Source organism: Eleutherodactylus coqui, chromosome 10 (assembly GCF_035609145.1).
Source record: "Eleutherodactylus coqui strain aEleCoq1 chromosome 10, aEleCoq1.hap1, whole genome shotgun sequence".
NCBI lineage: Eukaryota > Metazoa > Chordata > Amphibia > Anura > Eleutherodactylidae > Eleutherodactylus > Eleutherodactylus coqui.
Window position 1 is genome coordinate 73944940 of NC_089846.1, and position 67291 is coordinate 74012230.

At 46.9% G+C, this 67291-nt stretch overlaps 1 protein-coding gene across 3 annotated transcripts; it reads right to left on the reverse strand.

The window, feature by feature from the left end:
* Positions 1-17975: 17975 nt before the first annotated feature.
* Positions 17976-54498, reverse strand: LOC136580599 (class I histocompatibility antigen, F10 alpha chain-like). Of its 3 annotated transcripts, none has more exons than XM_066581272.1 (9): positions 54401-54498; positions 49818-49892; positions 45636-45896; positions 39848-40126; positions 36177-36449; positions 35572-35673; positions 34907-34936; positions 22103-22151; positions 17976-21975 (listed from the first exon to the last, which is right to left on the reverse strand). In XM_066581272.1, exons 2-8 carry the CDS (start codon positions 49867-49869, stop codon positions 22105-22107), a joined length of 1044 nt encoding a protein of 347 aa, XP_066437369.1. In that variant the 5' UTR covers positions 49870-49892; positions 54401-54498; the 3' UTR covers positions 17976-21975; positions 22103-22104. The 3 variants fall into 3 exon arrangements, with proteins under 3 accessions (XP_066437369.1, XP_066437366.1, XP_066437367.1); XM_066581269.1 differs by lacking the exon at positions 54401-54498 and adding an exon at positions 52621-52759; XM_066581270.1 differs by lacking the exon at positions 54401-54498 and adding an exon at positions 52646-52755.
* Between the last annotated feature and the right edge of the window lie 12793 nt (positions 54499-67291).

A 67291-nucleotide genomic window follows, 5' to 3' on the forward strand; every position in this document is an offset into this window, starting at 1 on the left:
ATTACTAAATGGGGTCACAGAGGGGGTCACTGTAAATGAGTAGGGCTACACAGAGGGTCACTTGTACTAAGTTGGGCTACAGTGGGCACATTAATATTATAGGGGTACTGAAGAGCTGTTTAGAATTTGCAGCAGCAGGATAGGAAGAATGTGCAGAGGCGAGTCATGGCTAGAAGAAATCTCAATGGTGCTCTGGATGCAGACAGAAAAAAAATGAATACAGATGACTCCAAGCAGAAACAATGTCACCTGTGATCACTGGAGGTAACTGCACTGTAATCACTATAACTTAAAAATAAAGTTAAAAAAAAGTTAGTTTCAGCTGCTCTCATGGATCGGGACCTGCGCATGCACCGATGTGGCGCACCTGCGCAGAACACTGGAGAGCCTGGAAAATTTAGAATCTGCCTGCACCTGGCTGTCAAAGATAGCCAAGTGCAGGGAGATGTGACCAGGGACCGCTGTATGCGGTTCCCGGTCACATGATCACTGTTATTCATCGGATAATAGTGATCATTTAAAGTTAAAAAAAGTTAGAATAAAAAGTTAAAGTTTCATCTCCCATTGCAGATCGTATCCATAAGGGGAGATGAAATTACATAACGAAGTTCCCCAGATTTGTCCTCCGATCGGATCTTTATCCACGGACCTTACCCCAGCCTTGGTACATGCACCTGTCAGCAAAATGGCGGACGCATGTGCAAAAGTCAAGGATTGCCAATGAAATTTTAAATCTCCCTGCCTCTGGCTACCAAAGATAGCCGAGACCCTGGAGATGTCAGGGGGCTCGCGGTGAGCAGTTCCTGGTTACGCGATCACATAACAGTAAAAAAAAGTTGAAGTTTCATCTCCCCTTACCAAAGCGATCGGTGAGAGTAGATGAAACTTTTTACCGAAGGCCTCCGTATTAAAACCCTGACATGATCCTCCTCCACAGACCTTACTCAGATCCTGCGCATGCGACTGCAGGTAAACTGCCAGACACATTCGCAGGAGTCGGGGAGAGCCTTGGAAATGTAAAATATCCTTGCTCCTGGCTACTAACGGTCGCCGAGAGCCTGGAGCAGTGATCGGTGGCCTCGTTGAGTGGTCCCCAGTCACTTGATAAAAAGGTAGCGATCTACCTTAGGCCAGTCTTATACAACCAGAGAGGAATTACGGATTCCACATGCGTCTGATCCACGGTAATACGCGGATCTGTTAAATACATTGAAATACATAATTCCACTCACATTAGCGGGTCGGAATTACGTAATCCACTCGCAGAAAACAGAATGCAGCATGTTCTATTTTACAACAGATATCTGCAACCCACAGTCCATATGTAACTACATTGTGTACGGGGTGCCCCATATACCCACAGTCCATATGTAACTACATTGTGTACGGGCTGCTGGTACCCGCGTCATCGCTAAGAGACAGCAAGGGAAATATAAACAAAAAAAGGTGTACTGCACATGACCGCCTGTGTGAGTGCACAGTTATGCGCAGTACATTACGCGGCCGTACGAAGGACAAAGGCCGGGCTTACAGCTGGGATCCGCTGCGGGCCTCCGCAAATGGATTCCACATCCGGCCACGTGAACCCGGCATTATTCAGATCGCTACTTGTAATATGTAGTTTACAGAAAGACTTGGGAACGCTCGCCTTCCTACAGTTCCACGAGCAGCTTGTTGAGCGCCCTCTGTGTGAGACCGCCGCACCTCAGCAAGCTTACAAAGCCTCACAGAGCGCCACTTTTTTACACCCCATCTCTGCTGCTGAGGTCAAGAAATACCCCCCAAAAAAGCATGGGAGGAGGAAGGATACCCAATTTTATTGCCCTATGTGCCCATCCCAACCAGCCCCCTGGTAAATACCCCTGTCTTCCGACATACCACACAGTTTACATTATTACTTTTATCTAAGATTTTGGGAACGCCGAAAAAGGCGCAGGGGGAGATTATTTTTTAAAATACGCAGTACACCCCTAGATGAATTCAATCAGGGGTCTAGTTTTCAAAATGGGGTCATTTGTGGGGGTTCTCTATCGTTTTAGCAACTCAAGGGCTCCAGAGGTGGGCAATGATGCCTAAAACGCCTTCAAACAAAATGACTGTTCTGAAAGCCACCAGTTGCTCCTTTCAGTTTGGGCCCCCTTGTGCATGCAGACATAATATTAGGGCCATAATGAGTATGTTTCTGTAAATAGGACAAACAGAGGGGTTCCATTTTGTGGTGCAAGTCTTCATTCATATGTGTGCTGTACATAAAAAAAATGTTTTTAATATGACACAATTTGCAAAAAAAATGAAAATCGTAATTTTTTCCTTCAGCTTTGCTTAGATTTATTCAAAAACTTTGAGGTAAAAATACACAGTACACACCTAGATGAATTTGTTAAGGGGTCCAGTTTTGAAAATGGGGTAATTTGTGGGGATTCTCTGGGGTTTTGGCCGCTCAAGGGCTCTACAAGTGGGCAATGGGACCTAAAATGCCTGCAAGCTAAATTTCTGTTCTGAAAGCCACCGGCTTTTGGGGTGTAAATCCTCATTTTCATGGGCATTATAGAAAAAAAAGCCTGGCTATAAAGTGATGTGTTTGCAAAAATATGAAATTTTATTTTTTCTCCTCTAAATTGCATTAATTCGTGAATAGTATTTAAAATAGGGCCATTTGTGGGGGTATCTATCATTCTGACACCTATGAGCCTTTGCAATCTTGGCTTGGTGCAGGAAAACAAAATGTTCCTCAAAATGTCAATAAGTAATGTTAAATTTGTACGTCTCCTAAATGGTTAAAAACGAAGGAAAGTTTTGCAAATGTGCGTCTGGAATAAAGTAAACAGATGGAAATATATATCTTATCAAAAATTTGTACAGTATGTTTGCACATATTTGAGATATTGCAATTAAAAGTGTGAAAAAATGATAATTTTTTCAAAATGGTCCCACTTTTGGCACTTTTAAAAAATATACACAAATTCTATTGGTCTATTTTTACCACCTAAGTGAAGTACAATATGTAGCAAAAAACAATGTCAGAATTATAGATGAGCGAGCACCAAAATGCTCGGGTGCTCGTTACTCGAGACGAACTTTTCGCGATGCTCGAGGCTTCGTTTCAAGTAACGAACCCCATTGAAGTCAATGGGCGACCCGAGCATTTTTGTATATCGCCGATGCTCGCTAAGGTTTTCATTTGTGAAAATCTAGGCAATTCAAGAAAGTGATGGGAACGACACAGCAACGGATAGGGCAGGCGAGGGGCTACATGTTGGGCTGCATCTCAAGTTCCCAGGTCCCACTATTAAGCCACAATAGCGGCAAGAGTGGGCCCCCCCCTCCCAACAACTTTTACTTCTGAAAAGCCCTCATTAGCAAGGCATACCTTAGCTAAGCACCACACTACCTCCAACAAAGCACAATCACTGCCTGCATGACACTCCGCTGCCACTTCTCCTGGGTTACATGCTGACCAACCCCCCCCCCCCCCCCACGACCACAGTGTCCACAGCGTCCACTCTCCCTGCCCAGCCTTCAGCTGCCCTCATGCCACGCCACCCTCATGTCTATTTATAAGTGCGTCTGCCAGAGGAAAAGCAGGCACACACTGCAGAGGGTTGGCACGGCTAGGCAGCGACCCTCTTTAAAAGGGGCGGGGCGATAGTCCACAATGCTGTACAGAAGCAATGAGAAATCCAATCCTGTGCCACCTCCATCTGGAGCTGCACACATGGCCATAGCAATGGGGAACCTATGTGCCACACACTATTCATTCTGTCAAGGTGTCTGCATGCCCCAGTCAGACCGCGTTTTTTTATAAATAGTCACAGGCAGGTACAACTCCGCAATGGGAATTCCGTGTGCACCCACAGCATGGGTGGCTCCCTGGAACCTACCGGCTGTACATAAATGTATCCCATTGCAGTGCCCTGGACAGCAGAGCTAACGACAGATTAAATGCAGGTGGGCTTCGGCCCACACTGCATGCCCCAACCTGACCGGGGTTTGTAATTCATAGACACAGGCAGGTACTACTCCCTATTGTGAAGTCCCTGTGGACCGCCAGCATGGGTGGGTGCCAGGAAGCCACCGGCGGTACATAAATATATCCCATTGCAGTGCCCAACACAGCTGAGGTAATGTCGTGCTTAATGCAGGTGGGCTTCGGCCCACACTGCATGCCCCAGTCAGACTGGGGTTCTTTAGAAGTGGACACATGCAGTTACAACTCCCTGTGGACCGACAGCATGGGTGGGTGCCAGGAAGCCACCGGCGGTACATAAATATATCCCATTGCATTGCCCATCACAGCTGAGGTAATGTCATGTTAAATGCAGGTGGGCTTCGGCCCACACTGCATGCCCCAGTCAGACTGGAGGTCTTTAGAAGTGGACACATGCAGTTACAACTCCCTGTGGACCCACAGCATGGGTGGGTGCCAGGAAGCCACCGGCGGTACATAAATATATCCCATTGCATTGCCCATCACAGCTGAGGTAATGTCATGTTTAATGCAGGTGGGCTTCGGCCCACACTGCATGCCCCAGTCAGACTGGGGTTCTTTAGAAGTGGACACAGATGCATTTACAACTCCCTGTGGACCCACAGCATGGGTGCCTCCCTGGAACCCACCGGCGGTACATAAATATATCCCATTGCAGTGCCCAACACAGCTGATGTAACGTCAGCTGTAATGCAGGTGGGCTAAAAATTAATTTGATTACACTGTAGGCGAGGGCCCCCAAAAATTGGTGTACCAACAGTACTAATGTACCTGAGAAAAATTGCCCATGCCCAACCAAGAGGGCAGGTGAAACCCATTAATCGCTTTGGTTAATGTGGCTTAATTGGTAACTAGGCCTGGAGGCAGCCCAGTTAAAATAAAAATTGGTTGAGGTGAAAGTTTCAATGCTTTAATGAGCATTGAAACGTATAAAAATTGTTTAGAAAAATTATATGACTGAGCCTTGTGGGCCTAAGAAAAATTGCCCGTTCGGCGTGATTATGTGAGGTTTCAGGAGGAGGAGCAGGAGGAGGAGGAGGAATATTAGACACAGATTGATGAAGCAAAAAGGTCCCCGTTTTGGATGGTGATAGAGAACGATGCTTCCATCCGCGGGTGCAGCCTACGTATTGTTTAGGTATCGCTGCTGTCCGCTGGTGGAGAAGAGAAGTCTGGTGAAATCCAGGCTTTGTTCATCTTGATGAGTGTAAGCCTGTCAGCACTGTCGGTTGACAGGTGGGTACGCTTATCCGTGATGATTCCCCCAGCCACACTAAACACACTCTCTGACAAGACGCTAGCCGCAGGACAAGCAAGCACCTCCAGGGCATACAGCGCGAGTTCAGGCCACATGTCCAGCTTCGACACCCAGTAGTTGTAGGGGGCAGAGGCGTCACCGAGGACGGTCGTGCGATCGGCTACGTACTCCCTCACCATCCTTTTACAGTGCTCCCGCCAACTCAGCCTTGACTGGGGACCGGTGACACAGTCTTGCTGGGGAGCCAGAAAGCTGGCAAAGGCCTTGGAGAATGGTCCCCTGCCTGCGCTGTACATGCTGCCTGATCTCTGCGCCTCCCCTGCTACGTGGGCCGCGGAAATGCGCCTTCGGCCACTAGCGCTGTCGGATGGGAAGTTTACCATCAGTTTGTCCACCAGCGCCCTGTGGTATAGCATCATTCTCGAACCCCTTTCCTCTTCGGGAATGAGAGTGGAAAGGTTCTCCTTATACCGTGGGTCGAGCAGTGTGTACACCCAGTAATCCGTAGTTGCCAGAATGCGTGTAACGCGAGGGTCACGAGAAAGGCATCCTAACATGAAGTCAGCCATGTGTGCCAGGGTACCTGTACGCAACACATGGCTGTCCTCACTCGGAAGATCACTTTCAGGATCCTCCTCCTCCTCTGGCCATACACGCTGAAAGGATGACAGGCAAGCAGCATGTGTACCCTCAGCAGTGGGCCAAGCTGTCTCTTCCCCCTCCTCCTCATGCTCCTCCCCCTCCTCCTCAACGCGCTGAGATATAGACAGGAGGGTGCTCTGACTATCCAGCGACATACTGTCTTCCCCCGGCTCTGTTTCCGAGCGCAAAGCGTCTGCCTTTATGCATTGCAGGGAACTTCTCAAGAGGCATAGCAGAGGAATGGTGACGCTAATGATTGCAGCATCCCCATTCAGCATCTGGGTAGACTCCTCAAAGTTTCCAAGGACCTGGCAGATGTCTGCCAACCAGGCCCACTCTTCTGTAAATAATTGAGGAGGCTGACTCCCACTACGCCGCCCATGTTGGAGTTGGTATTCCGCAATAGCTCTACGCTGCTCATAGAGCCTGGCCAACATGTGGAGCGTAGAGTTCCACTGTGTGGGCACGTCGCACAGCAATCAGTGCACTGGCAGATGAAACCGATGTTGCAGGGTCCGCAGGGTGGCAGCGCCCGTCTTGGAGTTGCGGAAATGTGCGCTGACCCGGCGCACCTTTCCGAGCAGGTATGACAAGTGTGGGTAGCTTTTCAGAAAGCGCTGAACCACCAAATTAAAGACATGGGCCAGGCATGGCACGTGCGTGAGGCTGCCGAGCTGCAGAGCCGCCACCAGGTTACGGCCGTTGTCACACACGACCATGCCCGGTTGGAGGCTCAGCGGCGCAAGCCAGCGGTCAGTCTGCTCTGTCAGACCCTGCAGCAGTTCGTGGGCCGTCTGCCTCTTCTCTCCTAAGCTGAGTAGTTTCAGCACGGCCTGCTGACGCTTGCCCACCGCTGTGCTGCCATGCCGCGCGACACCGACTGCTGGCGACGTGCTGCTGCTGACACATGTTGATTGCGAGACAGAGGTTGCGTAGGAGGAGGAGGAGGGTGGTTTAGTGGAGGAAGCATACACTGCCGCAGATACCACCACCGAGCTGGGGCACGCAATTCGGGGGGTGGGTAGGACGTGAGCGGTCCCAGGCTCTGACTCTGTCCCAGCCTCCACTAAATTCACCCAATGTGTCGTCAGGGAGATATAGTGGCCCTGCCCGCCTGTGCTTGTCCACGTGTCCGTTGTTAAGTGGACCTTGGCAGTAACCGCGTTGGTGAGGGCGCGTACTCTGTTGCGGGAGACGTGGTTGTGCAGGGCTGGGACGGCACATCGGGAAAAGTAGTGGCGACTGGGAACCGAGTAGCGCGGGGCCGCCGCCGCCATCATGCTTTTGAAAGCCTCCGTTTCCACAAGCCTATACGGCAGCATCTCCAGGCTGATCAATTTGGCAATGTGCATGTTTAACGCTTGAGCGTGCGGGTGCGTGGCGGCGTACTTGCGCTTGCGCTCAAACATTGGCGCTAGCGACGTCTGGACGCTGCGCTGAGAGACATTGGTGGATGGGGCCGAGGACAGCGGAGGTGAGGGTGTGGGTGCAGGCCAGGAGACGGTAGTGCCTGTGTACTCAGAGGGGGGTTGGATCTCAGTGGCAGGTTGGGGCACAGGGGGAGAGGCAGTGGTGCAAACCGGAGGCGGTGAACGGCCTTCGTCCCACCTTGTGGGGTGCTTGGCCATCATATGCCTGCGCATGCTGGTGGTGGTGCCTCCCCAGCTGATCTTGGCGCGACAAAGGTTGCACACCACTGTTCGTCGGGCGTCTCTGTGAAAAACTGCCACACCGTAGAGCACCTTGACCTCTGCAGGGTGGCATGGCACGAGGGGGCGCTTTGGGAAACAGTTGGTGGATTATTCGGTCTGGCCCTGCCTATACCCCTGGCCACCGCACTGGCTCGGCCTGTGCCCACACCCTGATTTGGGCCTCCGCGTCCTCGCCCACGTCCACGTCCTCTAGGCCTACCCCTACCCCTCAGCATGGTGTATTACCAGTAGTGCAGAAACAGAACGCTGTAATTAAATGTGCCGCTTATTGGCCTGTGGTTGGAGGCTGACTTCGCTTACGGAACGCCAGGAAATAATTTTGCGCAAGCCTGCTGTAACACTTAGCTGGCTGCATATGAATTTGGAGAACTACTACACCCAGCAGAGACCCAGAACACTGAGGACAGTGACAGGCAGCCCAAATAGATTTTTTTCCCCAAATGTTTTTGCAAAGGCCCACTGCCTATATTCAATCAATATGTCTTCTGTCCCTGCCTAAGCGCTTCTGGCCCTGGAGTATGTCAAAGAACTGCAGAGTGTTGCACTGTGAACTGCAATACAGCGGTGATTTCACAGCCCAGACAGAGCCAGGAAATAATTTTGCGCAAGCCTGCTGTAACACCTAGCTGGCTGCGTATGAATTTGGAGAACTACTACACCCAGCAGAGACCCAGAACACTGAGGACAGTGACAGGCAGCCCAAATAGATTTTTTTCCCCAAATGTTTTTGCAAAGGCCCACTGCCTATATTCAATCAATATGTCTTCTGTCCCTGCCTAAGCGCTTCTGGCCCTGGAGTATGTCAAAGAACTGCAGAGTGTTGCACTGTGAACTGCAATACAGCGGTGATTTCACAGCCCAGACAGAGCCAGGAAATAATTTTGCGCAAGCCTGCTGTAACACCTAGCTGGCTGCGTATGAATTTGGAGAACTACTGCACCCAGCAGAGACCCAGAACACTGAGGACAGTGACAGGCAGCCCAAATAGATTTTTTTTCCCCAAATGTTTTTGCAAAGGCCCACTGCCTATATTCAATCAATATGTCTTCTGTCCCTGCCTAACCACCACTTCTGGCCCTGGAGTATTACTGCAGGGCGCAATGCTCTGCACGGCCGATATACCAAAAAAAAAAATGTGCAACACTGCAAAAAGCAGCCTCCACAGTACTGCACACGGTTAGATGTGGCACTAAGAAGGACCGTTGGGGTTCTTGAAGCCTAAAATACTCCTAACACTCTCCCTATAGCAGCTCCACCAAGATAGCACTTTCACTCCTCTATGTCAGAACGCATCTGTGGTGAGCCGCGAGAGGGGCCGATTTTTATACTCGAGTGACACCTGATCTCGCCAGCCACTCACTGCAGGGGGGTGGTATAGGGCTTGAACGTCGCAGGGGGAAGTTGTAATGCCTTCCCTGTCTTTCTATTGGCCAGAAAAGCGCGCTAACGTCTCAGAGATGAAAGTGAAAGTAACCCGAACATCGCGTGGTACTCATCACGAGTAACGAGCATCTCGAACACGCTAATACTCGAACGAGTATCAAGCTCGGACGAGTACGTTCACTCATCTCTAGTCAGAATCACTTGGATATGCAAAACCTTTACGGAGTTATTCTTTGTTAAAGTTACACATTTCAGATTTCCAAATTTGGCTCCGTGACTGAGGCGCAAGCAGTCTTCGTCATGAAGGGGTTAATCTAATCAAATACGTGCTTTTCTAGGGTACATTTGCTGGAAGAGACTGAGAGATTCACTTCTGCGAGGCCTGGGCTTACTTTACCCAGCATGTGCCGATGCTATCACTAAGCACTGAGAGAGAGAGCCCCAGAAGCATGAGTGTTGACCGGTAGAGAGTTGGAGAGAGGAGAGTCACCGGGAGCGGGATCACACAGATTACTGGGACTTTCTGGATTACCCCAAGAAGTCCTCCCTGTCACACCACCTTCTAGGAATGTACTTTGAGCCGGACAATTGTTGTATGTTGCAACTTTATTGAAGTTACAGTAAACAGATATTACCGACCATTCCAGGTTTGTCCAGAAAGTATCCCTGTGTATAGACTATTTTATTTCACCATCAAGATTCACCGAAGAGGATGAATTGGTGGCGTCACGAGTGACAACAGACTTAAAGGTAACTGCTAGTTACTCTTTCCCTGTGACCTCCCCCAGTAGTAACTTGGAGAGGTCCCGAGCTACCCTCATGGGAGGAGATGGTAGCGCTACCATGACATAATCAGCCTTATCTACCGTGCCATCTCCTCGGCTGTGGGCCTGCTCCTCGGACGCGGCATTTTCCTGGAACCAAAAGATGGTCCTTGCACGCTTGGGCAGTGGGGACTCTCCTCAACTGATCCAGCTCAAGGTAAAGGTTCCTCACCTCACCGCCTTTCCCCGGAATGGTCTACTAAGTGAATCATCGCATATTCTGCAAAGGTACTCTCTTTTTTCAATTTTCCTTGTAGGTTTGGAGCTCCTGCTTCCCTGTATAGGAGAACTTCCCCACTTGTTGCAGAGTTTAGCCACTGTCTGGTAGGACAACCGAATGATGTTATGGATTGTTTAACTAATGTTGGTGTTTTGTTAACTCCCAAATTTCAGTACCTCCTCTTAAGTGCACAGCACAAGGTAATTATGGAACCAGGTAGGGTTAATGACACCATACTAACAGTCTGTATGTCCTAAACTCTTCTCAACTGTGTAAAAAGACTTGTAACCACCATCAAGGCAAATTGGTAGTATGTGGTGACTTCAGCATGCTTCCAGATAAATTGAAAACAAAGGTTTGGTACCGTGTTAGCCAGTAGAGTAAAATGTGATTGTTCCCAGCAAGAGAAACCACGTAATCTTGTAGATATGATATCTTTTAATGGCTAACAAAAATACATGATGTTACAATGAGCTTCTGAACCAACGCAGGGTTCTTCTTCAGGCTTAAAAAAAAAGGTTTAAAAAAAGTCCATTGTCTACAGCCAGGCCATCAGGTATAACTGGATCTGCTCCAACCCAACAGACAGAGAGGAACATTTGTACCATCTTAAAAGGACATTTATAAATCAGGGCTACCATCCCACCTCAATTGATGACCAAATCATCAGAGCCACCAGGATACCCAGGAATCAACTACTCCAATACAAGGAGAAGGAAAGAAACAATCGGGTGCTTCTAGTAGTGACCTACAATCCGCAAGTAGAGGTACTAAGGAAAACCGCAAAGAAACTCCACCATACCCTATACAAGGATGACCGTCTGAAAACCATATTCCCGGACCCTCCCCTTCTGTGTTACAGGCAACCTCCTAACTTGAGAAACTTTATAATCAGGAGTGCATTACCCTCTGACACACAAAAAGGAACTTATCCCTGTAATGTAAGGAGCTGTAAGACCTGCTCACATATACTGACTGCGGACAGGATACGGATCCCCAACACACAGCAGGACTATAAAATCCCAGGGACATTCACATGTTCCACGTCCAATGTTGTGTACCTGATCATGTGCAGTAAATGTCCTGTTGGGGGTCTTTATGTTGGAGAAACAGGACAGAAACTGAAATCAAGGATGAGATCTCATCGCCACACGATTAAACACAGAAAAAGAGAATTACCTGTGGCCGAGCACTTTTCTAACCATGGACATGACATAGGAGATATGAGAGTTTTGATATTGAAGGGTGGTTTCAAGTCACAAAACCACAGAAGAATTTGGGAATATAAATTGATAACAACCTTTGACACGCTGAATACTGGGTTAAATTATTCCCCAGGATTTATGTGTGAATGGGAGGTGTTTGACATTTATTGCACAGATAAGACCCCCATCAACAGTAATTCATGGACCATAAACTTTCACTCCCTTATCAGTGTTTAGCTAAAAATGTTTGTGTACCTCTTGTAGAATTTCTAGCCTGACGACCTTTCCCCCCCCCCAACAGTAATTTAGGCATCACAAAACTTTCACTCCGCTATCAGTGCCTAGACAAAAAAGTCTGTTTGCTGTTGCAGAATTCCTTTTAAGTGCGAACCAATCACATCCATATCTGCGCCTTGTCATAAGTATGTATGTTATAAGTGTGTATAAATATCCATGCCTCTTCAGACCCAATCCATTTAAGCCTGAAGAAGAACCCTGCGTTGGTTTGGAAGCTCGCTGTAACATCATGTATTTTTATTAGCCATAAAAAGGTATCATATCTACAAGATTACGTGGTTTCTCTTGATGGGAACAATCACATTCCAGATAAACTATGATACTATGGGATAATCCAAAAGCTCTTTCCCCTCATTGGCCCCCTGATTCTATAAAGATGAGCTATATGATGCTGTCAGATGTCTTCATTCATTTTTATCTGTCATAGATTAATGGGCCGTGTATTGTGTCAAATCTTCAGGGCCTTCCATGGACCACGCATGCTCTTGTTAGTGTTACTATGTCCTTTGCCCCTCACATGGAGGAAAAACTCCTTCTTAATGGGCCTTCCCCTGTTTAAAGAGGAGACCTTCTCGATCTCAGGGAATATTTCTCTTTTCACAGGTCGCCAAAGATGGACACTTCACCTATGAAGAGCTCACAAGACTCATTAGGGGCATCTTGATAGAATATAGCTCCTACTTAAAAAAAAACATAAGGAAACCTCCTTTGTTTTCCAGCACATTAGAAAGCTAGAAGCTCAGATGCAAGCGAGCCCCTCCGACACACGACACGCTTCCCAAGACAACAACTTGGGAATATTCCTATAAGACGCCCTTGGCCCTCCGCATACCAGATTATACATTTTACAAAAAAGTCAATTCCTGGCACAAAGGGTTAAACAGCAGCACCTAAGATCTAGAATTCCCTTTAAGTAATCCATGACTTTTAAAAATAAACTCTCACTCAGCGGATGTTGCGGAGGCCTTTGGTGCTTCTATTCTGGGCTTTATGATCTGAACAATGATCCTCATACCGGTCATCGAACACCAGACTATTAATGACTTTTTCCATAAGTCTTCCTTCTCTACCTAGTGAGCATCTTGCTGATCTAAATACCCCTATTTCTTTTGCATAAGTCTGTAAAATAATTAAGCCATCTATCTGCCCATTTGCACATAATGATTGGTGCGCAAAATTCATTCCAACGAATGAAAATGCGCAATAGTCATTCAATCTAAACACAAGAGGTTGCAGACTATTCATTCATTTTTCGATTGTCACTTAGTATCAACCAGTATAAAAATCATCGGCAGCTTACTGACTTCTCGCTGCGTCTAACCGCACCTTGCTCTGCGTACGTAGAATGTGAAGCGCTAAGCGAGAAGTGAGCGATACTCAGTGGTGATCTGCCGGTCTAAAAGCTCTGCATGAGTGCCAACAACTAGCGGTGACGTCACTCTCTCGTGCACTCGTTTAGCCAACAGTCGTCCCGTGTAAATGGGGATAAGCAAGATAAGGTCCCAGAACCAAACAGTCTTTCAAATGGCAAAACACAAAAAAATTACATTAATTGCGATAGTACAAATGTAGTATATGCCATTGAATGCACAACACGTGATAAAAAATATGTTGGCTGCACATCTAGGAAAATGAAAGAGAGAATTACAGAACACTTGCGTTATATCAAGCATAAAGAATCCAACAAATCAGGGGTAGCCAAACACTTTGTGGACACTCACGATGGCAACATGGACACGCTGCTATTCTATGGCCTGGAACGTGTGCATAGTATCAGAAAATGTAAAACCAGTCAAGAGTTTTTACATAAATATGAAGCCTTTTGGATTCTGGAATTAGGCACCAGATACCCAGAAGGTTTCAACTATAGATCTGTTTTATTGTACATTTATTAAATTAACACATTTTTTTTTTTTGCTGTTCGTTTTGTCTTCTTGCTATATGGATAGTGGTAAATTTATATTGTGGGATTTCATTCTGATTGAGGACCTAGAAGACAATTTCTGTTTCCTTTTTCTTCTCTGATTATTTGTCTACTCACATATCCTTGCTCGAGTAATTGCTTCTATTTGTATACTTAAATTATTATATTCCATATATATGGTGTTTGAGTGAGTTTCAAATATATTTCAAAGAATATGTACAAATGCACTTAGTCTAGTTAATCAGCCATTAACATTATCGGCAAGAGTCTAACACGTTGAATATGCAGGAGTAGGAGGTAACTTGCTCTCATGTTTTTAATTAGTTTTAATTACATAGGCGTCATAAGGAAGCTATGTTCACACAAGATTATAGGTGACCAAGGTCTTCCATAGACCGAAACGCGTCCTTCTTTTGCAATGTAAGCTGTGACACTTCTAATAAAGGCTCGGTTTTATTCACAATACCGATGGCTAACTTTTTTTGGATTCAGTCTTTCAAATGAATACTACCAGACATTCTTCCCTCTGCTATCACTGATTAGAGCTGCTGCCTCCCCCATGAAATGCTAGAAGCCAATATCATTACACTCCGAAAGCCGTGAAAAGCCCTGCTGCACACATGTGGAGGTGAGAGCATCCTTCAGGTGGCCAACAGTTGGGCTATCTGCTTCTCCTGCCACCCCCTCCATTCAACTTAGGTGTTTTCCCTTCATTGATTGATGTGGAGTAGTAGTCAATCCACGACTCCACACTGATCAGATTTCACCCAGCTGGGACCTCTGCAGAGGAAGCTTGTGGAAGTCATTGGGACTTTTCTGCCGCCAAGCTCTAAAATCCCGGGCTGCTAATATAAGTTGACCAGACGTCCCGGTTTAGGTGGGACAGTCCTGCTTTGGGACCCTGTGTCCTGCTTTCCATGGGACCCCAGCAGAACAAACATATGTCCCACTTTCTAAGACTTTAATGACTGCTCAGGGTAGGATGCGAATTTCATCCACATTTTTGTTTTTCTATTTCTATGTCAGTGTAAGGCCTCCTTCCCACGAACGGATTTACGCCGCGTAAATCCGCGGCAAAAATCCGCTGCCTTGCACCATGCTATTAGGTTCTATTGAACCTAATAGCACAATGCTCATGATGCGTAATTCCACCGTGGAATTACGCACCGCGATTTCTCCCGTCCTCACCCGCAGCATGCTCTATTTGCTGCGGGTGAGGACCGGCTGTACGCGCTGACGGCTTCCATTGCAGTCAATGGAAGCCGTCCGTTCACGCTATCTCCCGCTGCAACCAGCGGAAGATAGCGTGAAAAAACGCTTCCCCACCTACCGCCGCGCGTCATATGACGCGGTCGGCGCGTCATATGACGCGGCCGGCGCGTCATATGACGCGGCCGGCGCGTCACGTGACACGGCCGGCCGTGTCATGTGACGCGGTGGGCGTGTCACATGACGCGACGGCGGTGGGCGGGGAAGCGTCTTCACGCAATCTTCCGCTGGTAAGTATGGGGTCTCTGGGGGGCGCCGTGACGGGCTTCACTGCGGAATATTACGCGGCGGAGCCCGTCACGCTCGTGGGAAGGAAGCCTTAGTCTTCACTGCAGTTGTGATATTCTATTCATGAACTCTGGAGTTCAGGATAATCAGTGATAAATATTGCCTCTACAGTAAAACTGTTTCTGCCTTGCCTGCCCAGTCTCTGATGACCCCAAAAAATTTTGTTTTTTTTCTCCCTTAGCCCTGGAGTACTGCACTATGGACATACTGTGCTGTCCTCATGCCAGCTCAGACTGGTTGGCAATGCCCAATACTACTCAACATGCCTTCACCCTGTTGTTTGTGCTGCGCTGTCTTGTGTTGGGAACACTAACTGCAGCTGGACAAAGGTTCTGAGATAGGTTTCAATTTTCCTATGACAGTTTGTCTCAGTCAACACTGTCATAGGTTTTCGCTCAGACTTTGCTCCACAGAACGCCTTTTTTTACCTGCAGTGCGCTCTGCTCATGCCACTCAACGTGTCAGTGTTGCAACACCCTCAAATCCGCTACCTTGCTACATCTGGAAAAGGAGGGAAATGGTTATAATCACCTGATAGTTTTTCCCTTTCAGCTTGATACACGTGACTATTCACTAGCTAATGGCCCAGGAGACAGGGGATTCGGTCATGTTGATCAGTCATTAGATAACCCTGATTTTGTACTCTGTGTGGATGGATCGAGGTATGATCAAGAAGGCAGATTCTATACAGGTTATGTTGTACTCTCCTTATATTATGTGGTCAAGGGTGAACCTCTTGCATCTTGCATGTCAGCTCGAGAAGCCAAATTGCGAGCCCTGGAAAAAGAATGCAGGCATGCTCAAGGGAACGCAGCTAACACTATGGCATTGCTCATGACTACAGACCCATGTGGAGAGCAACGTCATTCTTGAAAGCAAATGAAAAAGCCATTAAAAACAGAAAAGGTGTACCAACACTGATGGAAGCCCTCTTGCTGCCCGAGAGAGTGGCCTGAAAACGCAACAAAAGGCCACTTCAAGGATGGCACAAAAGAGGCAACCACACAGAAGTCCAGACTTGATCCTCCAGGGGTTGCGACCGCGGTACAGGTACCTGCTCAGGCGTCACCCCCGGTGGATTATGACCTGTTGATGCAGTTAGAAAAGCAGGCAACCAAAGGAGGAAAAAGGAACACTGGGAACCTGCAAGAGGGGCAGAGTGACACCTGGAGATACATGGATGGTATCCAACAAGCCTCGTCTCCCATAGGTCCCTATCCCATCATGGCTCCGGCCTCCCATGGAAATACACACCTGTCACAAACAGCTATGACAGATGTGGTTGCTAGTCACTGGTCTGCACCAGGATTTAGCGTCACGGCAGCAAAACACACACAGGGCTGCCTGATTTGTGCACAGCACAATGTGGGTAGGTCTGTATAGACTCCCATACAGTGCACCCCTCGTCCCGACTACCCGTTCCAGCGTCTCTAAGTAGACTACTTCCAACTGCCAAGGATGGGCAGGTACGGGTTCGGTCTGGTCTGCCTAGACCCATTTTCAGGGTAGCCAGTCTGGCATGCCCGCTCACAAACGCCACCACCCAAAAACTGACCTCTGAAGAGGTATACAAGTACAGAGTACCAGAGACAACTGAAAGTGACTGAGGTACTCCCTCCACGGGAGAAGTGATATAGAAAATAATGAAAGTGTTGGGGGTAGAACTGGTCTTTTATGTTCCGTACTATCCACAAAGCAGTGGTAGAGCAGAAAGTTTAAACGGTACCTTAGAAAACACGCTCCAGAAGGCCATGGCAGAGCTCAATAGACTGTGGACCAGCCTCCCCCTGGTACTCTTCTCCGTACGGTACACACCTGGCTGAATAGGCCTCAGCCCATATGAGGTACTTTTTGGGTCGGCCCCAAGGTTAAGATTGTATTTTTCACAATAACTCTAGATGCAGCATGGTAACTTGACAAACTGTGTTATTGCTCACACAAAACACTTAACCAATGTATATTCTCAAGTGTTTGCTTTCTTTCCAGATCCTGACAGCTTAGAAGGAACTCATTCTGTGAAACTAGGAGGTTGGGTGGTTACTAAAAGACACTCCCACAAAACTCTAGAACACAGACTTGACAGTCCATAACAAATGTTCCTGACCACCACTACAGATGTTCAGCTGGAAGGACGAATTCAATTGGCTACAGGTGTCTCATTGCCAGATAGTCTCCTCATCATGATGAACATATGCTTTCTCCTAGGTTGTATAATCACTGTTATCTTTTTTCAATCGTTGTAGTAATTTGTTTCTGGAGAGCTGCCCCAAATCCCCAGTGTTTGTTCAGTGTTTCCAACTCCTTCCATGCCGCTTCGCTGGTGCATTATCTGTTGCTCCTACACTACAGCCTGCACATTCCTAACCCACACGACTCCTGTCTGTCTCTTCAGTCATACCTACCACGCAGGTTTGCTCCATCCTTTTTTCTATTCTGCATTCATCTGCATTGAAGCCTGCAGCTCATCTGGTTAACGAGGTGATTGTTGCCGACAAATTATCAGTTTTATGTCTATCAATGGCAAATGATTGAATTATCGTGTCTTGCCTGAGAGCTCGGCAGGTTTACACTGGATAATTACTGGGACCGATTGTTCGCACAATAATAGCTTCATGTAGAAGACCTTAAATTATGGCTGACATTCTAGGCATCAGAGAAGTCCTGTAGAGTCTAATATGTCGACTATCCAACTGACTGATAACAACTTCAACTCTCATTACGGAGACCTTAAAGTGCACCGCCATTAGAATTGTAATTATTTGTAGTATCGGGGATACATTTTATTATTCCTCACCTTCCTGCAGGCGCTCTGCAAGTGGTTAGAAACTTTCTAAGGTGGAAAGAAATGTAGCTGCAACTTCATGTTGCATGTGAGTCTATATGATGGGACAAGTAAGGGGGCAACAATGGGGAGATGTCACATCACTCCAAGAAGAGCGGCTCATTCAGAAGCATGGAGACAATGTGCTTTAATAATAACAGACTTTATTTATGGAGCTCCAACACCTTCTGCAGCACTGTATAATCTGCAGATTAATAATAGTGGTTCATGCACAATTCAGTATAAAGCAATATTCCATAGGTAATTTTTTAAAAGTTAAACTTTTGCTGCTCCCACCCTCTAATTCTGTTCCAATCAACAAAAAAAACAGGCTGTGCAAAACTTTAGCTCAATTGGACAACTGCTGGGCGACCCTCTAACGCCTTGAAGTTCAAACATAGTATACACATTATGGAATCATTAATTCTGTTCAGAAGCGATATACTCTTCCCAGCTCCACCATTTTCTTATTTCTTCACATCCAGGCAACCCCAGCAATTGTTTAAAAACATACTGAATCAAATTTCCCAAAAAAATAATTTCAAAAAGTTCCTGAAATAACATGAAAAATGTAAAAAATGTTAGTTTTTTTTAATAACGCAAACAACTTCTATAAGAGAAACGCATTTTTACTTCTGACAAGAATTTCTATAGAATCAGAACATAATGTGAACGAACAATGGACATTATTTAGTAGGATTAAGTAGCACTTATTTTTTACGGTCTCCAGCAACGATCTGTAAGGCAAATTGTTTCTCAGCTTCATCTTTTAGGAGAATGCTCTTGTAATCCTAGATGAGTGACGCCTCTTTCTGCAGCGTCATTCACAACAACCATCTTCTCTTCTCAAGTCTTTCATTCTACTTTTGTAACCAGGATCCTCCTTCCATGTTGAAGGGTCTTTTTCGAGGTGCTGATAGAAAATATTGTGAAGAAAGTTTTTGTACGAGGAATTACAAAAGATGAAAACTCGATGTTTATAAAGGAAGAAAAATCATTTTGGTGCAGAATGCACCTCTTCAGTTCATGTTCTTCCTCTTCTTCACCTCTCGGCTTCCAGCATAACTTTGAGCCATATTTGTCGTAACCGCTGTTGGAATATTGTCATCAAATAAGGATAGTGTTAAGAAAATTGTAGATCAATGTATCAGTTAATTGTTCTTTTATTGCATTGTAGGCTAGAAATATATAGCATGGTACTAGTGTAAGTAGTGAAGGGGTTAAACGAAACCCTTCTATAGGCTTGCATGTCTTCTGAGGTAGACAGACAGACGAGATTAGACAGTCTGCTAGACCACCCATGTATGTATGTTTATAGACAATGTATACAGGAAACGCAGTAGACTATAAGCCTCCCATGCATTCCTTTTTCCTCAACTCATAACGGTTTTATTGTATGTAATAGATACACCTTAGGAGGTGTAACTTATGTTAATCATTTTTTGTTTTAGCCTATTATGTATTCTTATTAATCTTGGAGGTATATACTTTTGCTGTGATGTCATTTATGGTATATAATCTTTGACCACCTTAGAATAAATTAGAGATCATCTGATACCGCACAGGCTGGTGTGATTTGTATTTCTCCTGGGTCCAGACTTCTGCACGAGATCTGGGATCGTCTTCTCTTTGATAAACACATAAATTCTCCTTACAGATAGAGCCGCAGTTTTGGGAACTAATCACCAGAGATGGTTGGAAAGATTTCTTTGCAACAGCCTTACTGATTTCTGGATGAATATCCTGATAATTTATCAGTTGACGCATGAATAGGAAATCATGATAAGGGGCCTTAATAGCTTCTTATGAGAGAAACCAGGCTGGAATGTACACTCCAGCAAGAAAAATACAGATTCTTCTAAAAGAGTCCTTTTCCCTTTGAGAAAACTGAAATGGTTCTTGAAACAGGTATATTGCCTTTGTCATCCACCTAGCATGACTTACAGTTCCTCGTGTACAAAACGATATAACGTAACGAATCAATGCTAATTAAATTAATGAAATCTCACATTCATTTCTATTACTAGTGCTTACCAGGGAGTATAAATAAAATAGCTAAAATAAAGTTTTGATATGAAAAAATGAATTTCAAAATTTCATGGCTGATGAGGGTCGCCTCGCAGTTGTCCGATTGAGCTAAAATTTTGCAATTTGTCAATCAACGCTTGTTTAGACAGGTAAGCTGCCCATGTAAAAGAGCCCTAACTGCTTACTGACATCAGATTACAAGCTTCCCATAGAAGTCTATGGAGAGGGGGGATTGATGAGGCGCCAAGCAGGGGAAAATCAGAGAGAAGTAAATAAACATGCTGCTGCAGCTAATGATAAGCGTTGATTACTGTTTCATAGGCACTATAATCACATCTATACTGCTCAGCACTGCTGTATAATGTCCTCCTTGTTGCTGCTGCCCCTGTGTGTATGATAAATAGTGATAAGGGAGCAGGATCTCATCTCCCCTATGTGTGCTCTGTATGGGAGACAACATAGCTGCAGTCTTCACCCACAAGACCAGGAACAACTGACAAATAAGGATTGAGACTGCCGAAGGGAAACTTGCTAGGAAAATGCAGGATATAAGTCATATAATGGTCAGAAATTGTGTATTTTCTCATGTGCACATGGCAGCTTATTCTGAAAAGTTATCTGAAATTTACAGGTACAATTTAAGCTGGACTGCCAGCGGTGGTGAGAGTTTTCTTTTCATCACAATGGCAGATGCATAGATGATGTACATTGCACAAGTCCAGGTTTTAGGCTTCTTGGCAAACTATATTATATAGTAAATGAAGCTTTCTGCTGTGGGTTATCCAGGGTGGACACAAGTGAGAACACCTGTCTATTCTATTTTTTCTCTGCAGTATAACTGAGCAAAAAAAAAAAAATCACATCATGTTCTATCCTTAGGCGCTCCCTTGGAATACCCAGGCTCATTATTTTCAATGGGGAAGTAGCGATCCTCCGCCACGACTATTAATGGGAGACCTCGCATTGCATGCACTTTGTACGTGTTACGATGCTGCTGGCCGCATTGAAAGCAATGGGTGCTGCAAAGACAGACCACGCAGCAAGATAGAACGGGCCATGATTTGTTTCCTGCATTGCATTGCTCATTTGCATGACCCCATTCAAAAGAATGGGGTTTATATTTGTGCATCTAGCAGTGCACAAACCGTGCACGATTTTCTCGCCCATGTGAAGGCATGCCATCGCTTTGAATGCCTGTGATTAGTTCATCACATTGAATGACCATGATTGGTTCATTGAGTGCTGCAGTGATTGGCTGAGCAGCGGCACTTGAGAACCAATGAGAGTTATCGCTTTCTGGAGGCAGGATTTTTGAACCCCCTGACCAGGAAGCGCTGGCTGAAGACTACAGACAAATGTGCCGGACCTTTTGGAGGAGAAGTGCGGTTGAGCAGACAGCGCCTGTTAGGTGATGTATTGTTTTGTTTTTTTAATGCAGCTAGGGCTTATTTTAGGGACAAACAGTAGGACTTCCTACTGTAAAAGTTGCATCGCACTGCATGAAAACTGTGTTTTCTTGTGATGCGATGCAACAGAAAGGCAGGCTCCATAGGGAAACATGGGCTACAAAACATCGCAAATCGCGGCTGTATGGAGCTTGCAGCAATTTTTTCCGCAATGTAGCAGCCTACAAAACCATGCTAAAAGGAACCCATTGGAAAGCTTGGGCTTCACATACATGCGATTCGTAGTGATGTCGCATTGCAAGAAAATCGCACAATTGTGTCGCCTGTGTCAAAGCGGCCTAAAAACTGGATACACAAAGCGTGAGGCAAAACTCAGGCTGGAAATTTTTCAAGCACACATGGTGTCATTGGCGTGTCATACATCTGAGCGGTGACAGGGAGGTTGAAGGGCTCTGAAGATCTGTTTAGGTTTGGAACGTCTTGGTGATCCAAGGTCAGAAGCTCCACCTATTTGACCCTCTAAGATCTCCACGACCTGCCAGACATACTAGAAATGACATCTTAGAACTTGTAACCTCCTCTACATGCACTACATCCTGTAATCCTCTAATGAGACTAAAGCGAAAAGAGTTTAGCAGATTTGTTGATGCATCTAGTAGCCAGTAAACAGCCTTCTTCTGTCCAAACGAGTAGGCATCTTCTCCAGCTTCCTGCAGTATAAGAATAAAAACACAGAACATCCATTATCTGTTCCATCCCAGCAGGTTTCTCCCCCCTCACCCAGCGTTCAGATCTCATTGCCCGGTGGCAGCACTTATATACCACATTATCACTTACCATCAGGCTCTGGCGTTGTCCTTGGACGACTCGGATGACGTTTCTGAGGCTGTAAAAATGGGAAATTATTTAAAGTGAAATTCCACGTTAATATTTCACGGCGGAGCTGTAATAAGATGTAATGAGATGTAAGGGCTTGTTTACACTAGCATTGTTTCAACGCATCCAGTTTTACTTAAAATGGAAATTAGGAAATAGAAAGCATCCAAAAGGTTTCTTGTACCCATTTTCAATATTCAAAACAGTTCTGTTTTGTAGCTGCTCAGCCTGGGGAGGCTTTTCCTCTCCAATAATTGTGGCCCAGTGGTTAGCACTGCTGTCTTGCAATGCTTGGTCCTAGGTTCAAATCTCAACTTGGGCAACATCAACTTTGAAAAAACCAACATAGATGTCACTCTTGGCCAATCTAGAACCTACAACGCCAGTGCTGCTAGGCAACAGTGCTAACCACTGAGCCACCATGCTTGGTCATCCTTCTTTCTTCTCTGGAGAAGGAGGAGAACAAGAAACACAAAGAGAACATATAAAGTCCACGCAGATATTGTCATTGCTCAAATATGAACCTAGGATTGTAGTGCAACAAAGCAACGGTGGTGCAACACCCCAGAGGGGTACCTCGGACACTTGACTAACGAGGGGAACTGGGAGAGTTAAGTGTTGGCTTGTCACAGCAGCACTTACCAGGCTCCTTTCCCAGAGGGATGGATGACACGCAGCCAAGGCCAGAGCAGGATTGCAGGCCACCTTCAACACCCCTAGGATAGGGAATGCCAATAAACAGAATAATGGTGGTAGTAGTTGTCACAAGTGACGTCACCGTTCCAACACACCGGTATGCTACACGGTGGAGAATGAACACAGACACTGGTGTATAGTAACTTGGGTCCCCAGGAACGGTTAGGGCCCGGTATAAACTTTAATTGAAGTGACTTTGGCAAAACAATTATTTACAGCAATTCAGGTTCAATTCTTTGCAGTGCAGGTAAGAAAAGATATCAGAGATCGTGGAGGATACACAGGATGAAACCGGTTCTGTAAGGCACCGCTTCTGAACTGGGAGCACTCCGGAGGAGGAAGGGGGTAGGGGTCACTCCACAGACACTCCAGCAGTAATTATTCTACGCGGTGATCCTGGCTTTGGATAGCCTCATAGGAAAAACTTGTGGGTCTAAATTAGTACCTCTGCACTGGGTCTGTCTTAACAGAATTACTTAAGAATGCTCTCTCTCTTATGTTTTGGGGCTCACACCCCGTCCTCAGGCAGAGAGTTCCACAGTCTCACTGCTCTTACAGTAAAGAACCCCTTTCTGTGTTGGTGATGAAACCTGCTTTCTTCAAGGTGTAGCGGATGCCCTCTTGTTACCATCACAGTCCTGGGTATAAACAGATCATGGGAGAGATCCTTGTTTTGTCCCCTCATGTGTTATACATAGTTATTTGATCGCCCCTTAACCGTCTTTTTTCCAGGGTAATAATCCTAATTTTGATAGCCTCTCTGGGTATTCCAGTCCTCTTAGTTGCCCTTCTTTGTACCCCTTCAACTGCTGCAAAATTCTTCCTGAGCACCGGTGTCCAGAACTGCACACAATATTCCATGTGAGGCCTGACAAGTGCCTTATATAGTGGAAGAATAATGTTCTCATCCCTCGCCTCTATACCTCTTTTAATGCACCCCAAGACTTTATTACCCTGTTTTCTAGAAAATAAGACGGTCTTATATTAATTTTTGCTCCCAAAGATGTGATAGGTCTTATTTTCAGGGGATGTCTTATTTTTTCATAAAGAAGAATTCACATTAATTGTTGAACAAAAATAATGAACATCTATTATATACTGTAAAGTAGTTGTCATCACAAACCAGCATAACCAGACAAACTGTGATTCCTATCAAGAATTTCTTGTTCCTTTTATTTTCCATGTACACACTGTCTGGGTACTGTAACAATCACCCCCTAAAGAATCAAAGTGACACTCTGGTTGCCGGACACACAGACAGGGCCACAAAAAATAAGGGCTATAAAGTACCTGACTCCCACACACTGTCTGAAGACTGTAACGATCACCAACAGCAGTTCCTGGACCACTTATACAGCAGGGACGGTATTGCAGCTTCCGGCCACCAGTGGGAGCTTATCACAGCAGACTCACACAGCAGGGACAGAGCTAGGCCTTACTTTCAGGGGAGACCTTATATTTAGCACTTCAGCAAAACCTCTACTAGGTCTTATTTTCAGGGGATTACTTATTTTCAGGGAACGCGGTAGCTTTTGCATCAGATGACTGGCATTGATTGCTCCAGTTAAAGCTACAATCTACTAGTATTCCCAGGTCTTTTTCCATATCACTTTTTCCTAATAGTACCCCATTTAGTGTATTTAATTTATATTGGTGACATCCGTTTCTCATCCGTTTACTCCATTGCAGTTTGACACTTCTTCTATCTGCCTTAATAATAAGATTTCAGTTTTTTCTGTTGCTTTTGGTGGTCTATAGAAAACCCCTATCAGTATTTTGTTATTTTTTTTCTCCCTGTATTTCTACTCACAAAGATTCCACGTGTCCATCTCCTGCCCCTATATCCTCCAGTAGCCCCAGCATTAAGTAGGATTTAACGTACATACATACCCCTCCCCCTTTCTGTTCCACACGGTCTCTTCTGAAGGGATTGTAAACCTGTAAATTCAACGCCCAATTACACTTATCATCAAGCCATGTTTCCGTTATTCCCACTATGTTGTAATTTTCATCAGTCATTCTCGCTTCAAGCTCACCCACTTTACCGATCAGACTTATTGCATTAATTGTATCACCGTGACAGGCAAATATCCCAATGAATCGAACAAATAGATCACCGATGGGAATCACTGATAAATAAAATATAACTTTTAATATATTTGATTAAAAAATGCGCGATTAGAACAACTAAAATTCGTGCCTCTTATTTTTTGAAAGAACAGCACTGGTATATTTTATGCCTAAAGTTTAATTCGTTGTGTCCTCATAACACCTTATAAATTGGGAGTAATACCACTACACTAGAGTCCTCAACACGGATCATCCAGTGTTTGGTGTAATTTGAAATTTCATAGGTAGTCTCAATTGCGGACACCAAATCACAACACCAAATAAATATTGGTTTCGTTTGATCAATAGCCAGTTATTTGCAGTAAGATATAAACTGCAATCAAACGCCAAATTGGGTCCCCCAAGTCAGGTTTAGAATTATTGGACACTAAACCCGGACATTCAAATGTCTGGGGCTGCACTCAAGCATATACATATAGCGCTATATTCCCTACTAAAGCATAGATGTCCAATGTATTGTTCATTTAGTCCGTAGCGGACACATAAACTGAACTAATCCATACAGGACACTACATAAAGGGTAACCTTCGGGAATATTAGATACACTCTTTTTTTCCCCCTTTCTAGCGATATTCTATCCCGAATGTACCCCATAGAAGAGTGATTAACACCACTCATAGTGCAAGGGCTCTAAATCAATTAGCCTGATATATAGATATCATGGGTGGTTTTTTCTAAGTCCCTTATTTGGCTCCACTGCATCACTATTGTCACCAGGTGCTTGGTAAAATGACCCCTGTGATGCAATGAGAGCTGGTCTCTGTATAGATACGCTCAGCTCTTGTTCATTTACACTGTTTATACACTTTCCCTGGTAAGGGTATGATCATAGCCAACACAGGACCCTGGTTACAACGTCCAGCAAGGCTAAAACCCCCTCAAGAGCATAACACTACACTACCGACGCGTTTCTGCGGCTAACACTAGGTTAGCCGTGTCATCAGGGTAGTATTTGTACGTTAGTTACGGCCACAAGTAGTGAGCAGCCTGACGGGCTGCAATCAAATGAACATGGACGGTATGACACCGCTCTCTAGGGCTTTAAGAAGTAAAGACCCCGCCTCCCTTCACAAGGGGCTCATCCAGCTACTCCAATCAGCTTGTCTTGTCACTTCCCACCGCTCCGAGGTATCGCGGTGGAATAGCGATCTCGCGTATGCGCAGTGTCTGCGGCGCGCCGGCCGCCAGCCATGCCAACCAGCGCTGGCCGGAAGAACATGGTGACGTGACGTTACCGCGGCAACGCAGACGCTGGCCTCCGGACGTGGAATAAGATGACTTAACGCTGAACTCAGGTTACCCTTGATAGGACAATAGGCAGTCTTCAGAGTATGTAGACAGCATTCACAAGGTAGTCACAAGAACACAGTGATTCTTTATCAAGAAGGGTCATCATGATGACATATTTAATGATACTGGATTATGCATCAGCTTGATTTACCAGCCATTGAATACATTATATCTGCAGAGCAAGCTTTTGTGCAATCATTAAAGCTGCTCCCGATGTTTGTTTCCTTGTTTATTCACATGGATGTATACATGCCATCATTTCCATGTTGTCCCTATTCAGGGAACATAGATGTACTTGTTCATCATGTACTGGTGTACCATTCCAGTTTTGTATACTGTTTGATGACACAGAACCTTCTCTCAATTATTTCTGTGCATTCATATTGTTATTGATTAGCATATATAGTGTTATACGCATAACGCTTTTCCACATAAGACCCAAACCAGATGATTTACAACGATAGTTGTTTCACCGTCTGGTCAGGAATATCTATGCTAATTCCAAGCCCTAAAAATCATATAAAGGCAGAAAAAGAAAGGGTCTCATTCAGTCCTTTAGGGGCACAGCAATCCAGTTGATGTATCCATCGCACTTCTTTCTGCAATAGCTTCTGATCTAAATTACCCCTTCTTCCGTTATCACAAATTTTTTCCATGCCTTGAAATTTAATGCATTGCGGGTCATTGTTGTGTTTATCTCGATTGTGTGTGGCCACACTGGTGTTATCACCTCTGTTAATATTGCCAATATGTTCTAGTATGCGTCTCCGCAAATGGCGCGTGGTTTTCCCAATATAGGGAGCCTGCACACGAACGGAATTTCCAGTGCGTTATTTTAGGCACATTATCTGCCCCAGACCGGAGCCAATATACTCCTATGAGGATCCGCAGTTGTCCCCAGACGGACGGATTTGTATCGCGTTTTTTCAAGCGCTTGAAAAAATCTGCGACCTGTTCTAATTTGGGTCGGATTCTGCGCGTGAAGCCTCCAATACAAGTGAATGGCTGCCTGCACACGAGCGGGTCGGATCCGGCAGCGAGAATTCTCGCCGCGGGACCCGACCCGAGAGCCTGCAGTGACGAGCGCGTACTCTCCCGCGCCTGGCGGACCCAGCTCTTTCGTGTGCCGGCTGCCACGCAGCCGGTGCATGCGCAGACCGGAGCCAGCGGCCGGGTGAGTGTGTGCCCCGCACAAAAATAAGACATGTCGCGGCCGTCTGCATAGGAGTGCGTATTGTAATGCACTCCTATGCAAACTTTCAGCGGCGGAAATCCCGCGGGAAATCCCGCGGCGGGATTTCCGCCCGTGTGCAGGCGGCCATAGGGTGCCCGCAGGCACTGCGCATGCGCGAGATTGCTACTCCACCGCGATACCTCGAAGCGGTGGGAAGTGACAAGACAAGCTGATTGGAGTAGCTGGACGAGCCCCTTGTGAAGGGAGGCGGGGTCTTTACTTCTTAAAGCCCTAGAGAGCGGTGTCATACCGACTATGTTCATTTGATTGCAGCCCGTCAGGCTGCTCACTACTTGTGGCCGTAACTAACGTACAAATACTACCCTGATGACATGGCTAACCTAGTGTTAGCCGCAGAAACGCGTCGGTAGTGTAGTGTTATGCTCTTGAGGGGGTTTAGCCTTGCTGGACGTTGTAACCAGGGTCCTGTGTTGGCTATGATCATACCCTTACCAGGGAAAGTGTATAAACAGTGTAAATGAACAAGAGCTGAGCGTATCTATACAGAGACCAGCTCTCATTGCATCACAGGGGTCATTTTACCAAGCACCTGGTGACAATAGTGATGCAGTGGAGCCAAATAAGGGACTTAGAAAAAACCACCCATGATATCTATGTATCAGGCTAATTGATTTAGAGCCCTTGCACTATGAGTGGTGTTAATCACTCTTCTATGGGGTACATTCGGGATAGAATATCGCTAGAAAGGGGGGAAAAAAGAGTGTATCTAATATTCCCGAAGGTTACCCTTTATGTAGTGTCCTGTATGGATTAGTTCAGTTTATGTGTCCGCTACGGACTAAATGAACAATACATTGGACATCTATGCTTTAGTAGGGAATATAGCGCTATATGTATATGCTTGAGTGCAGCCCCAGACATTTGAATGTCCGGATTGAGTGTCCAATAATTCTAAACCTGACTTGGGGGACCCAATTTGGCGTTTGATTGCAGTTATATCTTACTGCAAATAACTGGCTATTGATCAAACGAAACCAATATTTATTTGGTGTTGTGATTTGGTGTCCGCAATTGAGACTACCTATGAAATTTCAAATTACACCAAACACTGGATGATCCGTGTTGAGGACTCTAGTGTAGTGGTATTACTCCCAATTTATAAGGTGTTATGAGGACACAACGAATTAAACTTTAGGCATAAAATATACCAGTGCTGTTCTTTCAAAAAGTAAGAGGCACGAATTTTAGTTGTTATGATCGCGCATTTTTTAATCAAATATATTAAAAGTTATATTTTATTTATCAGTGATTCCCATCGGTGATTTATTGCATTAATTGCCATACAATTTATATGGTTGTTTTTGTTCTTTAAATTAATTTGGCTATTAATGGTACTATTGGCTGATTTGTCAGTTCTAACTGTACTAACCCCACCACCTGCTCGACCCCCATTCCCATTACTTGGCCCCAGGTCACTATCTACACTGCTTACCCCCCTATTTCTCTTTTTGCTCTCCCCAGTCCCTAGTTTAAACAATCCTTCAGTCTTCTAGCCACCCCCCCCCCCAGCAGTGCTCCACCCTCCCCATTAAGAGGCAGCCCATCCCTACGGTAGAGCCTGTAGCCAACAGCAAAGTCAGCCCAATTCTCCAGGAACCCAAACCCCTCCTTCTTACACCAACTCTGGAGCCACTTGTTTACCTCCTTAAGATCCTGCTGCCTTTCTAGCGTGTCTTTTGGTGCAGGTAGTATTTCCAAGAGAGCTTCCTTGGAGGTCATAGCCCTAAGCTTGGATCCTAGGTCCCTGAAATCGTTTTTGAGGGTCCTCCATTGAACTCTAATTTGGTCATTGGTGCCAACGTTCACCATGACCACTGGACCCTCACCAGCCCCTCCCAGTAATCTGTCAATCCGATCCGCGATGTGTCAAACTCGAGCGCCAGGAAGACAACACACCGTTTGACGATCCCGGTCTTTATGGCACTTCTTTCCCCCTTATAATTAAGTCCCCCACCACTAGGACCTGTCTAGTCTGCACTGTGCTCCTTGTCCCCTTCTTACTGGAGCAGTTATCCCCCTGCCGTTCAGAGGGCATGTCGTGCTGCAGCGGTGCTGGCTCTGTAATGGCATCCCCCTCGTCTGCCAACGTTGCAAACTTGTTGGGTTGTGCCAGTTCAGGACTAGCCTTTCTGGTTCTCTTCGCTCTACCCCTCCTTCTATCTGTCACCCAGCTAGCTGCCTGCTCCCCCTGCTCTTTTGTACTACCGCCCCCACCTCTACCCCAGCGAGCGCCTGCTCAGTGAGCAGCAAACTCCTTTCAATGTTGTCAATGGATCTCATTGTTGCCAGTCGCACATTTAGATCCAGGATTTGGGCTTCCAAATGTGCTACGAACACGCATCTTGCACAACAACATACATCCTCGATCGGCTGATGAAGGACCGCATACATCGCACAAGTAGCACACTGGATGACATTGCCAGGCATGGAGCGCATCCTAATGGAGATCTACAATTTACTTCTGGAAGTAGTGAATATAGACTAGATCACTCCAAGCATTCCTCCGCTCATACGCAACCTCTGACACTTCTCCGCCCGTGCACAACCGCTCATACTCCTCCGCCCGTGCACAAACGCTCATACTCCTCCGCCTGTGCGCAACCGCCCACACTCCTCCGTCCGTGCTCAACCGCTCACACTCCCCTGCCCATGCGCAACCGCTCACACTCCTCCGCCAGTGCACAACCGCTCACATTCCTCCGCTGTGCGCACACCGCTCACACTCCTCCGCTGAGCGCAGCCGCTCATACTCCTTCGCTGTGCGCAGCTGCTCACACTCCTCCGCCTGTGTGCAGCCGCTCACACTCCTCCGTCCGTGCACAACCGCTCACACTTCTCCGCCCATGCGCAACCGCTCATAGCGATTCTCCGCTCGCAGGAATCAAATTTTGGTATGTGTTATTCCGCAACGGCCATGGACAGGGGCCCTAAAGGGGATGAAAGTCAGGCACTCAAAATGGCCCGACTCCGGATGCATACACTCTGTTTTAGAGCCGCCAGGGCCAGCTTCATTCTTAAGTAGGGGGGAAACTGTAGTGACCCAGAACATCATCCTGGTCCCCTCCATAAATGCCATACATGTTTTGTCCTATGTAGATGCACTGTGCAAAGCTTGTCCTGTTATATCCAGTGCGTGTGTGTTGCACAGCTGCAGCGCTTGAGAGGTTAACTCCAATAAAATCATTGCCTGCTTGTGAATGTATCGGTCTGTAATGTCATGTGGTATGAGTGAAGGTATGAATAGGAGTGATTGAGAGCAGGAAGAGGTCTTCAATCTGTGTCCAGGGGTCTTTCATCTTGTCTACCTGAGAGAGTGCTAACACAGAGCCACGTGGAAGCACCTTTAGCTTCCATGTAGGTGAAGATGGAAGAGAAGGAGAGATATCCCATAGCGATTGGAGTCTGGATGTGAGCGGAGTGAGTCCCAATACCCTAAGAGAGAGAATCCCCTAATAATTCTGTATACAGAGGCCCATCGTTCAGGTACTAATTCAGACCACAAGTTTTCCTGTGCAAAGTCAGGATCATCGCATAGAGGTACACTACTGAGACACACCCACGTGCCTGCCATGTGGGGTATTATTGTAAATCCTTTAAAGCAAATAATTACTGCCAGAGAGTCTGCGGAGTGACCCCTACCCCCAGTCCAGGAGCGGTACCTGACAGATAACGTGGACTGTAGAACTGGTTTCATCCTGAGTATCTTTCCTACCTCTGAGCTATAGTCTGCTTACACTTAGAAGAATTGTACCTGCCTTTTTGTAAATAATTGTTTGCCAAAGTTATACCATATAAACTTATACCGGACCCTAACTCTTCCTGTGGACCCGAGGTACTATACACAAGCCTCTGTGTTTTAGTCTCCGCCGTGTAGCATACCGGTCTGTGGGAATGGTGGCGTCACGAGTGATAACTACTACCCCCCTCATCCCGTTTATTGGCACTCCCTTTCTTAGGGATGTCGAAGGTGGTCTGCAATCCTGCTCTGGCCTTGGTTGTGTGCCATCCCTCAGGGAAGAGAATCTGGTAAGTGCCACCGTGACAAGCCAACACTTAACCCTCCCAGCTCTCCACGTTAGTCAAGTGTCCGGGGTACCCCTCTGGGGTGTTGCACATCCACATAAGAAAAACATGTATGACATTTATGGAGGGGACCAGGATGATGCGCTGGGCCACTACAGTGGTAATGACTAAGCCATCATGCTTTCTCCTTCTACCTCCTCCTGTAGAGGAGAATAAGAAGAAAGTTAAGAAGAAGATGGAAGTGAAGCGGAAGTAGGGGAAGGAGAATAAGAAGAATATATTCTCCTCCTCCTCCGGAGAAGGAAGAAGAATGAGGAGGAAGACGCTTAATGGCTAAGTAGCTAGTCCCATAATGCTGGGGTTTTAGGTTCATGTCTATTTATCTACATGGAGGTTGTATGTTCTCATTGTCTTCTTTCTTGTCTTTCTATAGAGAAGGTAAAAGAAAAACAAACATGGTGGCTCAGTTTATTAGCAGTGCTGGAGCTGTAGGTTCAAATCTGACCAAGGGTGATCGCTGTATTGGGTTTTTCAAAATTGATGTTGCCCTGGTTGAGATTTGGACCTAGGACCCCAGAATTGCAAGGCAACAGTTCTAACCATTCATTGAAGAGCCACAACCCCAGAAAACGTATTGTCTTCCAGTTCCATTCGTCGCCCCCCCCCCCACCCCCTTCCTTGAATATAATGCCATAAAAAAGGATCCACCTATATTGTATTTCCGAAACTGGAAACAAAAGTTCAGCAGTCTGCGCTACTGATCCAGTGTAAAAAACAGAAAATACAGAAGTGGATGGAAACTTTTCAATACATTTCTATGGACTTGAAAACGGAAATTCTGTTTTACTGTTCCCACAATGGACAAGCAAGAATGAAAACGCTTGTGTGAACGAGGCCTTAGTCTGAAGTGGAGTAACTGTAAATATCATGCTTTACTGGTTTTGCGATTAGGTTAATTCTGCTGTCATCTGACTTTACAACATTCACTGAAAGGCCCTTTTTTTAGAGCCCCCGACCCTCCATTCTTGAAGCTTCCCTGTACGGACATTCCCCCGTGATCCCGAAGAGCAGCATGAAATCACATGACTTGACTTCCAGCGAGGCCAGGTCATTGGTGCTAGATTAGTCGGGGTCTCACCGCCAACCACGGAGGTTTGCTTATGCCCCATTTAGACGGGCTGAGCTGTTGCGCAAACAATGTTGGACAGCTCGTCCCAGTGATGCTTGTTCTGCGCTGTCACACATTTAGATGAACGACTGCTGTTTACATTGAACGGCTCCTTGTTTGGTTTTCTGCATACATCTACATGGGACGATTATCGTTCAAATGCCCTCGGGAGGGGGGGGGGAATTTGAACGATTCTAAACCATAATTGTCCCATGTAACGGTATGGAGAGTATACAGATAATGGCGTGATCTAGAACACACATTCAGAGAAAGGGGATCCTGCGGACGGAAACAACTCATTACTAAAAGAGGGTCGGAGGAGGATGTCAGGAATTGTTCTAATGAACAGGCAAGGCACAATCAAATGAATTGTAGCAAAAAACACTGCTGGGGCTCCAATAAACCCTGTCAGGTGTGAACAATCCAGGCTGCTGGAGATGGAGAAGGATGTTTTCACAGGGAACGGCGTATTAGGCAAAAACGTGGCATATGCCATCCCGGAAGTCCGCAGAACAATCCGTATTGCCAATTGTGGGTTTTGATGCAGAATTGCCACCTCAAAGTCCTCACATTAGTAGAGCAGATTTTGGTGCAGAATATTCCGCAAGAGGGTACTGTATTTTTTCTGTGTATAAGATGTTCTTTTTTGACAAATATTTTGCTCAGAAATCGCGCAGCGTCTTATACACGGGATGCAACATTCTAATGTAAGTTTTACGGGTAGCGGGAGCTGTTAGGGCTGCGTCACACTACCAGAGCAGGGAGGCAGGGAAGCAGCATGCAGAGCAGCAGCGTAATGAAGTAGGGCAGCGGTGCGGGTAGGTGAGTATGCCTGCACCCACATATGAACAACACAGTCTACTCATCAGCCATCTCCTCTCAGCGTTGCCCGGATGGTCTTCTGTCTCCTGCGTTTGGTCCCCATAGCACCCTTTAAACAGCAATCTCTCGCGAGACAGCGGGGGTGCTGTGAAGAGCTACAGAGACCTGTCGGGCAGCACAGGGACCTATAGTGGGATTTAAACATAGAATACTATGCACTATATACTACTATACACTGTTTTATGTTTAAACTCTTTTTTTTAATTTTGGGTGGGAATGTAGGGGGTGCATCTTATACACGGGGGCGTCTTATACATGGAAAATTCGGTATATTTATAACATAATACGCCGTCGCGTGAGGGACACCACGATGAACTGCTACAGGTCTAAAGGCTAAAGGAGGTCCACTGTGCTACCAGATGGGGGTCTCCAATAAAGTGGCCAGTCAGTGTCATGGTTATCTGAGCTCCCACAATGCACTGCTCTCTGATAATAGGTAAGCACTAGCATTAAAGGTAACTGTACTTTACAAAACCTCTTGACATGTCATACAAATATGTTAAAAGTTCCCATCGGCCGGCGTCTTGCTGCCAAGACCCCCAACGAGCGCTAGAACAACTCAGCAGTAACGCTTGTCCACGTGACATCTCTGCTCACTAGCTGGAGAGCAGCTCAATAGGAAGTCTATCAACCCGCCTTCAACTAGCGAGCAGAGATCGCCCAGCTGAGCTCTTGCCCTGCTTTCTTCCAGTGATTGTTGGGATCCCAGCACCCGGACCCCACAATCAAAACTTTGAACATGTCCCTGTGACACTTTAAAGATCTCTAATCGGGGGTCACTTCAGTTGTGATGGGAAGAACAGCACAGCAGACAGCACTATTACTGCTGTTGAAAGGAGGGAAATCATAAAGGGGTTGTCCAGGGGTAGAAACACATGGCTGCTTTCTTCCACACACAGCGCCACCCTTGTCTGGGGGGTTGTGTGTGGTATTGCAGCTCAGCTCATTCACCTGCAGTACCACATACAACCCCCAGACAAGGGTGACGTTGTGTTTGGAATAAAGCAGCCATGTGCTTCTAACCCTGGACAACCACTTTAATGGAACCCTAATGGACCCGATTCTAAATGAATCAGTCAGCATCAGATCCAGAAAAGCTTCATGGCTTCCATTATAAACAGAAGCCATGAGACCAGTGTGAATAGGACCTTACAAAGGTTTCAGTGCAGATGTGAACTGTGAAATACAGAAAAATATTCAAAATGTGATGTTATAATAGAGATGTCAGTGATGTCCTATATGCAGAGTGTAGTGATTACACTATATACAGGGCTGTCCCAGCCATATACTGTGCACCTCTCAGCGTATACAGAATACTCACTGATGGTTGCCTTGTAGCCGGATGCCTTTTCTGAAATAAGAGAAGATGGAATTAGGAGGAACAATCACATCCGACAAATGTCACCAGTCATCCCCCTCCATTATCACCGCGGCCATGGCGGATGACGGAGGGGCGGACATGACAGACACGTTGGGTAGATGCCGGCACCTCCAGGGATCTGCTGACAATCTAGCACGAGGGGACAGACAAAGATTATGCGGTGATGAAAGAGCATGAGGGGCTTTATATGTCCTACTGTAGAGATAAACGCACGCTCAGCTGATTTCTATGGAGTCACTTTGGATTTAATGCAAAATCTGCAAGGATTCCACAACAAGTGCGTGGCAAAGTCCGCCATGTGAACATGGCCTTGTGGGGAGGACAAATATATAGGTAATTGCACTACAATGTGGAACAATTCAGGGCGTCAGTGACATGACGAGGCTGCAGGGTCAGAGGAGACAGTACTAGAGGCAGCGGCCCCATGTAGGGTAGAATGATATATAGTTACCGGTCAGCCACTTACTTTTATATAGCAGAACTCCGCCAATGGCGACACCAAGAAGAGTGATGACGACCACCACCGTTACGACCACAGGGGTCACCCAAACACATGCAGCCCCCCGGGCGGTAGAATGATATATAGTTACAGGTCAGCTACTTACTTCTATATAGGAGAACTCCGACAATGGCGACACCAAGAAGAGCGATGACGACCACCGCCGCTATGACCACAGAGGTCACCCAGACACTCGGCCGTTCTGGTTCTGGATAGAAAACAGAGGGATAACTATGAGCTGCGGATCTTACTGAGAGCTTCATGTATCACAGATCCATGTGGCAGTCTCCCCCACTGCAGGAAGGACATGTCTAGTGGAACATACATGTAGTGTTACATGTGCAGGACCTAGATTTACTTCTGTTCTTGCAACTCCCCCTAAGTATTTGGCCGCGGATTTTGCTGGGGGTCCAACCAAAATTCGTCATATGTGAACACACCCTTAGCATGTATTCTGTAGCTCGCGGCTCTTCAACGCCCACCTGATTTCCTGTATGGGTGACTACCAGAACGGTAGCAGCTTATCTTCCATGGGGACAAATGATCCGGCAAGTTGAAATATGGCTGAGCCATTTTTCCCTATGTCATCCGCTGTTGGTGGCGGTTGGGAGGTTGCAGAACGCATGACATGATCGTCTGATTCAGCCTATGTTTATCTAAGGTGCATGTATCCAAATCTGTTCCCGTCATCCGACTAAAGATACTACTCACCCCAGTTCACAAGGAGCGGCGCCCCCAGGCTGCTGTGATCCACATAACAGGAGTAGCTGTCGCCCTCTTTGGGGGTCACTTCCACACTGACCCTGATCTGATAGGTGCCATCAGGATTGGGGAGGACATGGGTGGTCTGATATGTGGGAACGTCGTCCACCTCGTTCTTCATCCACTTCACATCCACGGCTCGGGGGTGAAATCCGTACACGAGACAGTGGAGCATCATGATGTCATCGCTGTCCCGACCGGAAACCTTCACCTGTGGCCGGACTGAGAGGGAAAAAGGAAAATATAAATGATCCTCTACAGCCTCCTCTGTACAATCAGCAGGGTTGATCAATCGTTTTGCGTTATAGGGATGTCTGTATTTAGTTGTTTGGGATTTTTATGATTATATCTAAAAAGTTGATTTCTGTGTATGAGTAGCTTAATGTCAGATTTATGGTGGGGTGGAATGCCTTAAATCTCTCAAGGTCTGAAGGAGGTTGGGAGGGGTGTCTTTAGGGAGGGTGCCCCTTGGGGGTAGAATGCTTGGGGGCTGGGTGGGTCAGGGGATGGCATCGCCTCTGTCCCGGGGGTTGGGGTGTGTACCTAGAAGGGGTGCTTTTCCCAATAATTGCTTTAAAGGCTTGGTAAAATTCATACATTGATTTGAAGGAATGCTGCCATCCAATAGGTGGCGCTGCAGAGGTATTGTTCCATCTTCCTCATGTGCAGGTCTGAAGGAAACATAACACACAGGCCTGTCACCTCCTTGCACCAATGTAGAGATCATAAAACTGTCACATTCTTTGTCAGTGGACTGATTATTTACTTCTCTGCCCATCTTGTCTGGTACAAATCAGTCTCACACTTCTGCCTTTTCGTGTGTGAACATTTGTATTTATATATAGGCCCCATCCAAATCTGTTCCATCAGCCTGAGGAAGAACTCCGAGAGGTTGGAAAGTTCACTATAACATCATGTATTTGTTAGCCAGTAAACGGTATCATATCTACAAGATTACTTGGTTTCTCTTACTGCCACTGAACACACTGGGTGATGTGAGAGGAAATGAAAAAAACATCAGGGGGCACCATAGCAAATATGAAACACCAGGGGGCGCAATTACATGTGTCTAACACCAGGGGGCACCATAACAAGTGTCTAACACCAGGGAGCGCCATAACAAATATGAAACACCAGGGAACGCCATAACATGTGTTTAACACCAGGGGGCGCCATAACGTGTGTGTAACACCAGGGGCATCATAACAAGTGTGTAACACCAGGGGGCACCATAACAAGTGTGTAACACCAGGAAGCACTATAACATGTATGCAACACCAGGGGGCACAATAACATGTATGTAACACCAGGGGGCACTATAACATGTGTGTAACACCAGGAGGCACCATAACATGTGTGTAACACCAGGAAGCACTATAACATGTATGTAACACCAGGGGGCAAAATAACTAGTGTGTAACACCAGGAAGCACTATAACAACTGTAGTGGCCCAGGCCCCAGTACATCTATTCCTGGCCCCCTCCATAAATGTCATACATGTATGTCCTATGTTGGTGCTCTGTGCAAAAATGTCTAGTCATTGTTATGTGTATTGCACAGCTGCAGCAAGTGAGAGGTTAAGCCTGGGAGATGCTTGCAATGTATCAATTATGTCCTGTCATGTGGTAGGAGTGAGAATATAAATAGGAGTATGTGAGAGGGTCCATTCTTCTGGGTTCCTGAGCGTGCCAGCCACATGGGGGTACCTTCAACTTCCATGTGGTGAAGAATGGAGGAGGACCGTTTCAGGGGACCTGAGGCTTGTTACTTTTGTCTGCGGCTCTATTATTTACCATCGAGGGTCACACCGGTGGGTAACGGAATGGTGGCATCACCCGTGACATCCGCTCTCCCTGTTCCCCAGTTTATTGGGCATCCCTAGCCTAGGGGTGCCTGGTAGAGGCCCAGCGCTGCTCTAGCGAGGCTACGTGTATTCCCGGGTAAGTGCCACCGTGACAAGTGACCACTCTACCCTCCCAGCTCCTCAACGTGTGCCTTGTGTCTGGGGTCACCCTACGGGATGCTGCACAGGTCTGTAACACCAGGGGTGCCATAAAAAGTGTGTAACACCAGGGGGCACCATAACAAGTGTGTAACGCCATGAAGCACTGTAACAAGTATGAAACACCAGGGGTGCCATAACAGCAATATCTAGAGCATTTTTTAAGTGATTACTATTGAAGAACTGTCCTGTTTTTGGTTTCCATGTACTTTAGCATTTACTTATACTTAATTTAGTTTTAAAGCTACTAACAAAAAATGAAATGTTTATTACACTTTTTACACCATTCACTAGTGCTGCAAACTAAGTATATATAGTCCAGTTTATTACAGTTGTGGGGGCACTGCCCCTACTATGGAGATCCTGCTTAGGCAGTAAACGCTCCATTATCTCTGAACATAAACGAGCAGCATTAGACTGGCCCGCCACGGGCTCCTCCCGTAGTCCCTGGGCAGCTGCCATGGTGCTTGTGGGGTAGACAGGCCCCAAGGCTGAGAGGACCCGCCCTCATGCCAATCCTTGGTTTCCCGTTCTGGAATTATAACTAGTGTCCCTCTTTCCCACAATTAAAAATAGTGTGGGCCCCCATGGCTCAAAACTCAGTCCAGCAGTACAACCATCAGCTCACTCAGTACTGCCTGACTAGCGCACTCTGTGATACCCAATTCCTTCCCCGTTGCCGGCAATCACAGAACAGGAAGGGCTGAAGATGGGGGAAAAGTCAAGTGTAAAAGAGCGCATCAGTCAGGCAGTACCGAGTATATAGTTGTATTGCTGGCCAGAGTTTCAGCACCACAGGGGCCTGCACTACGTCTTATTGGAGAAATGAGGGGTGGACTGTTACTTACTGGACTACAGGGGGTTGGAGCACTATTACTAATTGGGGGGAAAAAAAGGGATCACTTTTACAAAGGCACAGCAGGGGCACTATTATCAAGCGGGGCCACAGTGGGGGCACTATTACCAAGTGGGTCACAGAGAGGGCACTGTTACCAAGTGGAGTCACAGAGGGGGCACTGTTACCAAGTGGGGTCACAGAGGGGGGCACTATTACCAAGTGGGGCAACAGAAGGGGGGGGGTTATATTATTATGAAGGTGATCTAAGAGGAGGGGGTAGTGGCAAGATGGGTAAAGTGTGTATAGATGAGCTGTGGCTAGAAGAAGCCATGGTCTCCATAGGGATCTGGACTCAGATAGATAAGGAAAGGGAAAGGGAATGGAAATGTCACTAGTTTGAGAAGACGGCACCTGTGATCCCTGGAGGTAACTGCACTCCAATCACTATCACAGTCTAGAAATGGTATCTGACCATTATATTGTGACTACATCATTTAGAGGTATACTGGAGCTACACTGAGCCCAACATGGTATAAAAGTTGTAGAATATCTGAGTTCTACATGTACCCCTAGACAGGGGTGGAAGACAAAACTTACAGCATCTGCCTGGGATTTGGCGGGACTCAGGTTATGCTTAATTCTGTATTGATGGAAGGTGGGTCCTTGGAATGATTTCCTCTCGTGGGCCCAAGTTGACCCAATCTATATGTATCCTAACAGGACAAAGAGAAGCACTTGGGACAATATGAGGGACTTCTGGCGGTGCGGTTGGACTGTACCTCTCTTTTCCAGGTCTTCTCTCCCATACTCCATGAGTTCTTTCAGAGCACTGATACATTCATCTTCTAGGTAATGCTTGCTCATCTTCCCCGCCTGAATCTCGTGACTGTTGATCCTCTGCGTGGTGACCAGAGCCTGCTTCATGGTGGCGGCGTACATCCACGTCTGAGTGTCTAGGAACAGAAACTCTCTGCCATCATATCCATGCTGCTCGTAGCCCCGGATGCTGCCGTCATCTCCCAGCTCACAGCCGTACGTCACCTGGTAGAAATGGAGGCCTACGGACGGCACAGGACATGATATATTAGGAAAAACACGGCAATTCTGTATAGAATAGCGCAGTGGATCCAAATGAACTTTCATCTTAAAATGCGCAATAGTTTATGACAATGACTCCTGCTGGATGTCGGATCTTCAGATACTTCTGACTAATTTTACACCACTTATTAGTTGGCTTATTTTACAACAGTTTTTACATTAAACTTTTGGCACATTTTGGCACAATGACGCATTAATGCCATGCTGTCCTTCCCATGACGCTGTGTCTCTTCCAACAAAGCCACGCCCTCTTTTGGAAAAGAAGAAAACACATCATAAATGTGGCGCAATTTGCAGCAGAAAATGTGCACATTTTCAATAGTAAATCTGTTCCACTGATCGCTATGTGCCCTTCTGTTAGGACCGCGCTCGTTGTTGCGTTAAAGGGTAACAGAGCCGTGACGGGATGGGAACAAACCGCAAGCTTTCAGTTTTTAAAAACCCATTGAAATTAGTGGGGTAAATGGGCACATTGAATTATGTTTTAATTCACTACTTCTGCTCCAAAAAAAGGAAACGGCGAGTCAGGAAGCCCTAACAGAATTCAAATGCAGGTCGGGACAAAGTCTTTTTTGCATGTTTATGTGTGCACAAAATTTGCGTGTGCAACACGCAGAGAATAGAACCCATTGATTTCATAGAGTTTGTTCTAACTTTATTTTCTGCGCAAAAAAAAAAAGTGCATGTAATATGCAACGGGATGCGCAATATGCTGCACAATTCTGCAGGAAAAAAACGACTCTGAAACTCATTAGGCTAAATAGCCCTTTAAATTGGTGAGTAAGTTGTGTCCTGTGCACAAAATAAAACACCCCGTAAGCGGATAGAGTACAGTGAAATATGTCCATATGTGTGCAAAAAAAGCCTTGTACATAGCACAACGTATTTGCGCTACGGTGTGTGCCAAAACGCATACACCTATGTGAAGGAGTCCTTAAGGGGGTTGTTTGGTTCACTTGACAATATCCCTTTAATATAGCTGCCTGTAGTAAAAGAATAAACTGAGTTGTACTTACCCCTCCCCGGCTGCCAGGACCAGCCCTGCAGCCCCGCTACGGTCCTGGGGATTGTCGTGACAGCTGCCGCCACCAGAAGTCAGGGGTTTGGGAACGTCACTGCAGCCTCACCTGACCTTTGGTGGTGGCAGCTATCACAACAACCTCAGGACCATAGTGGGGCTACAGCGCTGGGTCCTGGCAGCGGGGAGGGATGTTGTCCGGTAATTGGACAACCCCTTTAATTTTCAGATCTAAATAAAAAAAACAAGAGCTGGGAGCTGGTTGGGATCTATGATGTTGGGCGTTTGGCCCAGTAGACCGACAGTCAGACACTCATCCGTAACATGGCCACAAGTGCGGCTGTAATACACTCATGTGAACTGGCCTCAGTAATTATAATTTCAATAAATATTGATAAGGCTACTAATCTAAGGGCACCTATTACACATGCCAAAATTGTGACTTTTTGAGCATTTATGCTGAACCCCCCTATGTTTACAAAAAGTGGGCTGGGACTAGTGTTAGGGGGCATAGCCCTGCATGCCCCATTTTATAAAATACACACACACCCTCCTGTAGATGCATTATGTAACTACATCCTGTGCCTCACACTCATCATCACCATAGCATCTACAGGGGGCCATGGAAAAGTAGCCTGACACTTTTGAAAGCTGTCTAAAATAAAATCTGTCCTTGCTACCAGTCACAGCGCATCTTTCCTGTCTTATACTGCTGAGGTACAGTGGAAGCTGCACTGTGATTGGCTGCTGCGGGCAATAGACATTAGACGTTTTTCATAAACTTGCCTCACATCCTCTTGCAATGTCTCAGCGGAGGGCCAGCCAGCTGTGGGGGAGACCACGAGCATAAACAGGACGGTGGTCATGGGTGGCTCTGCGGTATCTCTCCACAAAATGGCCACTAGAGAGGCCTCGCTTAGCAACGCACGCGCGGTTAAACAGGATTTAGAACTTAAGGTGACTAATGTCAAGTGTGTTTTTGTCACGGGTGATGCCAGTACCTTTAAGTTGTGAACTCTCAGTGAATGACACAAGAATAACAGAGACGAGTCCACAGTTTTTTGCAAAACAATATTACTGACAGTCTTTTCAATATTTACGCAAAATTATACACTCCATGGCACTACAGGAATTGGTCAAGGATATTTAATAGGATGTTCTGCAGCGCACTCTCTCTCTATCTTTAGGATTATTTGTGAACAGGATTCCCATCAGTCCCAGGTATCTGCGGGTTGTGCTCAGTAGGTTACGTGAGGTCGTCTGTGTCTGTAATGGAGGCTGGGGGAGGTTGTACTTGTAATGGAGGCTGGGGTCAAGCTGTACTTGTAATGGAGGCTGGGGTCAGGCTGGACTTATAATGGAGGCTGGGGTCAGGCTGTACTTGTAATGGAGGCTAGGGTCAGGCTGGACTTGTAATGGAGGCTGGGGTCAGGCTGGACTTATAATGGAGGCTGGGGTCAGGCTGCACTTGTAATGGAGGCTGGGGGAGGTTGTACTTGTAATGGAGGCTAGGGTCAAGCTGTACTTGTAATGGAGGCTGGGGTCAGGCTGGATTTATAATGGAGGTTGGGGTCAGGTTGTACTTGTAATGGAGGCTGGGGTCAAGCTGTACTTGTAATGGAGGGTGGGGTCAGGCTGGACTTATAATGGAGGCTGAGGTCAAGCTGTACTTGTAATGGAGGCTGGGGTCAGGCTGGACTTGTAATGGAGGCTGGACTTGAAATGGAGCTGGGGTCAGGCTGTAATTGTAATGGAGGCTGGGGTCAGGCTGGACTTGTAATGGAGGCTGTATTTGTAATGGAGGCTGGACTTGAAATGGAGCTGGGGTCAGGCTGTAATTGTAATGGAGGCTGGGGTCAGGCTGGACTTGTAATGGAGGCAAGGGGGGAGGCTGGACTTGTAATGGACGGACTTCTCCCCAGACCGTGGACGGTGGGGTGGGGTCAGGCTGGACTTATAATGGAGGCTGAGGTCAAGCTGTACTTGTAATGGAGGCTGGGGTCAGGCTGGACTTGTAATGGAGGCTGTATTTGTAATGGAGGCTGGACTTGAAATGGAGCTGGGGTCAGGCTGTAATTGTAATGGAGGCTGGAGTCAGGCTGGACTTGTAATGGAGGCTGTATTTGTAATGGAGGCTGGACTTGAAATGGAGCTGGGGTCAGGCTGTAATTGTAATGGAGGGTGGGGTCAGGCTGGACTTATAATGGAGGCTGAGGTCAAGCTGTACTTGTAATGGAGGCTGGGGTCAGGCTGGACTTGTAATGGAGGCTGTATTTGTAATGGAGGCTGGACTTGAAATGGAGCTGGGGTCAGGCTGTAATTGTAATGGAGGCTGGGGTCAGGCTGGACTTGTAATGGAGGCTAGGGGGGAGGCTGGACTTGTAATGGACGGACTTCTCCCCAGACCGTGGACAGACTTCTCCCCAGACCGCGGACGGACTTCTCCCCAGACCGCGGACGGACTTCTCCCCAGACCGCGGACGGACTTCTCCCCAGACGTCCTTCTCCCCAGACCGCGGACGGACTTCTCCCCAGACCGCGGACGGACTTCTCCCCAGACCGCGGACGGACTTCTCCCCAGACCGCGGACGGACTTCTCCCCAGACCGTGGACGTCCTCCTCCCCAGACCGCGGACGTCCTCCTCCCCAGACCGCGGACGGACTTCTCCCCAGACCGCGGACGGACTTCTCCCCAGATCGCGGACGGACTTCTCCCCAGACCGCGGACTGACTTCTCCCCTGACCGCGGACGGACTTCTCCCCAGACCGCGGACGGACTTCTCCCCAGACCGCGGACTGAATTCTCCCAGACCGCGGACTGACTTCTCCCCTGACCGCGGACTGACTTCTCCCCTGACCGCGGACTGACTTCTCCCCTGACCGCGGACTGACTTCTCCCCAGACCGCGGACGGACTTCTCCCCTGACCGCGGATGGACTTCTCCCCAGACCGCGGACGGACTTCTCCCCAGACCGCGGACTGAATTCTCCCAGACCGCGGACTGACTTCTCCCCTGACCGCGGACTGACTTCTCCCCTGACCGCGGACTGACTTCTCCCCTGACCGCGGACTGACTTCTCCCCAGACCGCGGACGGACTTCTCCCCAGACCGCAGACGGACTTCTCCCCAGACCGCGGACGGACTTCTCCCCAGACCGCGGACGGACTTCTCCCCAGACCGCGGACGGTCTTCTCCCCAGACCGCGGACGGACTTCTCCCCAGACTATAATTGTAATGGAGGCTGGGGTCTGGGGTCAGGCTGGACTTGTAATGGAGGCCAGGGGGGAGGCTGGACTTGTAATGGACGGACTTCTCCCCAGACCGTGGACGGACTTCTCCCCAGACCGCGGACGGACTTCTCCCCAGACCGCGGACGGACTTCTCCCCAGACCGCGGACGGACTTCTCCCCAGACCGCGGACGGACTTCTCCCCTGACCGCGGACGGACTTCTCCCCTGACCGTGGACTGACTTCTCCTCTGACCGCGGACGGACTTCTCCCCAGACCGCGGACGGACTTCTCCCCAGACCGCGGACTGAATTCTCCCAGACCGCGGACTGACTTCTCCCCTGACCGCGGACTGACTTCTCCCCTGACCGCGGACTGACTTCTCCCCTGACCGCGGACTGACTTCTCCCCTGACCGCGGACTGACTTCTCCCCTGACCGCGGACTGACTTCTCCCCTGACCGCGGACGCACTTCTCCCCAGACCGCGGACGCACTTCTCCCCAGACCGCGGACGCACTTCTCCCCAGACCGCGGACGCACGTCTCCCCAGACCGCGGACGTCTTTCTTCTCACACTGTGCACGTACTTCTCCTCACACTGTGGACGTCCTTCTCCTCAGGCTGGTCTCTGTCTGACTTCTTCACTCCCTGAATCACTTGCTGACTGACTGTCTTCGCGCTCCAGCTCTGACTGACTGTGACTAGTTGAACGACTCACAGACTTCTTCTCTCACTGACTATATGACTGGAACTGACTTCTCGCTCAAACTGTTTGACTGAAAACTGTGTAACTTCTCCCCATATCCTAATTTGCACTGCTCAGTTTTCCCGGGCTTGGATCCCCTCTACCAATCAGCGATCAGTGTGACAGTAACCAATCAGGAGACAGACGTTGTCGGGCAGATTAGGATGTCAGATTAGGATGAGGAAAGGGGAGAAACAGGGTTTCTCTGACAGACAACCCCAGAAATGTCTCCTAAGGAGAACATAAATGGGAGTTTTAAACATTAGTGTGACATCCTGTAGGACCTTCTGGGCCATTACAGTGTGATACAAGCCCGCACTCTGCACCAGGTCTGCCCCGTGCATGTGCTGTGTCTATATGACACAAAAACATCTTCAGAGGTGACTGAGGCGCCACGCTCCATCACGCTGCTTCTGAATGACAACGTTTGTGCTACTCGGTTAATAAGTCACTGCGATACGGTATTGAGCCTCTCACCTTGTGTTTCATTGAAGCGGCTCATGGCGGTCCTCACATCATGTTTGAATAGCGGCTCCGTTCTCCTGGCCGTCTCCGTCTCCCTCCTCCAGTACTCGGCGTCTTTATTCCTCATCCATGAAGCCACAGGAATGTTCTTCTTGATATCGCTGTTGTATAAATCAATCTGCTGATCATCCACATATCCAACTGCAGAGAACTCAGGCAGGCCGGACCCCGGAGCCGAGACCCCCGTGTAATAATAGCGCAGAGAATGACTGTCTGAGAGGGATGACAGAGTGAGACGGACAGCGACAACATATACAATAATGTCATTAGAACTCCGGTTATATGGGGGGTTATTCATCCACGTTCTACCTGCGTTTGTAACTGAGATTGGACAGAACTCGGGGCTATTAAAAATAACGGAACTATTCAGACAAGCAATTTTTATTTCATGGACCCATGGTCCAATGTAAAGCCTCGTTCAGACGAGCGCTGTTTTTGGTTGTTTTCGCTGTTAGGCGCGTGAAAAGATCGCGGCTATACTGCACTAAAAATTGCGTGAATGGGTGATTTCCAGCTATTAAGTCATGAGCTTAATTAGCTGTGAAGACATTGCAAATGAGAATGAAACCATTGAAAATCATTGGTTTGATAATCATGCGTTTTCCCCCACTCTCGCATCGCAGGAAAGTCTATCGCCAGTGGGTATGAGCCCTTAGGCACGATCTTTTCACGCACCTATACTGCGCTAAAACCACGCTCGCGTAAACGAGACCTAATACAAATTGTCCCATTCTGGTCCGTTCCGCGGACACAAGAAGGACCTGCCAAGTCCATTGTCCCCGACACCCAGAAGCACATGGACGTGTGTCTATGTGCTGTTCATTGTGAAAGGCCACATTCACACAAGCATTTGCGTATTTATACTGTTTTTTGTGCATGCAAAAAAATACACAACGATGCTCTGAGCCATTGAAATGGCCAAATAGTTTCATGACTTCAAGATGTTCTCTTCACCTGGACAAACACTCGGGAAAATAAAACATGCTGCTTATTTTTTACATGATGGAAATATGCTGTTAAATACGCGTTTGTGAACAAATCCATTAAAATCACTGGGTTCCATTCACTGCGTCCAGCGTGCACAGAGTTGGTCGTGTGAATGTGGTCTAAGACTGCAGTTATTGTGGCCCATATCAGCTGTTTCCTCTACTCTCTGGAATCTTCTTTCCAAGAACAACGTATTTCTGGGACGGCACTTCCGCTTCCGGCTGCATTCACATTTGGAGGCTCTTTTTGCATGAACTGCAGCAAAAAAAAAATGCTGCAAAAAAACTGCTTATTTTTTAAAATTCGCACAAGGTTTTTCCATAGGCACGCCTTGTAAGAAGCCGCGCACGATTTCTAAATAAATGCATGCGGTATAAAGGTTCTGAAATATGTAAGTGAATGTTTGATACAGTTTTGTTGCAGTTTAAAAATGCATCAAAAAATGGCAAGTGTGAACGTGGCCTAAGGATACTAAGCTGATCCCGCCCCATGAAGGGGTTTTCACACTAACGACATCCCCACCCACAGGACAGGGGATAATATCTGATCACTGTAGGACTAACGTCGGGAACCACCAGCACCCCAAATACCCCACGCGAGTGAAGCAGTGCATACACTGACCACCATCTGATTGGTTGCCACAGGCAGCTTTGCACCATTGTAACAACATTTGTGTTGCTGTTTGCAGTTGTCACACGAGGTTTCAATACAATTTTTGCAGCCAAACCTCAACCACTTCCTGTAAACACCTAAATCCATGGAGTCTTAGGCCCCCTGTCCACGGCCGCTGCGGGAGAGGAGGGGGGGAGTGCTGACAGGTCTCAGTGGGGAGCCTAACTGACAAAAAAGGCATGCCGCGATTTAGCTCCCGTGAGCGGAGAATCACTATGTCTCTCCGCTCATAGACGCCGTGGCTGCGCTTTCCATAGCAACGCTATAGAAAGCGTGCCACAGCGTCATCCACCGGTGGATTCACGCCTGTGGACATGCAGCCTTGGAGACAATCAGAGGCACTTGTAGTAAACAGCTCAAGATCTAAAGAGGTTTGGACTCTTTGGATGTAAACAGAAGTGTCGTCATCAACGGACAGCAAGCAGAGAGAGTCAGATATATCGGAAGCTGCAGAACAGAGATTACTGATTAACCCCTTAGGGACGTGGCCAAGTTTGGTATTTGGCTTTCTCCACTTTTTCATCTTTGCATTTTGTAATCTCTAATTATTTTTATTTTCTTCTTAGGGAGAGCACCTAGACAGTGAGTGAGGAGACTCAAAGGGCCATTTATGCTCCCTTGGGTAATATGCAAATAAGGGAGTTGGAATATTACCTCCACAGTGCCACCTATTAAGGCAACATTCCTTCAAGCCAAAGTCAGACTCTTTATACAAGCCTTGTAACAATGACTGGGAATTAAAAGCAAAGCCAGACTCAATGCACAGGCAGCTGTTACAGGGTGTTTACCCTTCACCAGTGTACAGTAGGAGTCTGGCTTTGCTAGTGAGAGGCCTGGGATGTAGATCAGAAATGCTATCTTTTTCCCTTAGGGAGAGCACCTAGACAGAGAGTGAGGAGACCCAAAAGGTGATTCATGCTCCTCTGGGTAATATGCACTGGTAACTCCCAGTCATTGTTACAAGGCTTGTATAAAGAGTCTAACTTTGGCTTAAAGGAATGCTGCCTTCCAATAGGTGGCACTGTGAAGGTATTATTCCATCTCTCTTATTTTTCTTTTTCTGTTACATGACAGCTTGTTTTTCTTTTTAGCAGCTCCTTCTACAACATTTTTGTTTTTATAGTATTTACCCTACAAAATAAATCCGAATAAATGCCTATTTTTCTGGTAGTTACAAATTTTCATTAGTATTATTTTGATTAGTTTTTATTTAACTTTTGGAGGAGGGACGAACCAAAAACAGCAACTGGCATTTTTATAACAGTTTAATGTGTTCTTTTTTTATCAAACATGCTCTTTCAAATGCAGTGTTACAAATTATGCAAATTGTTTTATCTTTTTATATTTTTTCAATAATAAGGGACTTTTAATAATTATTAACTTTTTGTTTGTATAGGAAGGGCTTGAATCTGCAGTCCTCTTATCACTTATCTAATGTGCTGCAGTACTTCTGTATTGCAATATATTATACCTAAAAGGGCTTATTCAGACAACCGTATATCAGCCGGGTATTGAACCTAATAGCGCATGGCTCACGGTGTGGAATTTCGCCCCGTGAAATCACACGCGGCATGTTCTATTTGCCGCAGGTGTACGCGCGGACGACTTCCATTACACTCAATGGAAGCCGTCTGTCATGCTACCTTCCGCTGCGGAAGATAGCGTCAAAACGCTTCCCCGCCCACCAACACCCGCGTCGCTGTGGGTGTGTTATATGACACTGCCGGCGCATCATGCGCTGAACTGCGCAAGCGCAACGGGATGCGGGACATCGAGCAGCGGATCCGGAGGTGAGTATGAGGTCTTTGGCGGGGGCGCTGCGGAATCGCTTGCGGAGCCCGTCACAGCCGTGGGCACTAGGCCTAAGGGGGAAAAAACTGCTGGAATTGAAGATTTTTAATCCTGGGCATTAGTCAGTTAGGCCTATCAAGATATAGAATTTTTCTTTTTTTTTTTGTCCCCACCTTTCAAGAGCCACAACTTTTACTTTTTTGTTCTACAGACCCAGGGTCTGTATTCATAGTGCAACCCTTGGAGCGCGGGGAAGATTTTTGTTTTTTCCTGTGGTGATATCCTTAAAAAAGCCCTGGTTATCCAGTGAGCTTTTCTTCCTGGGCCGCTTCTCCCATTGACAGGGACCAAGGATAAGGAGGATGAGAGGTCAACGTGGACACTAGGTGCCGGCAGATATCCCTTGTGGAGTGATCTGCTGAGCACCAGGTGAGTGCCAATAACAACAATTCATTGGAATTTTGTATTGGAAGATGATATTTCCTAGGATGAGGCGCTGATATATGTATTTTCTGCTATAGATGTAGAAGATGTCGTAGATGTAGAGAATGTGGTAGATGTTCGCTTCTTAGATCTTAACCTTTTTACAATCATTTAAGGATAAACACATCTGGTCAGGAGTACAACATAACAGACCTAGGGCGTATAATGAAGCGATGGAAGACCGCCATCCTGTATACTCACCGGGGTACACCAGGGGGGACACACACAGGATGAGCAGGACACGCAAAGACATCTCCTAACAACCTCCTGAGGCTCCTATAAAAGTGAAAGCAGAAGCTTCCTGCAGTGAGACTTTCATGATGTGTCACTAATACACAGAATAGGATGATACTAGTCAGGTGATCAGCAGTATAGATGAGTGAGCATACTCGCTAAGGCTAACTACTCGAGCGAGTAGTGCCTTAGTCGAGTATCTGCCCGCTCTTCTCTAAAGATTCGGCTGCCGGCGGGGGGCGGGGAGTGGCGGGGGAGAGCGGGGAGGAACGGAGGGGAGATCTCTCTCTCCCTCTCTCCCAAAACGCAATCCTATGCAGACGGCCGCGATTTGTCTGTGTGAAAATACACACGGAAAACAAATTGCAGCATGCTCTATTTATGTGCAGGTCTCCCAGAGGCCTGCACAGAAATGTCTCTCCTGGCGCCCTGGCTCTGCTCATGCGCCGGCTGGCCGGCACCTGGCACATCAAAGAGCTGGAGCCGCGTGAGAGGTGAGCGCCTCACTGGTCCCTGCAGGGGCTCGGGTCGGGTCCCGCTGCGAGAATTCTCACAGCGGGATCCGACCCGGACGTCTGCAGGCGGCCTTACTGGTAGATGATCCGCTGTGTTTACGCCACGTGGAAACATACCCTATATGTTACATAAACCTACCCTTAGGCCGCCTGCAGATGGGCAGGTCGGATCCGGCGGCGAGAATTCTCACCGCAGGACCCGACCCCAGCGCCTGCAGGGACGAGCGCGTACTCACCCTCGCTTGGCGGCCCCGACTCTTTCATGTGCCTGCTGCCGGGCAGCCGGCGCATGCGCAGACCGGAGCCGGCGGCCGGGTGAGTGACGTTTCTGTGCGAGGCTCTGCGATCCCCGCACAGAAATAGGACATGCCGCGGTTTGTTTGCCGCGCGACATTTCGCGTGGCCAAACCGCGGCCGTCTGCATAGGAGTGCGTATTGTAATGCACTCCTATGCAGGCTTTCAGTGGCGGAAATCCCGCGGAAAATCCCGCCGCGGGATTTCCGCCCGTGTGCAGGCGGCCTTATAGTGTTCACTCAGCACGCAGTGTGTAACAGTTATTGTGAAATAGTTGCGCAATCACTTTTGTTATTTTTTTTATTAAGCAAGGTAAATGGCGAGTGACTGGATTAATTGTACAGGCAGATTTCTAAAAAAATACAATACAACGGCAATTGGATAACATTATTTCCCATAACTGAAAAACCTTAAGTGGCAGAAGAAACGGATATCATATTTGAGTTCATTGCACTAAAGTTACTGTAAACCGCCTGTCTGCCTATTTGTTACAAAAATTGTGTTGCACAGTGTTATCATTAATCTGTAATCTCTTCATACAATTCTGATGATTTGGTTCATGGTACTTGGGGGGTATACCTGGTACAAGGTACTAGGGTGTATACACGGTACAAGGTACTTGGGGGGTATACGCAGTATAAGGTCTGTGGGGGTATATGTGGTACAAGGTGCGTGGAGGGTTATGTGGTACAAGGTGCGTGGGGGGGTATATGTGGTACAAGGTGCGTGGGGTTATATGTGGTACAAGGTGCGTGGGGTTATATGTGGTACAAGGTGCGTGGGGGGTATATGTGGTACAAGGTGCATGGGGGGTATATGTGGTACAAGGTGCGTGGGGGGTATATGTGGTACAAGGTGCGTGGGGGGTATATGTGGTACAAGGTGCATGGGGGGTATATGTGGTACAAGGTGCATGGGGGGTATATGTGGTACAAGGTGCGTGGGGGGTATATGTGGTACAAGGTGCGTGGGGGGTATATGTGGTACAAGGTGCGTGTGGAGTATGTGTGGTACACGGTGCATGGTGGTTATATGAGGTACTAGGTGCATGGGGGGTATATGAGGTACAAGGTGCATGGGGGGTGTATGAGGTACAAGGTGCATGGGGGTATATAAGTTACAAGGTGCATGGGGGGTATATAAGTTACAAGGTGTGTTGGGGGTATATGCGGCACAAGGTGCATGGGGGTATATGCGGTACAAGGTGCGTGGGGGGTATATGCGGTACAAAGTGCGTGGGGGGGTGTACGCGGTACAAGGTGCGTTGGGGGTATACTCTGTACAAGGTGCGTGGGGGGGGGTATACGCGGTACAAAGTGCTTGGGGGGGTATACGTGGTATAAGGTGTGTGGGTCTTATATGTGGTACAAAGTACTTGGGTGGTATACACCGTATAAGGTGTGTGTGGGGTATATGCAGTACAAGGTACATGGGGGGTATACGTGGTATAAGGTGTGGGGGGGTATATGTGGTACAAAGTACTTGGGTGGTATACGCGGTATAAGGTGCGTGGTGGTATATATGCTCACTGAATACTTTTAGCATTCAATAAAGAAGATTCGTTCCTTCCATAGGTGACACCTGGCTGCAGCGCCTCCATGTGGCCTATTGACCCAATCCCCACACCCACTGTAGTCGTCACCCCCCCGCCTCACTATAGCCACCTCACTATAGCCGTCTCCTTCCCTGCCCTTACTATAGCCGTCACCCCCCCCCCCCCCGCCTCACTATAGCCGTCACCTTCCCTGCCCTTACTATAGCCGTCCCCCCGCCTCACTATAGCCATCACCCCCGCCTCACTATAGCCGCCACCCCCTTCCCCCGCTTCACTATAGCCGTCATACCCCCCGCCTCACTATAGCTGTCAGCCCCCCCCCCCCCCCCCCCCCCCCCGCTTTGCTATAGCCGTCACCCCCAGGCACCACTTTAGGGTTACCCCATTCTACAGTAGTCCACTCACTCAGTATCCGCAGGGCCCCTCTAACCTGTAGGATGAGATTCTGCACTTGTCGCAGGCAGTAAATGGTGAATACTTTCTATTTCTGTTCATAAGAGTGTAAAAAACTCCTGAGTTTCATTTTGCCCCCTTGTGGCAAAGTGAATTACATTCTTTTCAGTAACCATCTGATTTCCCGTAAATGGCGTGACTTCGCCAGTAGTAAGAGTGGAGTCATGCTGCCACCTGCTGGACTAACAAGCAAACACTCCTCAGCTGCCTCACCGACTAATTCAGCGCCAATCCTTTCCAGGCGTTTGTGCAGCATGAGGAGAGAAATGCATCAAAAGTGCATGCTGAGATTTCATCTTAACTGTTTACTTACATGTGGAACGCATGTTCACTTAACCCCTTCCTGCTGGCGCCCTTTTTTTTCATTTTCATTTTTTCCTTCTCATCTTTTCGGTGTCAGAGCTACAGGAGGCTCGGCTCTGGGGGGACCAGTTAGATTTGTCACTGTAGCAGTTTCAAGTAACTAATGTAGCTTTTAAAAATTTCCAAGTGGGGCAAAATGGGAAAAAAATGCAAATGCTAATTTTACTGGGTGAGGGTTGTTTTTACGGTTCACGCTGCGGTAAACATGACACGTTATCTTTAGGCTGCTTTCACACGGCCAGGGATCCGTGTGTTGTGAGACACAAACATCTCGCACAAACATGAATGCCATTCTTTTGAACGGGGTCATATACATGAGTGGTTTTTTTGCAAATCGCATCGTGGTGCGGGAAGAAATCGTGGCACGTCCTAAGGAACACCTGGCATCGCCCATTTTCTTTTAAAATGTATTTATTGGGGTTTTCTTTTGCAAATCACATACAATAACTGAACATGACCCGCTTATCAAGGTTACAAAGAAATGCACTGCATTGTAAAGTAGCATAGAGTAGATTATGGTCTGTTAACATACCAAAGAAGGAGAGAAATGAGAATTTGGCATATTGCAATGGAAACGAGACTGTCAAAGGGGTATAAAGAAGAGGCGAGTACATATGTATGTATATGAGCCCACCTGTCACATACTACTTTTTAACAAATATCAAGTACAACTTAAGAACGAAAGGAAAGAAGATAGCAGAAAAAGAAAAAGGAAAAAGGTAGAAGGGGAGAGAAAAAAAAAGAATAAATTGAAACTTAGGCAAGAAAGAGAGAAGAGGAAAAAAGAAGAAAAAAAGTGGGTGGGGAGGTAGGAATCGGTACTCTCCGTCCCAGCCCCACGCATATTAAATTGAAGTAGGACACTGTCCACCAGTGTCATTGGAGTGCACTGTGTCAACTCCTATGTTGAACCATCGGCGAGCCATTTAGCGAACGCCGCAGAACCCCCTATAATCTGTCCACACTGTCCAAGTGTTGGAAAAGTTGTCGGTTCCCTGGTCCACCACCGAGTCGGAGCTCCTGAGCTCTTCCATGTACCTGATAAAATCTAGTGCCTCTGCCCACATGGACCTTGTTAACGCTCCCCTTTGCTTCCAGTGGAGGGGAATAATATGACGCATAGCCATAATAAAATGTCTCAGGAGTCCCTTCTTGGCTTGAGAGATAGAACCTGGGAACATGGACAGGAGAGCAATCTCGTGAGTGAGGACCAGGGAGGACCTGCACACTGCTCCGTATAGCCTAGGGACATCGCCCCAGAGAGGAGCAATTAACGAGCAGCTCCATCAGATATAATACATAGTTCCCACCTCTGAGCAGCACCTCCAACATTTGTTTGGGGTCGAGGGGAATATTCTGTGGAGTTTACCTGGAGTCCTGTACCACTGCGTCACTATTTTGTAGTTTAATTCCTGTGCTTTGATCGAGATAGACATCTTGTGAGAAAGGATGTAGGACTTGTTCCACAGCTCTCCGAGGATACATCTCCCGAGCGTCTCCTCCCACCCCGCCTCCCATCTAAAGCGATCTCGCCTCTTCTCAGTATTGATCAACAACTTGTACAGCAGAGAGACCACATGAGGGGGGAGGCTCCGAGGCCACGCATAGCCTTTCAAAAGGCGTAATTTCCGCTCTTAATAGTTCGAGGGCTTTCAGTGACCCTAAATAGTCCCTCACCTGGAAGTACTGCATCCATGCTGCTGGATTTATTTTATGTCCTTCAGCTAGGTCCCTCAGCAAGCGCATACCTTGCGGGCCTAGAACATTACGAGCACGTGGCGAGGGGTGGTTCGGTAAAAAGAACAGTACCTCCGTCATCATTGTAGCCTGAAACTGAGGATTTCCTGTAAGAGGGGTCAAGGGTCCAGGGCTCGTGATCACCCACTTACTCCCACCCAGGCAGGTCCAAGCCCCAAGCAGGTTCAGGGCAAGGGGTGAGGCTCCTGCCCCTCTCCAATCCACCCTACCCAGGATCCGCATTGCCCATTTTCAATGGGGCTGGCACAGCATCGCACGGCCTGAGGGGTACACACATAAACATAAGATGTTTACTGATTGAAAACAATGGGAGACACTTGCTGATCCTCCAGGGCACCTGGAGATTGCTAATTCCCTAGAGGGATGTTAAAACGCCTCACGTCCGCAGAGAAATTGCACTCGCCCGTGTGAATTATCCGTATTCTGGGGGTCAGTGCGATTACAGCTGTAGTGTCCTGAAGTTAGTGTGACTTTTACAGAAGTTTCTAGAATGTTCCTGAGTGATCTATCTGCGTCTCGTGCATTTGTAATTGTCCGAGTCTTGCTTGCAGCATGAATCGGCTTTGAATGTGTGTTGCATAGCTGCAGCAGCTCAAGAGTTAACTGTCTGGTATGTGAGATGTCTGTCTGACAATGTATTTTTTTGTAAGTCATGTGACGGTGCTTTGTATATGTGTTTCGCAAGGATGCTGTACAAGTCAGTCTGCTTCTGGGTCTTGCAGAAGAGAGTCTGAGAGTGCAGACTCTGCAGATTAGGCAGGAGTGAGAGAGGAGAATGGAGGGAGCAGAAGGATATCACCACAGCTTCACCTGTCCTTGTATGTAGTCGGAGTGAGTAGTAGTCAGAGGAGGTGCAGTGACTTAGAGTGGATGAAAATTGTTCTGTGGAAGAAAGCCAAAGAATTATAGGACTATAACCTGCAGCAGTGAGGAGCCTCAATCCTGGAACCTGTCTACACAACAGTGAGTTTATACAAACCCCTGAGAGCATAGAGAAACCAGGGAGACGTAATAGGCCCATCACCTCCAACCTTTACTAGCTGCCACCACAAGCACCAGAGCACCCTTACAGATAACTGTGACTGGGGCAACCCTCACAGATAACTGTGACTGTGCGCAACCCTCACAGGTAACTGACTGCGGACATGTCTGAGAAACCTCTATAGAGAGAAAGAAAACGTTGAAGTGTTTAATTGTCCTTGCAACTGAACTAAGAGCACGGAACAACGTTCTCATCTGCAACTGTTTAAAGGACTGTAACGGATATGTTTTCACGTTTATGCAAAAGTTGAAGTAAACTGAGTATCTCCAGTTTGCCTCACAAAGCTTCTAGGACTCATGTCAATTATTTATGCACCGAGGGTCCACCGTGTTAGAGCTACTGGCGTCACCGTGACAACACAAAAACCCATCGCTTCCAGCGATAGACTGTTTAATCCTGTTTGCCACTGTGCATGACGAAGCAGGCACCTTGCCGCCATTGTCCAGTGGGATCACAGAGCCACCCATGACAGCCATCTTGACTACCCCGTGGTTTCCCCGCTTTGGTGCACCTCGCTCGGACACTGCACAGCGACTCCCAATTTACAGTTTTTTATTGTAGTGCTGCTTAAAAAAATAAAATTACCTTTAAAAAAGAAATTCTGTCAACATCTTTTCACCCCCATAATTCGTATACTTTTCGCTAGCATAGCTGTGTGACCTGTAGGGCTTATAATATAATTTCAAGGTTCTCTTGCATATGGGATCACCAAAAATATACAATTCTATATGGGATTAACAATGTGATATTTTAATAATTTGGACTTTTATGGATGCAACAATGCCGATTTATTAAAACATTTTTTTCTAGTTTTTGTTGCGACCTCTAGGAAAAGTTTTTTTTTACTTAATATTTTTTATAATTAATAAGAAGACTTTATTTCACATTTTTCTGTAGTCCCCACAGCGGACTTGAACTTGTGATTGTTTGATCGCTCATACAGTATAATGCAATAATATAGTAGTGTATTATACTGTATTCTGACCGTCAATCTATCAAGATGTGACACAGCCATGTCCTGATAAGCAATCAATCATGGCCGCCCTGGAGGCTCCCTGTGATCTGATTGCAGAGGGCTGATAGGGGCATTTAGGGGTTAACAGCCGTGATCAGTGTTATCTCCACAGCTGTTGCTTGAGGGAGTCAATTCTCAGAGGACCGACAACCTCAGCCAACCACTGTCCACAGTATTCGGGTGCCGTATGTGTGATTGGTTTCAGCACGGCGCGTCGTCACTGCAGCAAAGTAAGACTGTCAGGGACCCCTGAGTGATGGTGGCGGTAGGATTTCTACCTGAGTTGTGGTTATTACTTTGTTTACGCTGATGTTAGGGAGTCCTCTACAAATGTCAGCCGACCCTCAGAAGTGCGATAACGTCAATGTGATGTTCTACATCTCGTCCTCATTTAGTGAATGAAAATTCACAAGGTCACCGCAGGAACTATTCACTGTGAGGACCTGAAATGGGAGGCTTCCTCAGGGTCATGTAGCATGTGCGGATGTGCGTGTGGTGAGATAGGCTCCGTCCGATCTCTACTGAGAAATTATTTTTAACTTTTTAATATATGAAATTATTTCAAATGCTCTCCAGCTCGTACCTGAAGAAAACTCCAAGGAGTCGTAACGTTGCCGTTTACTGTTGTCTTGGAGGAATAAAGGACTTTTATCTGTTTGCCCCTTGGATGCCGCCACATCTTGGTTTAATTATCATCACATACTAGACCTTGGACTCAGGTCTGACGTGGCGCTGCCTCTATCCTGCCTCGCTGGAGACAGAAGTTAGAATTGTGCTGCTGCACCTGCTCTTCTTTGTACTGCAGCCGTGACTGTCAGCATCTGCCTTAGGGCTCTTTCACACAGGCGTTGTTTTAACACTCAGATAGCCATACTAAAACAGCGTGGCTATCTGCGCGTTAAATCGTGTGAATACTAGCCACGAACACATCACGACTTGTGTTTGCGATATTGCCGAAACCCCTCCAACCCCCTCCCTTTGCCATCAAAAGATAGGACACCTCAAAATTTGTTCATCTGAAAGAACCCATAGGAAACCATGGGTTCTTTTAGATGCGATTTTTTTTTTTTTTGACGTGCCTACTCAGTGTCAAAACACCATTCTTGTGAAGGAGCTGTTAACCTTTACCAACTTCAGGCTCTTTAGTGCACCTCTTTGACATAACATCTGTTTCTCTACCACAAGGTAAGACAATACCCCCCGAGGGCTCCTTCCAAAAACCAGGAGTGGCTCCAAAATACGAAAGAAACGCGAATCTCTCCTTGATACGTCCTCTCTGGACGTTCAATTCTGGTTTTGACTTACAATACTGATGTGTGAAGAAGCCCTAAAGCCCCTACTACCCGGGCTGATTATGGACGAGAGTGCTTGTAGGAACGTTGCTTTGCCCAATCATTGGGCCATGTGGGGGAGCTGCAGATCACCAAATAGCGAGCAAATGCTTAATTATCGGCTGCTGTCATCTGCAGCATTTGAGGAGCGGGCCCCAGCGTAGGAGACAGCGGGGTACAGTTTGGGTCTTGCCACGGGGCTCTACCATCTCCCATCCTGAGGGTAGCACGGGACCTGTCCAAGTAACCAAGGGCAGACCCTTCAAAGGGGTAACCCAATACGTGGTTTACCTCAGTAGTCTGTTGCCACAGGGGACACCACTGTTCCTTCCTCTGTGATGAATTCGGATGGTGAATTAACTGGTCCACACTGACAGGGAATGTTTAAATAGCAGAGCCGGGAACAGTCAGCAGAGCTTGTTTACTGATAGAAAACTATTTACAGTCCAATAACGCTATTAACTCATGCCAGTAGGAATATTAGTGCAAAAATCCCAAAGTGGTGCGACAGGGAGGAAATCACAGGTTCACAGAGGAATCTACAGTCCCAGTAATCTGTCAGATTCTGCTCCCGGTACAAACTCCTCGCCAGCTCTCTATCGGTCGGCACTCACATTCGGCAGGCACTCCACACTGCGATGACGGTAACACTCTCTCTCCGTTCCTCAGTGACTCGGCACCACTGGCATCTCCTGGGTAAAGCAAGCCCAGAGAAGGCTGAGGATACCTTTTAGCCTCCTCCATTCTGGCCCCCACAGAACTGAAGGCATCTGTGGATTCCTTGCAGCTCCTCAAGCACGATCATGTGACAAACAACAAGATACATTTCTCAGACATTCTTACACACCAGACAGTTAACCCATTCGGTGCTGCAGTTATCTAAATACACATCATATTCGGGGCGGAGCCTGACCGGAGATGTAGACGGCCGGAACTCAGATCAGCTCCGGCAATAATCCGAGAGAACATCCTGATAACGGGACCCAGAACAGGTGAAAAGCCGACACACACAGAGCGGGAGCACAGCGGAGAGCGTCGTAAGAGAGACAAGCATCTGTGGAGAGGATGATGCGCGGCAGAGAGAGAGGAAAGGGAGAAGAAGCCGGCGGCCAGCAAAAACAAGATGGCGCCGGCGGGAGAGAGCTGAGAACACTCATACCGCGCCCCATTACAAGCAGCGCAGACACGGCGCAAAAATTAGCGAGGTATGCCAGGGAGGAGGGGGACAGAAAGGAGGCAAAAACAAGCCCTAAGCAGCAGAGGGGAGACACAGAGGAGCAGGAGAGCCCACAAAGAAACACATAAATGGCGGGAACAGGAGGGGAGGAAGAAGTCACATATACAGGAATCACAGAAAGTGAGAGAAGCAAAGGCTGGACAGACAATGCAAACATATTAACAGACCCTAACAAGCACAGCCAAGACAAAGACATACAAGGCAGCTCATACACTGTGCAAGGCTCTGACAATAACAGGCAAGATACCATAATTAATGCAGGCAGCCCCAATCGTAAAAAAGATGGCACAAATAATGCAAGTACAGCTGACCAGTGTATGCGAGAAGGCATAAACAACACAAGCAATCTCGATAACTGTAAACAAGATGGCATGAACACCGCAAACGCATCTGGAAACAGAGTACGAGATGGCATAAGCACCGCAAACACATATAGCAATTGTGTACAAGACGAAATAAATAACACAGATATAACTGATAACCGCATACGAAATGGCACAAACTATGCAAGCACACCTGATAGCTGTACATGGGATGCTATCAAAAATACAGATGACTTCGCTACAAAGGACCGAAGACAAGAAGATGCAAGGAATGCCAGAGAACCCAGGCTGAAAGACATCTTCGGTGAAATTGTTAAGGACCGTTACACATGACCGGTCACATTAACCTTTCAAGCCTTGGGTTCCAAATTAGTTCATACCTGGATGCATCAGAGAGGCCAAAAACTATATGATCTATAGTAATTAGCTCTCACAGATATGTAGAGATGTGCCGCGGCAAGTATATACAGCCCACTCTGCTTAAGGCGCGTACACACACTGAATCTTTATTGACTGAGTATATTTCTTAATACAGGAAAGCAATACGTCATTAGTCACGAGGTTAATCTTATTGGGTTAGAAAAAACATTAGAATCATGCATTGTTTAGTGAGAATATATTTATGTTCTCAAGCTTCAGCGTTATCTCGTCCTCCCTGGTCCTCCCTTTGTTATTCAACTCGCTGTAGTACAGTCAGTTCCCTTGTCCAAGTTTTTCTGAAAGTGTGGGAGGACTTTTCCTGATAAGAACTGTTGTCCAGACCTGGTTCTCATGAAAAAGAACAAAGAGAGAGACACATCATTACACATTGTACCGAATATACTGCTCTAAAGCTATTTCTGCTTGAATAATTGTTTCACTACACACAAGCTTATTTACATCTTATAATGCTCCATTTTGTATCTAGCGGCCATTTTGAGACAGATTCTTCCATTTTATGAGCCTGTACTTTCTCAATTCCCCCTAGAAACTGTCTCAAAATAAACTATACCTTATAACTTCTACTGGGCGGGGTAAGGTTTGCTTTCCCTATCTCTAGTTTATTATCTATGCCCTACCTATCATTGTTGGTCAGCTGTCCAAGGGCTAATCCCTTCCCCGACAACTAATCCTAACTAACTAAACGCGAAGACCTGATGGACACAGAAGGGATCTACAACACACATGCTATTCTATTCTAATGGCTGGGAGACTAAAGTGGTCACCCCTGCTTCTGCTGAGACAGCACCATAAGGGGACAAATCGCTCTGTTGTATTATAGGCATATAGCCATCGCCTGGGGTTTCTATATCTACGTATACGGGGGCGACAGGTACCATCTGATCTGTAAGCTTAGCACAGGAGCGTTTTATGCAGGGCACAATACAGACAGAAAGTAGCAGGAGTATGATAAGAGTAACCAGAATCCCTATTCCTATCTGCATCAAGAATTGTTTCCATTGTCCGGTCCATACAAACCACTCATCCCAGGGGTTAGTTATCCCAGAATTACGCTTCAGCTCTTCTGACAATGTGGCCAATTTCTTTATTGCGATAGTCACTTTACCTGTGGGCCCTGTGTTATCTGGAATATATGTACAGCAAGTTTCATCAATCATTTTACAAACACCACCTTTCTCGGCTAGTATCATATCCAGAGCCACTCGGTTCCGGAAAGCCATGGTGGCCGTGGGGCCCAACTGATCAGCAAGCCCCTAAAGTGCATCTCTTGTATAGCTCACGAACCCCTGCTGGTTGTAATATATATATAAACATTCTTATTGATGGTTACTATTCCAAACATGGACTCAAATCCGGCCTTAACTTGATCCCTGGCTTTAAACTCATCTGGCACCCCCCCTTGGCACTCTGATTGCATCTATATATATATACACATGTGGATCAAACCTGCCACCTGGTTTCAGATTGTGACGCTCGTCTGTAGGACCTGAGAGAGAAGCAGAGACCACAGAATGCGTTATTGACAATTCCTTGGAGAGACCTATGACAAAATTAACAAGAGAATCATTTCCCAAACTTGGCTACTGTGGCATGTACCCTCCGGAGAAAAAGAAAAACTCATGGAAGACACTCAATTCAAGATTTGCCCGTTTCCCACTACTCCATGGACGGTAGGGTGTGTGAAAAGCCTGGAATATACCCAAAGCAGACATGATGTATTGCATTATTTCACCTGTGACATTTGTACCTTTGTTTGACTCAATCACTTCCGGTACCCCATATCTGCGGATTACCTCATTCATGAGCTTCTGTACGGTTACCTGCTTATTTACTTTGGTAACAGGGTAGGTCTCCAACCTGAAAAGACATCAACAACAAGCACATATTCATGCTTCCCAACAAGTGGGAGCTGAGTGTAGCCAATTTGCAATCTCTGAAATGGGTAGAGTGGTCTAGGCAAGCGTTATGTGGCAAATTTACTTCTGCCCTGTTGCTTACGGCAAAGATCATGCAAAATTGGACAAATGATACAGCAGCTACAGAAAACCCAGGAGCCACCCGTCCTTGCTCAAGCGTTGACATCATTGCTGCTTTGAACGGGGTGTTGGATGAGGCAAGCATCGCCACCATGCTGAAGGAGGTGCTAGAAGGCCTGGAGTACCTGCATAAGAACGGCCAGATCCACAGGGATGTTAAGGCTGGAAACATCCCCCTGGGTGAAGACGGCTCAGTGCAGATCGCAGATTTTGGCGTCAGCGCGTTTCTAGCCACAGGAGGCGACATCTTCAGGAATAAAGTCAGAAAGACCCTTGTGGGCACGCTATGCCGGACGGCACCGGAGGTGACGGAGCAGGCCAGAGGACACGACCTCAAGGCGGACTTCTGGACCCCCGGTAGGTGTGTCTTTCCGTGCATTCGCTGGGCCATCATGGGGCACAGGGACTGTGGTGGGCAAGTTCTGTTGTCTGTTCGCCATTCACCGTCCCATTTCTGCTGCTTCCATATTTAGTCCATTTGTCTTTTTCTTCATTGCTGGCTTGTAACTGTAAAGTCTTTAGCATATCAAAGTCCAAAGTTTGTATCAAAGTAATTCAAAGTCCAAGGTTTATATCAAAGTCCAAAATTATTGTTAAATTCTTCTTTTCTTCTTTTCTTCCACGGCTTGAGGGCCGCTGCCTTTGCTGTGTGATCTGTGATGGCGTTGCCTCTTGTTTCTCTGCTGTAGGAATTGGTGTGAGCTTTCCACTTTGTCACCGCTGCACCATTCTTAATTGGCTGTCCTGCTGAGGTAACAAGCTGTCTGGCCTTCCATGTTAGGCCGTAGTCATGAGCCATGCCAAATGCATACCGGGAGTCAGTGTAAATGTTTGCCGTCTTACCTTCTACCACTCTACACGCCTCAGTGAGGGCCTGTAATTCCGCTTCCTGTCCTGGGACATGCGGAGGCATTCTGCTTTTAGGACATCTTGTTGCGTGACCACTGCATATCCAGCGTGGAGTTGTCAACTACCCGGGTACCATCTACAAAAACAACTCAGAATATACATTATTAACAAGGGCTTTCAGTTAACATTTATTATGGCCACCTGTTCTGGCAACATGATGGCTTCCATTTGTAAACTTACAGCTTTTCTATTCTTGATGGAAAAAACACAAAAGGCTTAGTGATACATTGAGGTAACTATTTGGGTCAGGAGTACATAAAAAAAAAGTAAATCATCAACATATTACAAGAGGGTGGTGCCCTCGGGAATTGGCCAGGCGTCTAATATCAGCTTCATGCATCTGGTGAACTGGTTTTGGGCTATTCGGTGCCCCTTATGGCAGCACTGTCCAACAGTACTGCTTTCCTCTGAAAATAAATGCAAACAAATACTGACAGTCTGGCTGGCCCTTTTAAACCCTTTCTCTTTAACGGGGAACAAAAGGGGTATTGGCTGGGAAGACACATTTCTTAAGGGCTTTAAGTTAACATAAAGAAGAGACAATGTCTGCAATTGCATCTTCCTGGACATGTGCCAGGGGGTACTGACGGACCAAGGGGGCTAAGAGCTTGTTCCTCTGCGTACGTAAGAGTGAGGACGGGTAGAGGTGTTGCTTGGTCTGCTGCCATCCGACATAAGGTCGGGTGACTTTTCAGACCCGGGGTGTATACGAGCCTCACCAGACGGGTGAAGTTTGATACAACATCCCAAGGGTCCCATCACGCAATTCTCAATACGCTTTCAGGACCTTCCAGCATAAGGAAGCGCGTGAGGTATCGTGACCCTTTAAACATTACCTCAAGCGGTTCAGTTTCCGCCAGCTGAATTGGCACTTCTGAACCCCTTGCACCGATTACCGCTAGACAATCAGGCTGGTATTCTATTTCAAATAGATCATAACCTTATTGTAAAAAGGAAAAAGAAAAAATTAAAAATAGCTGACCTGCAATACCTAGATCACCTATATCTTCTCTCCCCCCCCCCCTTTGAACTAGGGTACTTAATTGGGAGAGTAACCGAGTTCAAGGTAGTAGCAACAGTGAGAAGAATGACAAGAGCACATTGTAGCTGGATTTGACGGGCCAGAAATAAGTGCTTGGGTTGCACTTGCGTAAGAATGCTCCGAATGACATGAGGGGTGAGGACCACTAAGGAATGGGGGGGGGGGGGGGTATAGTCCAATACCAACTCAGAAGGTTTGTAAACCATTGCCTGTACTGCTGCCACCGCACAAACACATGAGGGAGCTCCTCGAGCCACTGGATCCACCCTTATTGAGTAGTATCCAAGTGGCCGTGGTTGTCCTCCGTGCTTTTGTGTCAACACTGCCGTCACATGGCTAGAAAATTCAGTACAGAAAAGGGTAAAGAGTAGTTGAGAATACCCAAGACTAGAGGGCTGCTTCAGAGGTGAGAGAGAAAAGAATAATTGGAAGACAGTCATAGAGTGGTTGCATAAGAGAGGAAACCGAGTGGATTCATGGGCAGCAGTATGAAACAAGGCCCAGAAAGGTGCGGAGTTTGGCAACACATATTGGTACAGGTATGGCCTGGAGAACAGCCTTTTGTTTTGCAGGACTGGAGTTTGTCATTTCTGCAAGAAAAATTAACAGTGAAATTGTGGCCTGTTGGCAGACTTCCAGATCATCAGCACACAGCACCGACATGCCGTAGGTGTCTGCCTGACCCTTCAGCGTTTTTTCTGGACTGGAAAAAGAGGGGTGTTTGTTGGAGCAGTTAGTTTACAAAACTCTTCTGAACCGGCACCTGAGGTCTCAACCCGTACTGATCCATCTGGTGAGAATTTGATGGATGCAGATAAGGCCTGTAAGATATCAGTGCCAATAACAGAGACATAAATTATATCAGGGCAGAATATTCTACAAACATCTATCCACATTGAAAATTTACAGTCTGCATATGCAGGGGGGAGGAGGGGAAATTGTATCCCCAGTCAATATCTGCATCGTCTGAACACGGGTCATTAACTCTCATCCATCCATGCGGTCAAGTCTGTCTCTCTCATTCAAATGCCTATGATTCACCACACACACAATGTTTGTGCCGTTAGAGTTCAGGAAATTGCGGATACATTGCACTAGGATGCACACCGTTCACACCAGAAAATAACGCAAAGGATGCAACTGTCCTCATCTTGCAAACAAATGCATTCAATCACTACCACCTCTTCCTGGAAGCAGTCAAACTTTAACTGTCTGTAATACTAGAGATGTACAACAGATCCCACAACACTAATATTTCCCACAAAAGGAGCACACATCTAGCAATTATGCACACGTCCTACCAAAGCAAACTTCTCTAATCTTTGGCCTTGAGAGTTAGATGAAGGAAACCAAAGGGAGGGGGGGGGGGGAGATTGGAGACGGGGGAGAACCTGCTCCGGTCTAGCTGCGGCTTCTAATAGATCAAGCATTAACCCTCTATGTACTCCTATATATTTATATATCTATATATATTATCACATATTGACCCTCCCCTTCCGACCTTTCTTCTCAGCAGTATCTGACTTATGAGGAATGGACAACACGTACAGCAATGACACAATGTTATGATATTAAAAAATACAGGACAGACAGCACGGTGGTTAATGGTCACATAATTGTCTGCAGACTGCATGAACTTGCTTCATGTCATAGGGGGACACAGACTAGAGGATTCCCTTTCTCCTCCATTTTTTCCCCTTGCAAAGTGGAAAAGATTTTTCCAGCAACAACTACATTCGTGGGAAATTTTAAGCACAGACCTACTTGGGATGGGGGTGCTAAACACAGACTGCAGAACAGATAATCGGGAGAAGGCTATTTGCAGGCGGGATGAGGGGACTTGAATGTTTCTATGCAAAATTCAGAAAAGGCACTCGTCATTGCAGTTCAAAGAATTGGTATGCCAGGTAAAAACATACATAGATGGGAGGTCAGAGGCCAGCTCATTTCTGCTGCGGAGCTAAGATGACACCTGAGCGGTAACTGAAGGTATTGTTACAACAGATGCTAAAATGGCCGCTGGGCTATGGCTGGCACTGAAATGGCCACCGAAGGTTTGGCCTAACTGGGCGATGGTGACGGGAGGGTCCAGGAATACTACATACTAGAGACGTATCAAGATATATCGACTGGTATTGGCCCCAATAACAACACGGCCATCTAGGGGCAGGACAAAAGGGAGAAAAACATCGTCCATGACACGGCCAGGGCGGTGCCCTCAGATGGTGAAGAAAGGCTGCCTTTCTTTGTCTTCAACTCAAAGCATATGAATAATCGCCATCTTGAATCTGCAACTTTCTTACTCCAACTGTACGTCACTTACTGAAACATATTTCTCTGCAAACTTGAGCAATCGTCTATTAACTACAATTCCTTCATTATCAGCTAACACACTTTCCAAGCCTTCTCCGACAGCCCCCACCTTTGTAAAACGGCTGTCCGCTCTCTGTGAATATGAACTATTCCCTGCATTTAGACTCATAAATAAACACATATGCTGGGACCTTCTGATAACGCCACATGTTCTGCATTTTTCAACTCCTCTCTATATACTACCAACTGGACAGGATCCAAAAGACCATCATCTACAGTCTTCTTCTTAACAATTTAAACATCGTATATCACAACGGCCTAATTATAAGTATGTATAACTGCCTGAGACCCTGGTATGCCTGTAGCCTTATGCTCAATCATGTAATGTAAGAACTCTAGCGTCTGACGCCCTTTCACATAACTTCTTAAATTTTTGCCTGCTCTACATGACACCAAGTGGACAGGATCAAACAGACCACTGTCAGGTATCTTAATTTAAACATGTTCCAAAACTAAACTCTGAGCCGTCTCTCAACCGGGAGTCCGAAGCCGTATGCTCAATCACGTGATCGTACTTGTCACGTCCGATGCCGTCTGCTCAATCACTCCCTGAGAAGTATGCTCAATAAACTAAACCTCGAAGCCGTCTCTCAACCGGGATCTGATGTCCCTGAGAAGTATGCTCGATAAACTAAACCCTCGAAGCCGTCTCTCAACCGGGATCTGCAGTCCCTGAGAAGTATGCTCGATAATACAATTGATAATGTCCTAAAAGATTCTGTCCCCTGGTGTCATAGACCACCCAAGACCTGA

Coding starts and splice junctions, on each gene's coding strand:
- LOC136580599 (XM_066581272.1), bottom strand. CDS start 49,869: ATGTCTTTGCGTGTCCTGCTCATCCTGTGTGTGTCCCCCCTGGTGTAC. Junction 40,127..45,635: donor CCGCTTCAATGAAACACAAG/GTGAGAGGCTCA, acceptor TGCCGTCCGTAG/GCCTCCATTTCTACCAGGTG. Junction 35,674..36,176: donor GCCGCTCCTTGTGAACTGGG/GTGAGTAGTATC, acceptor TTTTCTATCCAG/AACCAGAACGGCCGAGTGTC.